Source organism: Silene latifolia, chromosome 8 (assembly GCF_048544455.1).
Source record: "Silene latifolia isolate original U9 population chromosome 8, ASM4854445v1, whole genome shotgun sequence".
NCBI classification, from domain to species: Eukaryota; Viridiplantae; Streptophyta; class Magnoliopsida; order Caryophyllales; family Caryophyllaceae; genus Silene; species Silene latifolia.
This window is the reverse complement of record NC_133533.1, coordinates 86,748,071-86,820,159: the sequence shown is the minus strand read 5'-3', so window position 1 is coordinate 86,820,159 and position 72,089 is coordinate 86,748,071. Positions and strand designations below refer to the sequence as shown.

Here is a 72,089-nt window from a genome sequence, read left to right as displayed (position 1 = left end):
AATTACATACATATTCCGTCACAAATCACATATAATTTAACCCCCCGTCACGAGGCTAAAAAGAGCGGTCACTTTAACCCTAAATTGGTAGAAATTTACCAAAACACTCTCCTTTAATCATCGTTCAAGTTTATTATTGAGTAATTCAAGTTTATTATTGGGTAATTAGAAGATTATTGGGTTTATTGGGAGATTGACAACCTTCCATCAATCATCAAGTTTCTTCTATTATTCTTTGCATTATTGTTTTGGAATCTCCATAGGTATAATCCTCTTAATCCTTGTTTTAATTATTGTTAATCTTTCTTACTTGTTCATCATGTTTTACCTTGTTAATATGATTGACAACCTTGTTAACATGCTAAACTTGATAATAAGTGGGTAGTCTCTTAGCTAGGATTAGTGGGTAATTAAGGGAAACCAACATGGGATTGATTCATGCTTAATCTAATATGTTCACATGATTAAATTGCTTGCTTGTTGTGATGTCAACTTTATGCACATGTTATGTTTGATGAAATGCCAAGCCTATGAATCCTTTCATTTACAACCATCTCTTATCTATTCAACTTGACTTGTAAGATATAAACCAACTCGAGTCTTGTTAGACCATGCATAGAAGTTGATTAGGAGGAAAGTAAGTCAACTTGTAGGTGTTGTACAATCTAATCGATTCGGCTCCGGGACCCAACTCTTCCTAAGAACCGTAAGACATAAACCAACCCGGTTCCCCCACAACATTAATTGCTTGCAACCTTGTAAACATGTGTGTATGATCAACACCATGAATCCCCTATGACCCCATGACACCCTAGCACCTTTAACCATTTGTTTACATCCTTCCTTTTATTGCTTGTTTTACTTTATTACTTGCATTAATCTAGGACACAACTACAAACCCAAACAAATCGTGACACTAGCATAAATTGAGATAGATAGACTTAGAACCCAAAGCACACCGTCCCATGGATCGACCTCGACTTACCGCTAACTAGTTGTTTGTTGAGTATTATAAATGTGTTTTGATTGGGTGTACAACGACACGCGAACGTCAGACCTCCAACGGTCAGTCTCATTGGATAAGAGTGCAAGTGGGCTGACATCACATTATAACATCACCACTACATGCAAACATCCAGGAGGGAAGCCACTTCCAGCATCCATCGAGCAAGAACAGAACCTAGCAGTTGCTTGGGGGTAATTGTATGGGTAAAAATACCCTCTCATTTTTATCATGACGTGGCAATTCACCATTGGGCAAAACAGAAGCACACGGATCAATGACAAGGCAGCAGACTGCTGGACACCAGGAAGAACAAGGGGGGATGAACCTGGACATTCAAGTAATATAATAGCCGCGGTTAAACTAAATAACAAACAGCCAGCAGGAACGTTATAGTAGTCAGCAGGAACATTACAGAGATTAACAGGAGCTTTGACAAAGTCAGCAACTTCCTATTTCATAGGAAGTGGAGCGTATGGTTGAGAAAATATAGGAGCACGTGCAACAACCCCAGGAACGGCTATAAGAAAGCAACAAACATCATATTCAAGACATTCCTGATCCCTCATTCACTCCGTTTTGAAGAAATATCACTCGTCACCTACATCAATCAACATCAACAACACGTTTAGAATTTTATACATCGTTCATATCATTTGTACTTAGGCATTTGGAGATCACAGATGTACCTCATGATTGTTCCAGCTAGGTTCACCCTCAAATACTATTACTACTAGTGGATCATTGGCGGGATACCATTCCCCCCGCGGTTTTTCCCACATTTTGGTTTTTCCGCGTCCCCATTTCGCTTGTGTCATTTGTCCTTCTCTTTTTTTCATTTTGCTTTTCTCTCGTATTAATTGTTTACTTTCGTTCTCGTTATGTTCTTTCTACTGTCCTGCTCAAATCTTTAGATATCGTATTTTAATTGAAATAGCCGCATTGACTCACAAATCTTTAGTTGGTAAAATCTTACCAAAACAGCTGCTAGAATGCTATTTTTAGCTGCTGCTAAAAATAGCATTCCAACAGCTGTGCACTGCAAAAATTCAATCCTGCATCAAAATATTACACCCCATAATCAATTAAACCTAGTTTCAAAACAGTACAAACAGGATGATCGAAAGACAAAACACAACTTCCTCAAAAAAAACAAAAGAAACCAATATACAAGGGCTCTCTATACACACACACACACACACACACACACACACACACACACACACACACACACACACACACACACACACACACACACACACACACACACACACACACACACACACACGTACATAAAGCATGAGCAAACTATTGAGACTCCGCTAATAAAACAACATAACTGGCCTACATATTTCTCATCTGATTGATGTCCTCTGGCAAATATTCTGGGGCTTTGTTGAGTATTAGTGGAAACTACAATTCAAAATATATATAATCAAAATAGATATAATACATGGAAGTATACATAATTAAACTCAATTTACATCTGAAATAGTTTTTAAATCACACTAACCCGTATCGGAATGATAGAAAGTTTTCCGTCGATAACCTTCCACATGGAGTGACAAACGTAAAAGGCCCATTGTTTGTCGTCTGGTGCTTTAGGTGACTATTATATAAATCACACACAAATCAGCTGAATTAGATAATCAACCTCTCGCATAAACATTAATTAAATGGTACGAGTAATTATTAAGAATACACTTACTATTGGCGTGATAAAATTGAGATCAGTGTTGCTTTCATATTTCCCAAATGGACATAATTTTTTTTTTTTACTTCAAAAACACTAATTCATAAATATACACACATGCCATTATTATTTTCATATATATGGCTCAAGTCATACAATAACAAATGACATTATTGAAGGTTTTTAACTTACTTTGTTATCATCCTTACACAACTGTCAGAGGGTTTGTCTTCGCGAGAGTCAATCCAGTACACTGTTTTTGTTTCCACTCGGATTGCCAGTAGCACCCAATGCTTCCTATTCATTTTGAGACATTGAACTGTTAGTTCATTTACACGCATTTAAGCATGTTAATAATAAATTTATAGAACAGTGATTCATTACATTAATCACGTACTATACATACATATTCTCATTATAGGGGGCAAGCCATAGTTTTTTGGACGACATCAACCGACGAGCGATACTATTGATTTGTTCTTCGTATGAAATTCTGTTAACAGAGAACGCCTTAGGATTCAAGAATCCGTAGGCGTGACTAGGGACCTTCTAATCAGCGAACTGATTATTGAGGTACCTATTACACCACATGGAACGAAGATTGTTATTGTAATTGATAATTTTAACAAACATCATTATTCGTAAATGAAAATGAATAAATAGTTATCTTAATAAAATTTACTTCATCCAAATCAAAATGTGAAGAGCATCATAATTGTCAAGGTTGACAAATTTCATCAGTTGCTTCGGGTCTAGTATGGCTATATCAGCTGCGCCCATAACTTCCTTTTCAATGCTAATCATGACTACATCACCTGTAGGTGACCTCTTTACAGCCAGGTTGTGCAAAGCCTTCAGCGAAGCATTTTTCATCTTTTTCTTATATTCACACGATTCATAATAAGAAACATAAGCAGGCTTGCCTGCAACAACGTTCGTTAAAGTAGTAGTCATTGCTTTAGCTGCCATCATGGCTTTGCTTAAGTTCTGCAAATGTAAAGATTAAAGTACTTACGATATGTTAATATTTGTACCCTAATATATTTAAAGAATAAGTGACCCCCTCAGTAAAGATTAACATCTGCATATAGGTACCTCGGGGATGACAACATTGATGAGTTCGTCAGGCCATTGCACATAAGAGCTTAGGGCTTCTTCCAAATAAGTGATCCCTCAGTAGGAAATGGTACTTTTACTTCCCCATACTCGTCTTTATATAATTGGGACACTTCCACTTTCCTGCAATTGTGATGAAGGGGTATACCATGAACCTTACCTTGCTGAAACCGATCGTAATTGAACACTTATCCACTGGCAACAACAACTTTCTATTTCTCTTGTAAATAGGACAGACGGCAAGCCACCTTGTAATCGCCCTTCACGTCAGCTTTAATCAATTAGTACACATACATTCACTACCTTTAATAAATTTCCTAAGTAAAAAACGTATATGATATGAATAAATATAAACTAGCATCTATTACTTTTTTTAGTGTTGAGAAGAACATCTGATCATCAACTACCTCCACTTCATCCTGTGTCACGGCCTTCCTGGCATCCTCTTCCTCTTCAACTACCTGATATCGATCCTCGGCTCCCACTTCAGACTCCTTTCCCATTTCCTTCTCCCTTTTCATGTCATCCTCGGCTTCCTTCTATACATTAACACTTGTCCATATAACACGTACTGATTTTCCAAATCATATCACACACTATATATAAGACAAATATTATTACCTCTTTTTCCTCCTCCTCCTCCTCCTTCTCCTTCTCCTTCTCCTTCTCCTTCTCCTTCTCCTTCTCCTCCTCCTCCTCCTCCTCCTCCTCCTCCTCCTCTTCCTCCTCCTCCTCCTCCTCCTCCTCCTCCTCCTCCTCCTCCTCTTCTTCCATTATGACTTCTTGAACCATATCCAACTCCTTTTCTGATGGCTTTTCCCCAGTTTCCAACATTCTCATCATCAACCTGGCTATTTTATGTAGCTGTGTAGTAGAAATTAATGTCAACATATATAGTTGTAAATTAATTACGTTGATTCAAATACAGTATTTATAGATTACCTTCTTGGAAGCATCATCACGTCGAGTAGGTTTCCTAAAATACTTAGTGATACCAACATGTGTTCCTACCCCTCTCACACGACCTGGATGCTCTTCTTTGTCGATTGCCCTGGCAAGAATGTTATCACGTCCTTCAGGCTTCTATTTTCCTTCCTCTACCTCATTCTCACAGATCCTCTACATACACATAAAACCATTAAGCAACCCACAATTATATAACTCCGACTACCAGTGGTAGGAGTGACATATTTATTCAAACTTACAATTTTCTCTTTGATGTCCTAATCATATTCAGTTTCCGTCTTTCCATTCTTAGAAGTGTGACCTTTCATCCAAGCGTCGTGACGAATGAATTTTCTGAGCTTCGCCTACAATTCATTCATCACATTGATATCCTCTCAAAATATGTATGATTAATATGAACATATATAACATCCGACTAAAACACCTAATAGTCTAATACTATAACAATTATGTACTTACAAGTTTCTTCTTAATCAATCTATAACCAACTCGGAAGCCGTAAAAGACGGTCTTTTTCTTTGAAATGTTCGCCTTATTCCTCTCACTCATAGCCTTCGTCAAATAAATTGTATCAAGAAACGTAAGCATGACCAAACACTAAACTAAGTATACTTCTTTACTTATTATTATTATTATTATTAAGTTACCTAAACTTGTCAGACTGCCTATAAGCGATATAGCTATCCCAATGGTCCTGACTGACATACGGATACTTCTTTTTTGGTGGGTTCTTGTTCATCTCCCCGGTTTCCTTGTTGAACAAGTGGTTCTCAACAATCTTTAACTTCCAAGATCTGAGGGCTTCCTCTGTCTTTTTTTTAGGTACTTATCATACATTTCGGGGACAACGTAAGCTAACTGCATATATGATGAGCGTAGTTGGTACAAGTGTTTCGGCTAATACACATATCAAGTAGTAACTTAATTTAAACTAAAACATTTATTATTGTATATATATACCTTTATTCTGTTTATTAGCATGGTGTTCTGTATTTGACTCAGTTCACTGAAACACGGTGTACCGAGAGGCAGATATTATCTTACACAATAGCCAATCCAACTCACAAAATACCCGGCATACTCACCATATGGCAGCCCCGTATCTTTATCCCATTGTAAAGGATTAGGTATCTTTGAATTTATTGCTGCTAGGGAAACCCTGTGGCGCATTGGACCTGCAGTGTGTTGCAAATTATTCTCATCACCTGATTCATCGCCTGACGTATTTCCATCGTTTCTTTAGCGCTTTTCGACCATATCTAAAGCAGAAATTAATAAACAAATAATAACAAGGGTTATTTCATGGCAATAATCCAATCTAAGGCTCGTCTTCTCATATTAATCCAACCTAGTGTTTAACTGAGAAAAATCCTAACTTTGACATCATTTAACTTGTACTAAACCCATCATATAATTGACCTGATACAACAGGTTTCTCAACAGGTGACCATATGGATTCATCTCTTTACTATTTTTGTCTGGTTTTTTCTTCCTTCTTCATTTCTTCTTCTTCTTCTTCTTCTTCTTCTTCTTCTTCTTCTTCTTCTTCTTCTTCTTCTTCTTCTTCTTCTTCTCCTCCTTTCATTCTTCCTATTTTTACCTTTTTTATTTCCTTAATTTATTCTTCCCATCAAATCTAACACCAAATTAATATCTCCGGTCCAATCATTTCTGGAATTTTTAATCGATGCCTATGGTTCACACCTAAATGAGATAATCTTCAATTCTCCTAGTAGTCTTCAGTCACATGTAACTTTTCCTTGATATAAAGCTTTGCAGGGGACCTTATGAAGGGTAGGAAATGTGTAACCAAATAAACCCAGAAAAATCAAAATCTCAAACCCCAAAAATTGAATTTGGTTTGAATTGATGGGCTTAATTGGGATGGATTAGGCGGGGGTGAGATGGCGGAAGGAGTGACGAGGTCCGCAAGAGCGGAGGAATATAGGGAAGGTGGATGGTTGAGGTGGAGCCGTGGAGGACTTCAACGGCGGCGAAATTACTGTGAACAGCGCCGACGTTTTTAAGAGATATGAAGTAGGTGCGTGTGCGGCGGCGAGGACGTTATGAGAGATGGCGACAGATTTCATGAAGGTTTTATGGTCATTACAACGGGATACTGCTTCTTTGTTCTCGATCTTTGAGATGGGTATATTGTTGAATGTTGAAGGTAAAAAGAATTGAAATTGGATCCGTCCATTATTTTTCTTCTTAATTTTGGGTAATATGTGAAGTTATAGAAATTGAAAATTGATGATTAGGCAAAGGTGATGATTTAATAAGTTTATATGGATGATGGATTGATGGTGGTGGTGGGAATATAGGGGGAATAAGTGAACGTTGATGGTGGCAATAAAGAGGAAGAAGAAAAGGGGTGGGTTTGGGTTTATTATAATAACAACAAATAATAGAAAGAAGAAGACTGTCAGGTGGTTTTAATTTTTTTTTTTTTAAATAAAACTTGACCTGATCAATAGGTAGCCGGTTACTCGGTGTAGTGTAAGAAAAATGGGGATAAATCGGATTATTGTGAGTTAAAATAGAGCATGGATTAATATGAGAATAGGAGACATAGTTTGGATTATTGGCATGAAATAACCCTAATAACAATGCATATTTATAATAACAAACAAATCTCTAGAGAGGAGGGTTTATTACTTCTTTAAAGAGGAGAATCCGGATTGATCTGGCGGCGGCAATGGCGATGTTGACGATGACTGCGACGGCGATGGGGTAGGCTGGTTGTTGAGGGGAAGCTCAATGTTTGAGAATATTATGTGGGGAGGGGAAGCTCAGAGTATATATGTATGAATAATACAACACTTGCAAGACCTTGTTTATTGGAAAGTAATAAACACGGTATAAGAAAAACCGTTATATTTTATTTCCAAACAGACAACGGTTTTGTTTGAAACCGTAATTGATTAGTACTATCTACAACGGGTTAGAAATAACCGTTGTCTGAAATATTTTCATTTTGTTTGATTTTCCGCCATGAACTAAAGTAACATTTTTATATACATAACAACGGCCTCAACCGTTATAACTGTACACGTCCAGAACAACGGTTTGGGTATATCCGTTTTACTTTATATTTCATTTTGTTTGATTTTACCGCCAAGAAATAAAGCATCATTTTCATATAGATAAAGCATCATTTTGTTTGATACGATGTTTCCTTAACCCGCCCGCAATGCAATGAGAAAAAAGTTTACAACGAGTTTGATATATATACAAAGAAGACAATAATTACACATGACGTAAGATATCTTGATTGGATTCTTTGATATTTTCATTTGCGGGAACGTTTTTTGGATTTCCTAGTCTCTTCATTAACCCAAATACCTTCATCATGATCATCCCGTGTATATATGTTTGGAATGCTAACATTTCAACATCATTACCAAATTGCGATATAGCACTATGATCAAGTCCTTCAAATTCGACGTCTTCATCATCTGGAATTCGGCGATGGCAAGATAGAACAACTGACCACTTCTTATCCATAGGATCGGTAATATAAAAAACTTGTTTTGCTTGTGACGCTAATATAAAAGGATCGTCCTTGTTTCCAACCTTGTCAAAATTTATTAATGTGAATCCTAAATCATCCTTTCTAACACCATTGTTGTTGTCAACTCACTTGCACCAAAATAGAGGTATCTCAAAATCCATGTATTCTAAAACCAATATCTCTTTAATAACTCCATAATATTGCATTTTACTCAAAATAGGATTTTTATCCTTTGAACTAGCAAAGTATATTGCCTCAGAATCTACGCAAAATCCACTGTTTTACATTGTGCTCGCCTCATCTTCAATGCGGGTGTAGAAAGTGTACCCATTGATCGCATACCCGCTATAAAAAGTTGCACGAGCATCAGGACCGAAAGCGAGATGTCATAGGCTGATTTTGCAATCATCAATTGGGTTGTCATCATCGTAAATAGTATCCTTAAACCAGTCACTAAATTGCTTTTAATGCTCATTTGTATACCACCTTTCGTTCTTATGAGGGTGTTTTCCCTTAAGGTAACTCTGGTGTTCCATACTGTAAGGCTGGACATGATCATCGTTAAACAGAATGTATGTATGAGCTCTATGTCGCATGTCAGATGACATATCCTTGGAAACACAACCCCTTACACTTTTTCCATTCATCCAGTCACTATGACGATTCGTAGGAGCTCCAATTAACTCATCCAAGGAGAGCTACGCATAACAATACGAAAGAGCTTCATCGATAATTGTTCGCTCAGCAATACACCCCTCTGGACGATACCTATTAGATGTGTAATCCTTGTAAACTTTCATCAAACGTTCGAATGGGTACTTATATCTCAAATACACTGGCCCGAGATACAAAACCTCCTAGACTACGTGGACAGTCAAATGAACCATGATAGTGCAAAATGAGGGAGGAAAATACATTTCAAACTGACAAAGACTGGTGACGAGGATCTCCTGCAAAGTTTCCGCTTCATCGGGATCAATGACTTTACTGTTGACTGATTTGAAGAAATAGCAAAATATAATTATAGCATGTCGAACCTTTGGAGGTAGAATGGAACGAACGGCCACAACTAGTAGTTGTTGCATCAATGTATGACAGTCATGTGACTTTAAACCAGTAAGTTTTAAGTCCTGCAACGAAACAAGGCTTCTAATATTAGATGAATAGCCCTCTGGCACCTTAATACCATGCAAGTATTCGCAAAACTCTTTTTTCTCCTTTTTTGAAAGAGTATGAGCTAAAGGCGACAAAAAAAAGTCCGATTTCCTTTTGTTTTAGCCGCCAGCTCAGGCCTCATACCCATCTCAACCATATCATCCCTAGCTGCCTTGTTGTCTTTTGTCCTACCCGGGACATTCAGCAGAGTATTGATTATATTATCACAAATGTTTTTTTCAATGTGCATAAAATCTATGCAATGTCTAACCGAGAGGTCACGCTAGTACGGAAGTTTGGTAAAAAATATGGTTTTTTTTATAACCACGAGTAGACAACTTAGGTCCCTTCTTCCCATACGTTCTCAATATCTTTCACCTTCTCATACACTTCATGACCATTCAAAATCTAAGGACTCCCAAGTTGCTCAGCACACCCTTTAAACGCCTTGTGAAGCTTACGATAATGATGATCAGGGCATAACCATCGACGATTTTCCATGTACACATGCTTGCGAGAATGCTTCAAATATTCTGATTCAACATCCCCCCCCAACGGGCAAGCCTCTTTCCCATGTACAGTATGTCCAGAAAGATCTCCGTACGCCGGAAAGTCAGTTATTGTACATAATAACATAGCTCTCAAATTGAAACTTTCCTTGTTATAACCATCAATCACCGGTATCCCTCTTTCCCATAAAATGTTCAGGTCATCTAGAAGTGTTTACAAATATATATCTATGTCATTTCCAGGTTGTCGAGGGCCAGATATCAACAAAGACAACATCAGATACTTCCGTTTCATGCACACCCATGGGGGCAAATTATAGATGGCCAACACAACTGGTTAAGTACTGTGTTGGGTACTCATGTTTCCATGAGGGTTCATTCCATCTGTGGAGAGCGCTAGACGCAAGTTCCTTGCTTATTTGGCGAACTCAGGATATTTAGCGTCAAACTCTTTCCACTGTTGACCATCTGCTGGGTGTCTTAGCTTTCCATCTTCAATCCTTCCACTATTATGCGAAGTCAACATTCTTGCATCTTCTTCATTCAAATAAATCCTTATGAATCTTGGTATTATTGGAAAATACCACAACACCTTAGCTGGGATCGCTTCTTTAGTCTTATAACGCCATACAGAGCAGCGCGGACAATATGATAATTTCTCATAATCTTTACGGTACAATATGCAGTCATTGGGACAAGCATGTATTTTCTCATATTCCATGCCCAATTCTCTAATCATTTTTTTAGCCTCATATGTCCGACTCGGAAGAACATTACCGTCAGGAAGCATGTCACATAGCAAAGCTAAAGATCCGTAAAACTCTTATCACTCCACCCATTTGCCCCCTTCAAGTTATATAACTTTACCACCGCGGACAATTTGGTATACTTCTTACAATCAGTAAATAAAGGCATTTCAGATTGACTCAACTTCTCAATTAAATCATCAGCATTTATTTCCCCATCACCGGTAGCTTCAAAATCATTGAATCCATCATCTTCAGCAACTTCTCACCTAAAACAACTTCAGGTGTAGGTGAACGATTGTTTACACACACATAATATTCCCCATCCCCTATATCTAAACCAGCAGCTTCAGGTGTATGATTATTTACCTCTACATCAGAATCCCCATCCTCATCCTCTAATTCTCGGATCCATGAAAAAACCGCTTATAATCTCTACTAAAACTATTCTTTTCTAAGTGTATTTTGACATCTGGGGTAGGCAAAACCCTAATATTACCACATCTATTACAAGGGCAGGGATTGATGAGTCGGGATAAAAATTTTCACTAACGAAATGGTAAAATTCAGCAATTCCATCATTATAAATGGGATCATCAATTTCACCATCAATCATCCAAGTACGACCCATATATAAGTCAGTAGCTATGAAAATGAGATTACCTTTTTTAAGCTATAAAGATTAATGACGGCGACGACGGCAAAGATGACTTCTTTAATTAGTTTTTCATTATAAATAACACCCTAAAAAAATAAATACTCTATATATACCGCGCATAGCGCGGGATCTATTTTTACAGCGGTTTTAAGAAACATCGTTGTTAATTGTTGTAATATGACAACGGCTTTAAAATAACCGTTGTTGATATATGTAATATGATAACGGCTTAACAAAGAACTGTTATCATTTTGTCTTATTATTATTATAACGGTTCCAATTCTTATTATCTTATTATGCCGTTTCCATTCTTTTTTATTATTATTATTATAAGTAGAAAGTTAGTCATTATAATATTTATTTGGTGGATTGCATTTGAGTGTAAGGACTTGATTAAAACGTAGTAACAAATAATATAAATAATTAAACTTTAATTCAAATAACCACCATAATCAAAATACAACTCATAATGTCAGATAATAATTAAAGACTTAATTAGAATCTGATGAAGAATTAGGATAGTCTTCATGCCCAATTTCGGTATAGATCAAGTCGTAGATCGACACTTCATCATCAGCGGGCAGCGCTGCTGGTGGAATGGCTTCTTTCTCCCATAACATAGGCACGTTGGCAGGAATGTGCCGCCTCCTGTAATGTGTCAGCAGACGATGATCAACATGGGTCGCAACCCATAGATAAGGGTCCTTTTGTTTGGCATCCGAATAAAAGTCCTCTTTCCCCGCATCTTTCTCCGCAAATCTAGCCCCTAATGTTGGCTTCATCAAACTCGATAAAAGCAAAGGCTACAAAACCTTGCTTGTTTGTAAACCTTGCTTGTTTGTAGACAAAGGGTACACTTTTTTAACCGCAGTGAAACCATAGTCATGAAGCATTTGCGTCAACCACCCAAAATTAGGGTTTAAAGCCTTTTCATTCCCATCATAACGAACCGGGAGATTACGGAGAATGCAAGTAAAAGGTTGTGCGTAACGATAACGTGATTATAGCTCCGATACACCAACCATATTTTTTTTAGAGAGAAATTAAAGAGTAAATGTTTGATGATTTATATTTTGACCTAAAACATTATGAAGACATATTTATAGAATTATTTTTGTCAAATTGAATATTATTGGTCAAAATGAATATTTAATAAAGTTCTGATAAAGTTTGACAGTGGTCAAACTGAGAAATCTAATCAAATAGTGACAATGCTTGAATTAAAAAACCGTTCTTTCATAATTAAAAATGATAACGGTTACAAGAAACCCGTATCTATAACATGTCGGGTACCACAAACCGTTGTTGGTGCTAATTTCGTAACGGTTTTCGAATTGTCGTTTTCTTAAATTGGCATTGGTTGTCTAACAACCGTTGATAAGAGAGATTTTATAAAGAGCTTTTGGAAACCGTTAAAACGTTTTTTTATAACGGTTTGTTAAGTAGCTGTTGTCACATTATAGTAACAACAGTTTTCGTGGGAAACCAATATTCTCATTATCGCGGTCTAGGTTTCAGCCAATATTTGGAAAACGGTAATCTAAGTGTCGTTATTTAATGCATTAAACCGTTGTGATACGCTCTTTATTGATTGCCAGATTTGGCGTCGTGCTAGCTACCGTACACATACATTCCAACCAAACAAAGTCTGTCACTGCCGAGGGCTTACTAAAATATGGAAAAGTGAGGTAACGGGTAAGAAAAGGCAAAACATTTCTGGAAATGTGAGGTTAATAGCCAAGCTAGCTAACTTAATGGAACCAAATGGACCATATCCGATTCCTAATCATTAGAAATGAGCACAAGTGCCCCTTATTTCGGCACACAAACTCACTCAACCAAAACATACGCCTCATAAAATCTAAACAAAGCATAGGAGTAAAATCGTCTCATCAAACCTCTTTTTTTCTTTCTCTTTATTTTCTGTTTTTCTTTTTTCTTCTTCACGTTTTTTTTTTCATTTTCAATTTTTTTCATCCAACCTCCTTTTTCCTTTCGTAAATTACCAACTCCAATAAATAAATCCTGAACCAAACTCGACACAATGAAATATATACCGCAGTAACACACTAAACTAGCTTGACATGGCAGGCTAAATTTGGATGTAGTTAAGGGTAAGAAAGGCAAATTTGGCGAATAGTGGAGTTAAATGGGTAAAAACGAAAGAAAGGGAAATGTAAGCACCTCCCTGCATGTGACACCAACTACAAACCCGAATGTATGCGAGCAAAAAGAAATTGAATTTCATAAAAGTGCAAATTAGTGAACATGTTATGCAAGGAGTACACTACTCTCAATCCTACATGAATTGGTCATAAATGACACCATTTATACAGCTCTAAAAACTTAGAAATTTTAAGTAGCTTGCCAATTTTATCAGGTCAAGTCTATATGTTCAGCTATATTTTTAACATTAACTCGTAGATTATGCGCATGACAAAGCTAATAAAATGACAATCTGTTACAAGGCTTAAGTGAAATGACAATTTACACTGTAATATCATCACAGAAATCTACCGTCCCGACTCGACCTATATGCAAAAATAAACGTGAAATATTTTTGAATTTTTTGAATTTTTATAATTTTTTGAGATTTTTGAATTTTGATATTAAAATAAACAATGCATGCAAAAATAAAACGTGCAAACTAAAATGCAATAAAAACAATATGCAGACACAGATATGGATGCATATACCTAGCTCCCCAAACCAAACCGTACAATGCCCTCATTGTACCAAAAAATCGGGAAAGGAAATGCAAACTGGAAAGAAGAGTGAAGATGCGGAAAACTTACAAGATAACGCGAAGTAGGGACCTCTCCAAACCAGCCAGCAACATGGGAGGTCACTAACAGCTCCATAGCAAGCCAATGGAAACGAATCCAAATGACTGAACTCGATCGAAAGAATGTTGTACTCGATCGAGTAAATATGGCCGCAAAAGTGCTCGATCGAGGGAATAGAAATCACTCGATCGAGAGTAATAAGCGTTCGATCGAAGGGGTACCTGCAGACCACAAATGGCAAGAAAAAACAAGTCTAAAATTATTTAGCGTCTATGGTTTGTAATCCAAGTATTAAGCACGCAACAAAACTAAAATGTTCGAAAATCAACTAAAAAGAAATTTAAACTCCGGGTTGTCTCCGGTAGCGCTAGTTTCAGATAGGTCCCAGCTCGACCTTCTTCTTATCATCCACCGACAGAAATTAATGGCCCATGAAAAGGCTGTTGAGTGAATGAGGTCCTCTCAGCATCCATAAGCTTGACCTTAGGCCTCCATACCATCGCATTAACAGAAGAACAGCAACTTATTGCAGCGTAATGGCCTCCACCTTTGGCTCTCTCACGCGCTTTCTTCTTGTACGGCCCAGCCTTGTCCAATCCTCTGCCTGGGTCGTCAATCCACATTGTTCCAGTCTCCAAGGTCAATGTATGATGCCCACCTCTTGAGTCCATTAACCTATCAGTACCTGCAGAAGAAGTAACAAAGGAACTAACCTTAATTGCAGAATCATCGCCCAAAATAAATTTAGACGACCATTTATTATTATCAGCAAAAAAGTTACTCGATCGAGTACTTAAGTAACTCGATCGAGAAGTTTTCTCAGCATTTCTACTCGATCGAGCAACTTGTGTCACTCGATTGAGGACCTGATTTTCCTCATTGCTCGATCGAGAACAGTCATCCTCTCGATCGAGTACTTCCTCAAGAATTTCTATCGATCGAGCAAATAAAAGCCCCCGATCGAATTCTGGAACACGGGCATGCGTGGCTGCTGTTTTGTCAGGAATTTCCCTGAACGTATCCGGATTGATAAAAGAGTAATTTGGGTATCTAGTTCTATATGCTTGGAAAAGATTAACAAGTAAATAATAAGAAAAGACTAAGTATAAATAATATTGCCTATATTATATGGATAAGTTGAGTACAAATTAGTGTGTATGATCGAATATTTGGGAAGTAATGAGAGATAAAATGTCGAATAACTAAGTAGTAATTGATCAATGATTATCTATTTACAAATGCTATTTATAGTTCTCTAAATATTAACGTTATAATGATCTCAACCTCTTTCCCAATTGTAGGAGATGTTGCCGGATTAATAGGGCACGCTCCCTATTAATCCGCTTGACTTATTCTACTCTTAACCAATCTTTAGCTTTTTCTCCTTTACCCGTCTTGATTCATGGATGATATAGTCTTATAGTTAGACTTGGTCTTCCTTGAGAATAGGACACGATTATTCATTCCCAACAACTGCATTTTTTGTTTATCTTCTTAATCCAGCCTGTTTTAATGCCCTGCCAGGCTATTCTGCACTTACCATCAGGCTTCTCTTCCAGGATTTAGTAGCCTGCTTGCTATAATATTCTTCAACAGCTAAATAGTAGTTATATTTTTCCGGTCTCTGGTTGCCTCAATCAGCCTAGTAAGGTCAGGCCAGGTTAGAGTCAGACCATGCTAAACCGGGCCTAACAGCTGCATTGAAATCTTCCTCTTGAATAACATTTTTGACATCTGAGCCATCATTTTCATTAATAGGCAGAACCGGCCCTTCGCAGGGAATATCAGTCCTAGTGCGAATAGCATAAACTATCTCGGGTCACCTAGAAATTTGCTTGGACATTACTTGAGCCAACTGAGCTTCAAGTCCCTTAATAATGGCGTCTTTAGTTTGCATAACCTCTTGCACTTGAAGCACAAGTGTCTTCACTATAGATGTTAACTCAGCAATTTCTTCTTTCTGTTTATTAGGAGGAGGAGTTTGTTGTGGCCGCGGCCAAACAAATGGAGGCTTTTGATAGCCTCGTTGCTGAACCGGATGTGGCGGCACATATGAAAAAGACTGACTAGCTTGTCTACGCTGCCTAAATGCATAGACTACGTCGTCCCCCGCTATAGAAATAACAGCAGTGTGCCCCGTAGCTCTATATCTCTCACAGTAGAGCACCTGTTGTCCACAGTATAGAACTGAGGCGAACTACCCCAAGATCGTCTACTCTCCAGCTGGTCAGATCTTGCATTCTGAGCTTCAAACTGTGCTATAATTCGGGAGACGCTAGACATTTTGGCAGAAGAATCAAAGGTATTCAAGCCTTCCCTTTGATAATATTTCTCCTACAATCATGTCTAGGTAGGACATGTAGGACCTATCAAAACAACACTAAAAGAAAAAGATAAGAACTGCCTCAAGGAATAAATTATTTGAGGCTAAACACGGACAAAAATATGATACCGTTGTTTAGTACCAAAAATAAATACCTAAAACAACTAATAGAAGCTAGTGGAAATAGGGTCGATCTCCACAGGGAGGCGGGCACTATCTACTTGTTATTCGGTCTGTCTAAGGTCACAAGGTGGGGGGTTGAGTATTTGAACTAAACTAATAAAGGCAAGAGTAGAGAGAAATTAGAGAGAGAGAGAGAGAGAGAGAGAGAGAGAGAGAGAGAGAGAGAGAGAGAGAGAGAGAGAGAGAGAGAGAGAGAGAGAGAGAGAGAGAAAAGAGATAGAGAGAGAGAGAGAAAGAGAGAGAGAGAGAGAGAGAGAGAGAGAGAGAGAGAGAGAGAGAGAGAGAGAGAGAGAAAGAGAAAGAGAAAGAGAGAGAGAGATGCCAGGATGTCGGGTCATCATGATAGATGCACAAGTCAGCTAAAGATAGGTCAGTCGATCTGATGTGAGAAGGGTAAAGGAAAGGTCCTTGCGATCCGCTATCCGGCCTAAAATACAACTAGCTTAGTTTCCACCCTCACTAGTGTAGTTTATTGCTCATAACAGGTTTATTCATTCCAATCTTCCAATCTAGGTCTAAACTTAACCGGATTAACTAGTTCAGTTGCATGCATTCAACCAAACGATTATAATTAAATTGTTAATGAAACATTTCTCACAACAAAACCTTCTAAGCCAACAATCGCATCATTGCTATACTACCATGACTCCCCTAATCCTAGCATTAGAGAATTAGATAAGTATAATGATAATAAGTAAAATGATAACAAAGAGGAAAACAAATAAACATGGTATAAAGATGAGATGCAAAAAGAATTGAAATTAAATAAAGGGAGTAAAGAAATATTACAAAAAATTAGATCCGGCAAACATGAACAACGTTGAACCAAGAAGTGTCTACGGAGTATTAAGAGTGAAAAGTACAGAATGAAAGATGTCTCAAACCTAATTAACTCTCTCCTATTTATAGGAAAGATAATTATTAACATAACACGATATTAAAAGCCTGCGGCAGATAGAAAAGTACTCGATCGAGTACTTTGAAACTCCTCTATCGAGTAACTTCTAGCAAAACCTCTCGATCGAGGACTTTAGTTACTCAATCGAATACTATCGAAAAGAGGCCATTCGATCGAAGAAAATAGGTGCTCGATCGAGCAAGATAGTACTCGATCGAGTGATTTCCAGCGCACAATTCCTGCTTCGCGCACTGAACTTCAAATGGCCGCTATTTCTTCGTTACTTGGGCAAATAGATCGTTTCTGGTGGTGCTGGAAAGGTAAGAGGACAAGATTTCATATCCAATTAGAATCACTTGAAAATCAGTTGTAGAACTCAATATATAGCTCTTCAAGATAGGCACTAGCAATTTAAAGCTCTTCCTTTGCTCGCCTAGCCAACTTACTTTATGCGCATCTCAAAATAGTAGTCTCCAAGCTCCGACTCAACTCATCTCCTGAATGCATGCATAGGGACATGTTTTAGGCTTGATTACGCTCATATCCGGTTCATACCTGCAAATAATACAAGAGAAACCAAAGTAGACAATTCGGGGGACATTTGTAGCTAAACACTACACAAAATGCATAGAGATGCGTGTAAATGAATTACAAAAACTCTATATAAAATGCACGCATCACGAACAATCAAGTAAAGAAGTTCTCAACTCAATATAAAAAAATAGATAAGTTGTAGTTACGGGGTTAAAAGTTGGGAGATGCAAATATCATCCCAAATGTTATACAACCAAATCGAAAATAGGAGTTTAATTGTCAAAAAGCTAAGATAAACAAAAGCGGTGACGACTAGTGAAGACCGCTCCCCAAGTCCTCGAATCTATCATACTAACCTGTCAACATTGTTCCCTATTAGGCGGAAATCACCATATGGTTCACCACATATAATGCAAAACCAAAGTGTTAGCTTAACGATATAAATGTTTAAAGCATGCAATACTCATCTTACTTACTCATATGACAATGCAAGGTAAGAACCAACAAAGTATAATGATGCATAGAAGTCACCCTCCAACATACTTACTCATTTGTTGGTGAATAATTTAGAGAGATGTTGGGGGAGTTTAAAGAGTGGTGTGAATAGTGTTCGAGAAGGGTTTTGTGTGGAAAAACTGAAGGGATAAGGTCCGAAAGTGACATCATACCAACGAACTTCCAGTATTAGCTGCACTCGACCGACACTCGGTCGAGTGGTCGGTCCACTCGATCGAGTGGGAGCTCCACTCGGTCGAGTGGATGGTCACTCGGTCGAGTGACTATCTTTACAGGCTTCCAGCTTACTGCCCAGTGGTACTCGGTCTAGTGGGACTCCACTCGGCCGAGTGAATCGTCTACTCGGTCGAGTCTTAGTCTATATAATTGCAGGGTATTACACAGGCAGAGTTTTCCCATGTTCCACCACCAACCCGGGCGGGTTGAGCCATAGCGCCGGCGGGGCACTGTTTCCTCGCTTTCGGATTATAAGTATATTTACTTAATTAGCCTTGTAACCTTGTGATTAGTATAAATACCCCTCACTCCATTAGGGTTTATATAGATTATTAGAGGGATAATTAGGAACAACTACTTTAATTAGCTTAATCTTTCCACAATAATTCTTATATCTAGTCTTGTTATGGACGAATTCTTGGGTTGTATTTAAAGAAGGTGGTAATTATTCATTAATCAAAGGGTTTCTTCTATTTTTTTTCTTCATCATTATTGTTCATCTCCTTAGTTTGGTATAATTCCTTAATCTCTAGTTTATTTCTTGTTAATCCTTGTTATTTACTTACTTTGTTCATCATGTTTACTATTGTTATGATGCTTGACAACGACATTATTTGCATGATCAACATGATAATGAGTGAGTAGTCTTCTAGCTAGGGTTAATAGGGGACTATGGGCAATGATTAAAAGCTAGATCCATACTTCATGAGTTAATTTGGTTGATTAAATTGTTGTTGTAATTTCTAGCCTAGTGCACATGTTATGTTTTATAAAATGCTTGATTGACAACCTAGCATGATTCTCGACCTATTCAACAAATCTGATCGGAAGTCTCGGGGATTGTTAGACAATGCACTAAGCTAGTGGGAAGACCAGGTGTACGCGGAAGCTAACCTGACTCAACCTATGAGCCGCATGCCCAAAAGTTCCTGCTCTACAATAACATGACCTTGACCAAGCCAAACTCATACCCTTTGAATTTACCATTTGATCACCCCTATGAACCCATGACACCCTAGTGTTTTTCTCTTATTGATTTCACCCTCATTTACTTTACTCGCTCTTGTTTTCATTAGTTTACATTTCAATTGTTTTTGTTTTAGTTGTTCCACTCATCTCATACCAATCAATTGTGACACCGACATTATTATAAGCACCTTACTAAACATTGCAATTTACTCTTAACCGTCCTTTGGGTTCGACTCCTACTAACTATTTGGTAAGTTGTTTGTTGGGTGATAAATATCATTTAGTAGACTATGATAACCTATCATGCATTATCCATAAAACACTTGATAATAGTTGACCCGAAAATTAACCGAACGCGAAATTACCCGACCTCTTGCAAACCTCTAATTGACCCGACTTAAACTAACTTTACCCAAACCCGACCCGGTTGACCCGTTTATCAGATATACTCGAAACCACCATATCTGGTGGCTTGCAGAAGGTATAAACACACGTGTCTACACCTATCTTGAAATTATGATGAAATGTAAAATTTAATAACTAAATTATGAGACACGTTCAGTGCTTCCACTGTTAATATTAATACTTTCACTACATCCCCTGGTAACACTATTACTTTCACTACCCTCGTTGTTACGATTACTACTTTAATACACCCGCTATTTTTACGATTAAATTCACAATTGCATGTCGTTAATTTTATCAAAAGTATGTATTTAAATAAATAAACTATTTTCCTTAAATCAATTAGTTTATCTAATTGTTTATAATTTTTAATTTAAGGTGAATTATTATTGTCTAATTATTTTTCTTAAGTTACTTTCCTAAATTTAAATAACTACGTAATATTTATAGTTCAATCAAAATATTAATAAAAGACACGTGTCAAAAAAAAAATGGATAAATGTCGTTCATTGAAGACCCTAATATATATATATATATATATATATATATATATATATATATATATATATATATATATATATATATATATATATATATATATATATGGTTAAGATCCTATGAGAACCCCCTTCCCATGAGAACCTCAGGTTCAGAACCTTTATACCAAAGGTTCATAAGTTTTATACCAAAGGTTCAGAGTTCAGACGCAACTGAGAACACTTATCATGAAAATTGTGATTCAGTCCTCCTCTCTTTTCTCTTCAAATGAGTCGTAACGGAAACGAATCTGACTGGAAATACTTCAGTGAGCCCGTTGCTAATACTTGGAACACAAGATATGTAATTTAGAGGTCGCCAGCACGTGCGTTGGTTAAGTCCACTGAACACGAGTTTTACGATGATGTAAAATATAATTGATTGTCTATATAAATTATGCTTATGTGAAATGGAAGCTGTGTGTTTAATATAGTTGAGAAGATGTAAAAGGTCGCAGGACATCATTAGGACATACTGATGATATCAGAAAATGATCATAAATTGCATTATTCTTTATGTTATTTATCTCATTTCCGAAAGCTAGTCCAGTTTAGTCCACTATTTCGAACAAGTGTTGGGAAAAGTTAGATTTTCCAAAGGCAAATAAATAGTGTAGCATAATTTAGAAAAAATAAAAAAAGTCAACCAAAATTCATGTTTAATTGTCGAGGGCGGTAGTGCGGTACACTTACTGTACTATCATGAGCAACTTTTATCCATTTTCAAGTTCCACGTTCTTTATATTTTAGGAGAACATTGTTTTAATATGATTTACATTTATGTTTCTGTGTTTAAGATAGGTGTGTTAGGAATAACAATGAAAGGTAACTGACTCGAATCCACTGAATCTTTGGTACAGAAGTTCTAAATTTTTGGTATTGAGGTTCTGAATCTTTAGTACAAAAGTTCTGAACCCGAGGTTCTCACGGTTCTCATGGGAAGGTGGTTCTCATATGATCCTCAATCTATATATATATATATATATATATATATATATATATATATATATATATAAGATCAACTAAGTCCATGTCTTACATGTGAGTTCATGAGTTTCATTGTCTACCCTTAGATCGTGTTATTGAATGGCTTAGATTAAAAGTAAAAAGCAAATAATAATATTATTCTAATGGCTAAAACAATTACCTCTCTCATCCTACCACTCATAGGGTATTAGCATGCATGCAGGTTGTCAACCAAAACATCACACACACGTCCTACTGACTTCCTCCCATTTATTATCTCTCTATTATTCAAAATTAATTTTCCCCCAAAATAAACCCCAGTAATTTCAACCGCCTTAAGAACGAAACTGCTCTCAAAATCCCCCAATTTTATCGCTTTTTTGTTACCTTATTATCGGTTTCTTCTCCATTTTCTTTTCTCACTTGCAAGCTGCCATTTTCGTAAATTCAGATTACTTCAGAAGGTAATTTTTTTTTGGGTTTTTAGAGTTTTATGATTTGTTGTTGGGTTTTTAGAGTTTTATGATTTTTTCTCTTCATTTATTTAGACGTTTTTTTTAATTTATTGGACATTGTTATGTAATTGCACTGTATTTGATCATTGTGTTTTGTCACCATTGTTTTCGTACTGTTCTATTTGATCACTGTATTTGCTTTCTTCATTTTGATTACTCAGTTATTTTTAGCACATTTAGGACATGTAGGACATTTTTTTATCACTATATTTTGTCAACAAACGTTTTTAGCACATATGTTCATATTCATTAAGATTAGACAGAGTTTTTTTGAAAACTCCCACTTTTGTTGCTTACAATTACTCTTTCTCTGTTAAAATTACAGTTTATCCAGATTTGTTTTTTGGAGAAATCCCACTTTTGATTACCCTTTTGTTAGAATTACAGTTTTTGTTGCTAAAATAACACTTTATGCTGCTACAATTACACTTTTTTTTGCTAAAATTACACTGTTGCCTGTTAAAATAACACTTTATTTTGTTAGAATTACACTTTTGTCAGCTAAAATTACACTTTTTTCTGTTAAAATTACACTCTTGTCTGTTAAAATAACATTTTATTTTGTTAGAATTACACTTTTCTTGCTAAAATAACACTTTATGCTGCTACAATTACACTTTTTTTTTTGCTAAATTACACTGTTGCCTGTTAAAATAACACTTTATTTTGTTAGAATTACACTTTTGTCTGCTACAATGACACTTTTTTTTGTTAAAATTACACTTTTGTCTGTTAAAATAACATTTTATTTTGCTAGAATTACACTGTTGCCTGTTAAAATAACACTTTATTTTGTTACAATTACACTTTTGTCTGCTACAATTACACTTTTTTTTGTTAAAATTATACTTTTGTCTTTTAAAATAACATTTTATTTTGTTAGAATTACAATTTTGTTGCTAAAATAACACTTTATGCTGCTACAATTACACTTTTTTTGTTAGAATTTTTCTTTTGTCTGCTACAATTAATTTTTTGTAATGTTAACAGATGTCAGATGGAAATGAGGCTAAATCAGGCAAGACCAAAAAAGCAAAGGTGCCTGTCAAGTTGAAGAAGTAGCTTGTTGAGCAGGTTGAAAAACTTAAACTGTTATTTGTATTTTGTGTTATGTAAGGTCTATATGTCACGTTGTTAATTAATACTTATTTCTTCAGCAGTTGTCAGATCATGTTGAGGCCAAACCAGCCAAGAACAAAATAGCAAAGGTCTGTCAAGTGCGGCCGAAGCGCAAAGCCTTGTTGAGCTCGTTGAAAAGCTTAATGATGCCCAGCGAGATGCGGTACGGAGGATCGGTTTCGGTGGTATTCTGGAGCTTAAGCTCAAAACATATCCAATGGGTCATGTTAAAGATTTTCTCAAAGCATTCAAATGACATTTAATCGTATATTTTTCGGGCAGCTAAAGATAAGGAGTTCATGGTCACCAAGCATGACGTGTATGACTGTTTTATGTTACCACTTGGTCCTAAAACAGTTGATCTAGTATCTACGGGCCGCCAAAAGGATTCTCAAGCGCCGGAGAACAAGCAATTGAAAGATAAATGGCGGAAAGCGTACAACATAAAAGGGGTTAATGAAGGCATTAATTTAGGAATTGTCTTCCAAGATATCTTAAGAAAAAAATACAAAAAAGAAGGTCCTCAATTCTGCAGGCTGTTTGTTCTGCTTGCCATGTCATCATTCTTAACTCCAACGTCATACAACGGGGTTGACTTCAAGCTTTTGAGAGCCGTTGAAGATGTGAACTCGATTACGCAATATGATTAGTGTAGTTATGTGCTGGAACATTTGGTGAAGGTCGCGGCAAATTTTTTCCGTGAAAATAAACAGACCCGCTTCGGTTGTATCCCCTTCTTAATGATTACGTACTTCCAACGTTTCGATTTCGGTGGTACGAGTTGTCCGCATGACCTCCCTCTCATTAAGCACTTTGGGACCGCAGACGCTTTCGAAAGACTACATGGTGAGCTTGACAAGAACCGTTTGGGTCGGCAAACTTGGTCCTTGGTCAAGTATCCTCGGTGCCTTCAAAAGGAATCGTTAACCATTGGCGGTGGTGCCTAATGACAAACAAAGTGTTGGCCATTGGCAATGTGGTTAGTGATGCGGCATTACAAGTGACTTCAACCAGGCGACGGAAGAAGTTCATCGAGATTGAACTCCCATCTGGTGTTGATGATGACGAGGAGTTGAAAGCTTGGGCTGTAGATGTAAGTGTTATTTGTTGATTAAATTACACTTTTGTCCGTTAAAATTATACTTTTTAAAGTTAAAATTATACTTTTGTATGTTACAATTACACTTTTGTCCGTTAAAATTATACTTTTTAAAGTTAAAATTATACTTTTGTATGTTACAATTACACTTTTGGTCGTTAAAATTATACTTTTTAAAGTTAAAATTATACTTTTGTATGTTACAATTACACTTTTGTCCGTTAGAATTATACTTTTGGCCCTTAGAATTACACTTGTCAAAGTTAAAATTATACTTTTGAATGAACACTTTTGACTGAACACTTGTCCAATTATCTGTTTTTTTAATGTAGGATGTGCATGAGCTTTACTTGAAGATGCAAAGGAATGCTATTGTCTTCTATTCATGGTATGCGATGCGGCCATGACGATTTGAAAAAGGTTAACACGAGGTCTGAACTATTCTAGTGACCCTGTCGCTACACAATGCACGCAATCATTCTTTCAAAGCCAAAGGATGAAGGATTATGCTGTGGAAATGCAGGAGATAGCTGAACGAATAAATCATTCCGTGAAATCAGCGCCTGTGCTGCAACAAAGTCCAGGTGTTTAGTATCAGAATAATGAGGTAGATGACGAGGGATACGAGCAGCAGGGTGGTGATGATGATAAAGAGGAGGACAATGGTGATGAGGACGAGGGAGATGACGAGGATGGTGATGATGTTGAGGATGAGGAGGATGGTGATGATATGGAGGATGATATGGAGGGTGATGGATACGATAATGATAATGAGAAAGAGGTGACTGTTAATGTTGGTACAGACCTCGAAGGCACTGTAGATGTTCGGGATGAACTAGCCAGTGATAAAGCATGGGAGGTGTCTACACAACAGATAATGGAGGCGGTGCAATTTTACAACACGGCTGAATTTAAGGACGCTGCTAACAGAGAGGATGACAGTAAGGACACCAACGTCGACATTGGTATTACTCGTGATATTTCCGTTATTTACAAAAGAAGGAAGGTAGTTGGGAAGGATGTGGCTGTTGACGAACCACCTAAATTTGACCGGGAAGTTCTTGAAGAGTATTATTCAAAAGAAGAGGTTGATGAGGCTGAGAAGAAGTTCTATGCGAATGCTGCTGCTGCAAAGGAACAAGAGCAGACTATGGACATGGGGGTGCCTGTTGCTGGGGAACCACGGATAGCTGATAAAAAAAATGAGGAGGATGGGCCCACCGACGTTGATCCAACTGTCACTCAATTCCTATTTTCGACTGCGGAGATTATTGAAGTAGAGCGCCGAGCTGAAATGCCGGCCAGAGAAGACCAAGGAATTGGAGAGGTAACCGAATTGTCGGAAGTGGCCCCTGACGCTACTGGGAACGGTTGTGAATGTGAGTGAAGATGTGAATGCCGAGACGGACAAGGATGATGACAAGATTGGGAAGGGTAATGCTGAGCTTGGTCTCCAATGTGCAAGTACAATAGTGGTTACTGCAACATTAGACAATGTTGTACAAGTGGATACTAAATCTTTGGAATTTGGTGGGCCTGATGCTGGGGAGTCTGAGAAGGCGGAAAATGCCTTGGTGGAAGTTCAGAACAAAGAAGCTGTCCCCCCGGCCACTCAGTTCCTTTTCTCGACTGCTGAGATATGTGAAGCAGAGTGCGCAGCCGAACAGGCTTCAGAAGAAACTCAACATTATGAAGAGGGGGCCGGAAACGGCGGATGTGCACCGACTGATGAGCGGTCGTTAAAGGGTAACGAGCAGCCGGAATATGTATTTGCGTTGCAGGCAAAGGAATTTATGGACGTGGAATGGACAAGTACTGTCTATTCTACTGCGGAAGTAAACGCGCTGTTCCAGGAGGACTCAACATCTGTGCATGCTGAAAATCAGTCAGGGTGGAATAATGATGAGCCAAATTTGGATGCAAGTCCTCAGACAATGGTAGAGAAGGTGGTGGATGGGGCTGCAAAAGAGGATCACGGAGGTAATCCATTGACCTTTAGAGTTTAGAAGTGGATTGGATGAAGTGATATTTTTTGCACTAAAAATACTACTTTGACAGTTAAAATTACACTTTTTATTGTTAAAGTGACACTTTATTGAAATAACACTTTATTTTGTTAGAATTACACTTTTGTCTGCTGCAATTAGACAATTTTTAGTTAAAATAACACTTTATTTTGTTAGAATTACATTTTTTTCTGCTAAAATTACACTTTTTTTAGTTACAATAACACTTTTTTTTGTTAGAATTACACTTTTGTCTGCTAGAATTACACTTTTTTTGGTAAAATTACACTTTTTTTTGTTAGAATTACATTTTTGTCTGCTAGAATTACACTTTTGTCTGCTAGAATTACACTTTTGTATTAGAATTATAATTTTGTCTACTAAGTTTTATTTTGTTCTCTGCCACAGTTACACTTACTTTCTGATGATGAAATTACACTATTTTTATTACAGATGCGGCAGTGGAGGATGATGCCGTGAAGTCTTTGGAAGGGACTATCGACCATGGAGAGGTGACAGCTGATGTAGTACCAGAGGCAGAGAACGCTGTCATTCCTAACCCCGTACCGTACGTCCCTCACAGTGATCTGAGCTACCATCCTTTTTTACTTCACTCGAGCGAGCCCTTACCGTGCATGGATCACGTCATTGAGAACCTTGGGTGTTCTATTGATTGTGGGGCACCTGCTCCTGAATTGTGCTTCGCGACGAGAAACCTAGCATTCAGTCAGGAGCTCCTAGTGCCAATGTTTAGTGACAGGAAATACTTGATTGACTATGCGTTCAATCAGTCAGACGCTTTTTCCGAGTTGTAAGTGTATTATTTTTTACAAGAGGCCCTTAACATTCCTAATTATATATATATTTGTTGACTAAGTAAATGTTTTTGTTGTAGTGAACGATTAGTCCAATTTAGCGAGTTTTATTTCATTACCCGGGAAGATATTGGAACTTTGAACCCTGGGCAGCAAATCATGACAAGTGTTATTGATGGTTGGTGCTTGCTACTCAACCACATCATGAAACCTTTGGACATATCCCGTTGTTTCTTTGGCCTAAGTCACACTGTAAGTTAAAATGTTACTTTTGTGTGTTAAAATTACACATTTGTCCGTTAGAATTACACTTTTTAAAGTTAAAATGTTACTTTTGTATGTTAAAATTACACATTTGTCCGTTAAAATGATACTTTTGGCCGTCAGAATTACAGTTTTTATTGTTTAAATTATTCTTTTAACATTACCCTTCTGTGTTAACAGTACACTGTTGCGTGTTACAATTACACTTTTTTTGGTTAAAGATTTACTTTATTTTTATAAAATAGCTCTTTTAATTATCTGATCACGCATTTAACACTTTTCAAATTAAAGAAGCCCGCAAGGTCTATTTGGAAGGCTCAAAAGCTTGGGAAAGTATTGAACAAAGACGAAGACATTTTTGGGGGCTGCTGGGATGCCTGGGCTGAAATCTTGTCGTGCACCATTCCAGCTTGACACGGACATGGTATGTAACAAAACATGTAATCTAAATCATTATTTTTAAGGATTCCTTTTACTGATCTTAGCGACACACGATGCAGATCTTTCTGCCCGTGTTATCTGGTGACGGTGATCATTACAGCAGCGTGTGCATCAACTTTCTCACCGAGCAGATTGACTACCTCGACAACCGCACATACGATGACCCAATAGAAACGCTCCCTTACGGAGGGATAGCACGTATTTCGGTAAGTGTCCGATATCCAAAAGTCAACCAATTTATATGTGTCATACTACGTTAACAGACTAACGCGTATTCATGTTCAGGCAAATATAATGGGGAAGTATTTGGTGTCTAAAGGGCTGTCTAAGGGGGCAAAGGTCAGCGGGTTTAAGATCGTGAACATTGAGTTCAGTTGGCAAGGTCAAGGGTATTCGAGAAATGACTGTGGTGTTTTAATGATGCTACATATGATGTTTTACTGCTGAAGCCCTTTTCAATGTGACCTCGGGAAAGAGGATGCTATGAGTTTGTACCGTGCTGAGATTGCTGCAACACTCGTCCTCTGTGACATTAACAGTATCAGAGAAGAGATCTTGATGCGGGTTGGTTATTTCAAAGCAACTGCTGGACATCCGTTGACAAGAAAGTTGAATGTTGTTAAGAGGAAAACAGATGGTGACATAGGGCCGCATTCCACAAAACGTGCTCGCGTAACTGGATCTGAAGAGCCCGTTATGGAGGCGACACCTGTTACCATGCGCATTCCGTCTGGTAAAGCCCTTTCCTCTGTCAAGAGCCATCCTCGTGGAAAGGGGGACGGGTTGGGCTGCTCTCTCGACTGTGGTAGAGGTGGTCTCAACACAAACGTGGTGTCGAAGATGCTTCGGAGCAACCAAGCGTTAATCAAGGATATTAAACAGAGGAGGAAGCATGTTGCCGACTATTGCTTGTTAGATGACCACAATTATGAATAACGGTCGACTAATCTGAATTAATAATGGCTCATACTCACATTACTTTTCACATTTATTCTATTTAAATTAACGACTTCTTTAATATAACGGAGTGCAGTGAACAGCTGGTCTGGTACACCCGTCACGCAACGCTTCGGAGAGCTGACATTATGTCCTTGATGCTTGAAAACCTTATGTCGTTGAATGTCATCGAGTGCTGGTCGATTTTGATGAACCATTTGGAGAAGGAGGAATATGGCGACCAAATGAGGATGTCATTCTTTGGTATATGTCACATGGTACTTCCATTAACCATTGCATAATATTTATGCCCACTTCTATTACACCTTTGTTAGTTAGAATGACACTTTTCTAAATTACAGTTATATTATGTGAATGTTTCACTTTAGTTCTTTTAATCAACAAAAGTGTCATTCTAACCGTGTGAAGTGTAATTTTAAGGGACAATAGTGTAATTTTAGGTGACAAAGTAACCACATTAATCATGTTCACTATTGCCTTTTAAAGGATATACTGTTGGGATTGCTTGGGACGTTTGAACAACCAAGCACACAATCAGACAGCAACTATGACAACCTGTACCAGCTCTGGGACACCTTCATCGTCGACAGTGAGCAAACCGTCAACTTGAAAACAGACTTGATATTTGTCCCGTTCTGCATTGACGACCATTTCGCATGCGTATGTATCAATCACAAATCAAATACAATCGACTTCTTTGGACGGGCAAAGGCATTTACGATTTGCAAAAGTCGCAGATTTGGAAAAGCAGCGCGTTTAATTGTAAGTTATTGTCCATCCCTTTCTTCCAAATGCTATCTTTTTTGCTCAATCAGTTTTTTGAGGTAATTATGTACATATGCAGGCTAGCGCAATGAGTGATTATTTAGAATCACGGGATAAGGAAAAGAAGAACACTAGAGCACGGGAAATTCCTAATTATGCGTTACGCCAGATACCTTTCAGCGGGATGTCACCTACTCTCAACCAACCAGAGTCGGATCTGTTCACCATGATGGCTATGCTCTTATACGAGGGTCTTCCTTTTCAGCATGAAGACCTCGAGAAGAAGAAATCAAGGCGCTATTTGGTGATCCAGCTGGTAGCTACCCTCGTTTTAGGAGACATGAACGTTTTGCGCGAAGGTGTGCTCGAGAAGGTCAAAACTTTTGTTAGAACGAAGGACAAACTGTGGAAGGTATTACAACAGAAGCGTAGACTGCCCCGTGCCAATGTGAAAAAATAACAACCTTAATCTAGTAGTTAAGTTTTTGTGGGAATATTGCCTTGGCTATGTAAACACTTATTTCATACTTTGTATTATTTTCAGATGTTAGCAACCTTAATCTAGACAGTTAGTTTTTGTGTAAACAATCTTTCAACATTCTATAAGACAAGGTGTTTTATGTTAATCCATATGACATGCCGGCAAAGAATGCCTTTCCTCTCAAGCATTCTGCAGCTACAAGTGGCTTTCAATGTATCTAGTTCAACAATATAGAGTAATATGTTAGTTAAATCAGTCAGAAGAACGTGTGACTGTAATACACAAAAGTGTAATTCTAACCGTCAGAAGTGTAATTCTAACTGGCCATAGCAGTGACAGATTGACCTTACATTACACAAAATATAAATGTAATTTTAAAAGGCAAAAGTGTCATTTTAGGTGTTTTATTTATGAAAATATAGTTATGTTGTTAAAAGATAGTGCAATAATATTTATGTTATTTTACCTAACTATGTTATAAGGCTTTACTATAGATGAAGTGTAACTGAAATTGCATACTCTGTAATTATAATGAGTTTAAGTGTAATTCTGATCATAAAAATTCTACCCTAAGCAGATATGAGGCCATTGCAATTTTATTTCCTAGATATCTGTAATTGTAAGAACATAAATTGTCATAATAGTCAAGAGTGAAAAATTCAACGTTCTGGTGTTGCACATTATAACTGTTTCGTCCAATAAAAAATACTTCAACAAAATACATTGTAATACCAACGGCAACCAATTGCCTTCCTGGCAGTTTGATGTCTAAACACAATACAAAACATCATGTTGTACCTCGTATTTTGTGTAGACATCCCCAAAAAATGTACTACTTATTAGGTATTATATTGATTATTCTAAGATGCCTTCTTCTTCGTCTTCTTCTTCTTCTTCTTCTTCTTCTTCTTCTCCTTCTTCTCCTTCTTCTTCTTCTTCTTCTTCTTCTTCTTCTTCCGACGAGGGTTCTGACGATTGCGACAACGGTGGGTGCTCTGCGAAAGGATTAGGGTAGTTCTTTTTGTCATGGTTAGCTAATCGCTTGTAATTTTTACACATACATTTTGGCTTCCTTGCCAAAGCAACTGCTTTTTCCTTCATCGACAACATTCTCTTTCCGCTTCCCTTGTTCTTGGATTTCTTGGGCGGCAAAATGGTTATCTCCTGACTAGGAGAACAACCAAGAATTTTCTCCAACTGTTGTTTATTTAATGGTGATCCTAATGGTGAAAGTTTCTCCTTAAACTGTCTAATTACACTAGAAAAGTTGTCGACATCATTCTTCAATTTGCCCATGAGCATACCAACCAATCTCGATGAATCTCTCGACCACATTATCGACATCGCAATCTGTTTTCCATCTATTATATCAACGTCCTCAGTTGCTTCACCATTACAATCGAACATTTTAGACAACCTTGCATCTTTACACCATCTTTTAACAACACATTGTTCTGGAATATTCTTCAATCCGTTTGATGAGTAAATCCATATGACATGCCGGCAAAGAATGCCTTTCCTCTCAAGCATTCTGCATCTACAAGTGGCTTTCAATGTATCTAGTTCAACAATATAGAGTAATATGTTAGTTAAATCGATCGAGGAAGAAAGTGTGACTGTAATACACAAAAGTGTAATTTTAATCAACAAAAGTGTGATTTTAACGGATAAAAGTATAACTTTAACAACCCAAAGTATAATTTTAACAACCTAATTTGTAATTTTAACAACCCAAAGTGTAATTTTAATCAACAAAAGTGAAATTTTAACGGATAAAAGTATAACTTTAACAACCCAAAGTATAATTTTAACAACCCAAAGTATAATTTTAACAACCCTAAGTGTAATTTTAATCAACAAAAATATAATTTTAACGGATAAAAGTATAATTTTAACAAACAAATGCTACAGAATGATACCTGGGCAGTATGTGACCTCATAATTTCTGTCCCTGTTTGCATCTCTTACAGTGATCACCTCTAAAGAGCCACACTCAGTAAATCCTCTGCTTTTACAAGTACCGATTGAGCACTTGGCCTCTTCTTGAAATTCCTCGAATACTTTATGACTATACACTTGCGCCCCGTCCACTTCGATAGCTAGATGCGTTGATATTACAGGGAAAGTGTGTCTGTTACAGTTGTTTATCTGTTTCTGTGTGTGTCTTTGCTGGTCCATCGCGCTGTCAAAACGCATCGAAAACTCAACTAATGTTCCTGACTTACTCTCAAATCTCTTAAAAAAACTATTTTCGCTCTCTGATCTTTGGGTTGTCCTCATAACACCCCCCATATCTAGGTCCCTACAATGAGCCATAACCCACTGCTTCCTTTTAGCGTACATTTCTTGGAACCAGTCAATGTTATTAACATTGTGTTCCCTGCCAATGTCTTCCCATTTTGCATCGAACTCTGTCGCTTCAATGTCTTCATCCCATATTATGGCATTCAATTTCTTTACAAAGACTGAATAATCGTCTCTCGTCATTCCATACTTGCTTGGCACCTTGTTCATGATATGCCACATACAATATCGGTGGCGCGCTGTCTTGAACACCAATGGCACCGCTTTAAGAATACCAGGATCCTGATCGGTGATAATGTACTTAGGCTCTTTGCCACCCATCGCAGCCAGAAAACGGGTGAAAACCCATTTAAACGAGTCTGCATCTTCATGAGCAACAAGCGCTCCACAGAAAGTGACTGATCGTTTATGATTATCAACCCCGGTGAAATGTGTGAAGGACATGTCATACTTATTGGTGGAATATGTCGGATCGAACGACACTGCATCCCCAAAAACTGAGTAGTTCCTTCTAGCGATTCCGTCGGCCCATATAGCTTTACTAAGGCTACCGTCAGAATCAACATCATAGTCAAAGAAGAACCCTGGTTTATTAACAGCCAATTCCTTAAAGTGGTCCACGAACATCTGACCGTCCCGTTCATGAATGTAGCATTTCACATCTCTGTGAAAGTTCTTAAAATCATTCAAACTAGCTCCGATGTTTTCAAACCCATTAACATGTTCCTTCAAAATTTTGTAAGTCTTCGTAGCTCCTATCTTCAGCTGTTGATTATTGACAATCTTTTAGATGTATGTATTTTAATCAACAAAAACGTTATTAAAACAGATACAAATGTATAAGTTCAAAAAAGAAAAGTGTTGTTTTAACAAGAAAAAATGTAATTGTAGTAGCAAAAAGTGTAATTTTAGTTGACAAAAGTGTAATTCTAACAAAATAAAGTGAAATTATAACATAAACAAGTGTAATTTTAATCAAGAAAAGTGTAATTTTAATCAACTCATCCTTGTATTATAGAGGATTATCATTTTGTGATAGTCTGTTATGTTGCATGCCAACTTTTGAAACTATCTCTGGCTGATACGAGTTCATGGTTGTGGCCACTGTGGAATATGTCAATTCTTAATTCCCCATTCATCATGAATAGCCTAATCCTCGCTTTGCAGCCAACGCGCCTGACTTTGTGTCTCCTACCTGAGTCCTGGCGGCCACTACACTCCAATTGTCCCTTATGTTTGAACCCCTCCCAGTTGCAAACCAACAGTTTAGATTTGATTTCCCCTCCACGCCATCTCTTAGTCGTGTACTTACGCACATCAAAACCACAAGCAACAGCATAAATTCTATAAAATGTCACTTTGCTTCCTCTATTTCAGAAATTCACGACCAACATAGGGGGTGAACTTAGCTTCAACGTCTTTGCAAAATTCTTCTTCGTTCGGCTTTCGTTTTCCATTGTGCTCAATATTATCTGACAATAGTGTAATTATTATCAATTGTTTTCATAACAACTTAAAGTAACCCATATATTTGTTAAAATTATATCTTTCTTAAAATTACACTTTTTGTTGTTATCATTACACTTTTGTCTGTTAGAATTATACTTTCTACTATTACAATTACAGTTTAAAAACTTACAACTTTTCTGTTACAATAAACCCTTTGGTTGTTAAAATTACACTTTTGTCTGTTACAATTATACTTGTTACTATTAGAATTACAGTTTAAAAACTTACAGATTTTGTCTTTTACAATAACACTTTTACTGGTCAAAATTACACGTTTCTCTGTTAAAATTATACGTTTTCCTATTAGAATTACTGTTTACAAATTTAGAACTTTTGTCTGTTATAATAATAATTTTAGCTGTTAAAATTACACTTTTATCTGTTAGAATTATACTTTCTACTATTACAATTACAGTTTAAAAACTTACAGCTTTTCTATTACAATAAACCCTTTGGTTGTTAAAATTACACTTTTGTCTGTTACAATTATACTTGTTATTATTAGAATTACAGTTTAAAAACATACAGATTTTGTCTGTTACAATAACACTTTTACTGGTCAAAATTACACGTTTCTCTGTTAAAATTGTACGTTTTCTTATTAGAATTACTGTTTACAAATTTAAAACTTTTGTCTGTTATAATAACAATTTTAGCTGTTAAAATTACACTTTTATCTGTTATAATTACAATTTTTACAATTTCAATTAAAGGTACAAATATTACACTTTTGAATTTCAAATCTACCATAATAATTACAATAATACTTTTGTTGCTTAAAATCACACCATTTGTAGTTAAAATTACATTTACGACCATTATAATTACACTTTTTAATGTTACAGTTACACTTTATTCGTCTTCTTATAGTCTTGTTGCAGATACTATATTCACTGTTACAAATAAGAAACTGAAATATGATGTTGAACTCTACCAGATAAATAACTCCAACGTCGAGAAGTTTAACTTCTTATTCACAGAGTTGATGTTGAACTCTATAATGATGGAGTTCATGTTAAAAGAGTGGATTTACGATTTCAAATAATAAAAAACTAGCTTCAAAAATAACCTAAAATACACTTCCTCCTCATATTAGCAACTGTTCATATTTAACCTAATGTTTTGATAAAAAAAATGATATATAACCTAACTTTGAATGAAGAAAATAAATAAACAATCCAAAAATTACCATGGCCAAATGGAATCATTTGCAAATCCGTCATTTTTGACGTTGGACGTTGGTCTTGTTGTTTGTTTCTGAGAATGGAGGATAATAAAGGAAGATGAAAAGGAAGCTGATAAAGGAAGATGATAAATGAAGAAAGTAGGATTTGCTCTAAATTACCGCCGGGAAGATGAGTTTTTTTTTCAAATTGTGTTTTGGTGGAGTTTGTTTAAAATTGTGTTGAGGAAGGTTGTTGAATGATTATGCATGTGTTTGTGTGTGCACAGTGGGTAATAGGCAATAGTACTGACACACACATCCTCTCTCCACCTCAACCTATTTCCTTTTTTTTTCACGCCTATAGTGGGATTAAAGTAGGCAAATCTCCACTCTCCATTCTCCTAATCCAAGAGCCCTAATAAAGACTTAGGGACTCAAAAGATATTAAGGACTTAGGAGAACTTGTCAATATATATATATATATATATATATATATATATATATATATATATATATATATATATATATATATATATATATATATATAGAGGAAGGATCAACTAAGGTCCATAGATAAAATAAGTCCATAAGTCCTATTGTGAGCCATTGGATGGAGGGAGATGGATGGCCAAGATCAACCTCCAAAAGTGTGTTTATGTACTAATATCACTCATTCTCTCCTCATTCACTAATCCTTCTAATTAATCACTAATTCACTATAACTTCTTTTCCTCTCATCCATTTCTCTCATATATCACACAACTCATCTTCTCTCTAAAACCCCAAAAAATAAAAACCCAAAAAATCCAAATAAATAAAAAACCCAAAACCCAAATAAATAAATAAAACCCAAAAAATCCAATTAAATCAAAAAACCCAAAAAATCCAATTAAATCAAAAAACCCAAATAAATCATTCATTCTTCTCTTCCTCATTCACCACCACCCACCACTATCCCACCCGACACCAACTCACCGCCCACCACCGCCGCTACCGCCGCCACCGCACGGCCCCCATCTTTTTTTTTTTTTTTTTTTTTTTTTTTTTTTTTTTTTTCGTTTGGTCTTTATTTTCATGTTTTGAGTTGTTTTTTCAATTCATTTTTTTGTTGTTGTCTTTTATTTTCTTTTATTTTGTTACTTCTCCTTTTTTATTCATTTTCTCAAATCTCTTCTTGTTATACTTTTTTTAAGATTTCGGGTTTTAAAACTTGTTATTTGGTTTATTTTAGATTTCGGGTTTGGTTGGGTTGTTGGTTTTTTGGTTTTATTATTGTTATTTGGTTTTTTGTTTTTGTTATTATGAGTTTTTTTGGTTTTTGTTATTATTTTTTTTTTTCATATTTTTCATATTTATTGTTTGATTTTTTTACTATTTACGACTAAAGTTATACATTTTATGACCAAAGTTATACAAAAAAAGACTAAAGTTATACAAAAATTGGACTAAAGTTACACAAAAAATTGGACTAAAGTTATACAAAAATGAACCAGAGTTATACAAAAATGAACCAAAGTTATACAAAAATGAACCAAAGTTATACAAGAATGGACCAAAGTTATACAAAAATGGACTAGAGTTATACATCAAAGGCCTAGAGTTATTTTTTTTTTTACTAGAGTTATACATCAAAGGCCTAGAGTTATACATTGTATGTCTAGAGTTATACAGATTGTGACTAGAGTTTTACATCTTTTGACTAGAATTATAAATACTGTGACTAGAGTTATACATTAAATCCCTAGAGTTATACATTATATGCCTAGAGTTATACATCATATGCATAGAGTTATACATTATATGACTAAAGTTATACAAAAATGGACTAAAGTTGTATAACTTTAGTCATATAATGTATAACTCTATGCATATGATGTATAACTCTAGGCATATAATGTATAACTCTAGGCATTTAATGTATAACTCTAGTCACAATATTTATAATTCTAGTCAAAAGATGTAAAACTCTAGTCACAATCTGTATAACTCTAGACATACAATGTATAACTCTAGGCATTTGATGTATAACTCTACTCAAAAAAAAAAATAACAACAAAAAAACAAAAAAAATAATATGAAAAATCTAAAACAAATCTAAGGTCCATTATATATTTGAGACCATATTTTTGTATAATTTTAGTCCATAGTTGTATAACTTTAGTCCATTTTTGTATAACTCTAGTCCTTCATATGTATAACTTTAGTCCATATTTGTAAAACTTTAGTCCAAAATTGTATAACTTTAGTCATATAATGTATAACTCTATGCATATGATGTATAACTCTAGGCATACAATGTATAACTCTAGGCATTTAATGTATAACTCTAGTCACAGTATTTATAATTCTAGTCAAAAGATGTAAAACTCTAGTCACAATCTGTATAACTCTAGACATACAATGTATAACTCTAGGCATTTGATGTATAACTCTAGTCAAAAAAAAAAATAACAACAAAAAAACAAAAAAAATAATATGAAAAATCTAAAACACATCTAAAAATCTAAAAACTAGATCTAAATAAATAACAACATAATAAGTAAATAAAAAAAAAAAAAAAAAAAAAAAAAAAAACCAACAACCCAACCCAACCCGAAATCTGAAATAAACCAAATAACAATAAAAAAAACCAAATAACAAAACCAAATTTAAATATCGTGTGTATAACTCTAATGCACATAGTGTATAACTTTAATAGACAAGATGTATAACTTTAGTCCAAAAAATCAAATAACAATAACAACCAAATAAAAAAATAACAACCAAATAAAACCAAATATGTAACACTAACAAAAAAAATACCAACAATAATAAATAACATTAAAATACCAAATCAGAAAAAAATAAAAAAAATAGATCTAAAAAAAACACCACACAAAATTAATACCAAATAACTCATGAGAATAACAAATTATATGCATAAATCTAACAAAAAACCCGTAAATCTAACAAAAACCGTAAACAAAAACCGTAAAAAAAAAATGAAATACTAAAAATTAATTAACCAACACCCAAATAAACAAAAAAGAAACAATTAACAATAAAACTGATATTGTAAGTGAATGATAACAAAAACCAAAATAACAAAAATAACCAAATAAAAAAATGAAGAACAAAAAAATGAACAACACAAAAAAAAAAAAAAAAGTGACGCTGTGAACAAAAAAAAAAAAAAAAAAAAAAAAAAAAAAAACAAAACCAAAACAAAAACAGGCGGCAGGATTGTTCTGTTTATATAGGCATAATATAGTTGACTTTTGAATGTTCAAAGTAAAATGAAATATAAACGAGAATCTTGAAGGAATATCCGAGTCATCTAACATTCCAACTCAGGATTTGTTTACATACGCATTGTTCACGTGTAGATTAATGAGTCATCTAACAGGCGGCAGGAATGAGTCATCTAACAGGCTGGTTGTGGGGTGGTGAAGGGCTGGTTGTGTCGGGGTGGTAAGGGCGGCAGGGAGGATGGTTGTGGGGAGGACGGAGAAAGGAGCATGGGAGGAGGATGGCGGCTGAATCTAGGGGTGGCGGTCGTGCGAGGGGGGTGGTCGGCGTGCGGTCGTGCGGGGGGCAGCAGGTCTGGTGCTGGGGGTCGGGTGTGGTGGTGGTCGTCTGGTGGGTGTGGTGGTGGGTCGGGTGTGGTGGTGGTAATGGTATTTTATTGTTTTTTGGGTTTTTTTTTTGTTGATGAACAAATGAATATTTGTTTGGTTTTTGGTTTTTATTTTTGGGGTTTTTTTTTGTTGGGAGAGAATGAATGAGGAGAGGGGGAGTGAATGATTGAAGAGGGTGAATGAATGAAATGGATAATGGGTGAGTAGGGAGATTAGAATGGGGAAGGAGTTATACAAGATTAGAAAGAGTTATACAAGATTAGGGAGGGAGATTAGGGAGGAGGATTTATGGCCCTTCATTGAGATGTAATCTCATCCCTCCATTCCCTTCATCCAAGAGCCCTTATAAGGACTTAGGGACTCATAAGATGTAGTGGCCTTATAAGAACCCTTCTCTCTCTCTCTCTCTCTCTATATATATATATATATATATATATATATATATATATATATATATATATATATATATATATATATATAGTGTTGAGATCAAATAAGTCCCCCTCCTAAGTGTGAGTCCATAAGTCCTCCTTAGAGCCCTTGGATGAGCACTATGGAAGGCTGAGATTGAAGACAAAAAACAAGGAATTAATGCCTAATTAAGCCCACTCTCTCACTACCTTACTAATCCACATTAATCAAATACTAATCAACTATATATAATTTATTTTTCCACCCACTTATCTCTCATTCACACAATTCATTCACCACCCCTCTCAAAAACCCAATTTAATTCTCTAAAAAAAACCTAAATAATTCCCCTCTCCTCCCACAAAAACCAAAAAAATTCAAAATCCAAAAAATCAAAAAATCTCCCTCCTTCAACCCCCATGTTCCCATACCCGCCTGCCACCAGTCCTACAACCCTACAACATCCCCACCGACACCATCATCCCCCACATCTACCACCACACCGAAACCACCGCACACCCACACCCACCACCACCCTCGCCAACACCACTCACCTCCTCCGCCTCCCTCCTCCCTCCTATTTTTGCCACCTCCCTCAACAAACACCATCCACGACACCACCCCACCCCTCATCACCACCCACAACAAACAACACCACTCACGGCCCGCCACTACCACGGCCACCACTCACGACCGCACACATGCGCCACCACAATAGCCCCACAACCACCTCAACCCCCGACCTCGACTCCCTCCTTTCTCGCCGCCTCCCTCCTTCACGCCGACTGCCGCCATCTCCTTCCACTTTTCATTTTTTCTTTGATTTTTTTGATTTTGTTTTGTTTTTTCTAGATCTACTTTTCAATATATTTTTTGTGCGTTGGGGTAGATTTTCGTTTTCTCGTTTTGTTTTTTTGTGTTGTGGACTTTGTGGCAGATTTCGTTGTTTCTTTAATTTTTTTAATTTTTTTTTATTTTATTTTTATAGATCTCCTCCTTTTTGAAGGATTTTGAGATGTTAGTGGTTGTGTTTTGGTAGTAGGGTGAGACGTGTTTGTTTTTTTTTTTTTGTTTTTTTAGATCTTTTTTTCGAAAAAGAAATTGTGATTTTTGTTTTAGTAGTTCATTTACTTTTAAAATATTTTAAATTATGATACAAATATGGACTTACTAAAATTACAGTTTTCTCTATTAAAATTATACTTTTTTCCATTAAAATTACACTTTTTTCCGTTAAAATTACACTTTTCCCCATTAAAATTACACTTTTTTTTAGTTAAAATTACACTTTTCTCCATTAAAATTACACTTTTCTCCATTAAATTTACACTTTTTTCTGTTAAAATTATACTTTTTTCTGCTAGAATTACACTTTTTTCTGTTAAAATTACACTTTTCTCCATTAAAATTACACCTTTATCTATTAAAATTACACTTTTTTCTGTTAAAATTACACTTTTTTCCATTAAAATTGCACTTTTTTCTGTTAAAATTACACTTTTTTGTTGTTGTTAGAATTACACTTTTTTTTTGTTAAAATTACACTTTTTTCTGTTAAAATTACACTTTTTTGCATTAAAATTGCACTTTTTTCTGTTAAAATTACACTTTTCGTTGTTGTTAGAATTACACTTTTTTATGTTAAAATTACACTTTTCTGGACTAAAATAACATTCTCATTGGACTGAAATTACAATTGCCTGGACTAAAATAATACTTTTCTGGACTAAAATAACACTCTCATTGGACTGAAATTACACTTTAATGGACTAAAGTTACACTTTTAATATGGACTAAAGATACACTCTCAATGGACTAAAAATACACTTTAATGGACTAAAATTACACTTTAATGGATTAAAATTACACTTTAATGGACTAAAATTACACTTTTAAAAGACTAAAGTTACACTTAAGTCACTCAATTCACAATGAGTTGTGTTAAAATTGGAAAAATTCAAAATAATATTTGTCGAAAAAACTGAGTTACACTCGTAAAACGCAAAATATATTGTAAATTTGCTTCAAATTTTCAAATTTTGTACCAAAAGTACAACAATATTATACCTAAAGTTCAGAACCTTTGTACCAAAGGTACATGGGGCATTGGATAAGACAATCTCAATCAATCTTTTTAATATTTTGTAGATTTTTTTAGTTAATTACAAAATCCTCTCAAAAACGAATATTCTCATTAATATGGAGTACCATGAATATATCAAGAATTTCTTAGAAGTGTATTAGTCCAAATTAATATATAAATTTTTAATTTAAAATGGAAGGGGACAAAATGGAAAATCTTATCACAAGAGTAAAGAACATCTATATAATAACATAAAAAGGGTAACTTGAGTAGTTATATGTGAATGCCACGTGGCGCTGCTTGAAGCTATTTCTACCCTGTGTAGGAGGTCATTACTTTGAACAGAACATTCTAGGTTTATTGGAATCTAAACACCTCATACTTCTTGATTATTTGTCTGTTTGTCTACTCATTCATCCTAAAACGGCCTAATTAAATTACACGCTTAATGGTATTTAAACACTTGGCATCTAATAAGACATTTACCCAACCATGCGTTTTGAGCACATACAATCCTCATTGTAGTTATATGAAAAAAATATATATATCACTCCTTAATTATACCCCTTCAATGTCTCCATCAATGAAACACCATTACTCCAAATTAAACATTTATATTCCTTCTCATTTCCCACCTTTCACATTCCAGCGATTTTGGCATTATACTACTCTTGTGTGGTGTTTATAAAAGGGAAATGGACGAGGCAACGAGTTTCATAGATGGATTTTATAAAAGGAATATCGAAATGGAGTGTTGTAGTTGTCGGTGTTCTGATCAAAATCTACCAATTCCCCTTTCTTTGTAGCTGCGTAGTGTTTGGTATGTCCGTCTTTCTCTTTTCATCTTCGATTTCCGATTGCTTAGACTAATCTTTCAAATTGAAGTTGTAAATTACCCCCACAAAGTGCTTGCACAAATGAACTCCGTGCGTTGTTTATATTGGATTGCGTTATTAGGTTACTTCTCGCTAATGTTAACCCAAGTTTTGTGATTCCAAGGTAGCACATAACAATCATATTCAAACTCTTGTAATTACCTCTTAGACGACTCTTCTCAAGTTCTTGCATCAATATTTGATCTTTCCTTTGGGTGTTTGTTTACAGGTTACAACTAATATAAAGAGGTTTTAGAAGGTAATCTTCTTGTAGAGGAAGAACAAATTCATAGAATTAACGATTTACTGGCTACTTAACTAATTATTACTTGATGCGTTGTTTTCATTTTCCATTACTTATTTACTTCTACTAGATTTAATGTTTTTTTGGGTAGTTTATGATTTTAAATTACAATAAATGACTTTCAGGGGAAGAACATAAAAAAAATCTTACATAGGTTTGTAGGGATCAAACAAGTTAATTTGATGAAAGCATGATCAAAACTTATTTACAGTTTACTTCTAATACTAATTTTACAACATTATTTCAACAGAGGTACATCACATTAATCAAGGCATAAATCTATGTGACGAATAGTTGAATCACAGGTATGTGAAACAAAATTTAAAATTACAAATGTTCTAAAGTACTAATTATTATTCATCTGACTGTTATAATCTATCGGTTAATGGGAGGAATGCTATGTTTATGTATGATAAACCCAAGTTACATGAAAATAATGTCTGATTACGTGAAAATATACACACACAAAAAACAAGAAGCACGTGATAAAAGCACATATCATTTAGAGAGAAAAACTAGGTCTATCTCTTGCAATTTCATTCTTGCATATCATCTTACGGAGTATATGTTATGCTTATTTTGTGAGACTCTTTATTTAACATTTCAGGATATTGCTTATTGGAGGATATTATCGGGTACTTGAAGAAATGATATATACAAAGTTCAACCAAACATGCTGCAAATTTAAGCAACAAAGGAGAATTTTTAGTTCGTTGGCTTTGAAACGTGATAAATTTTGGTCCATCCCATTTTCTAGAGCGTCTTGCATACTATACGATATTTATAGTGGAGTTTGTTAGAGCAAATAGATAAGGAGGTCAAATTGTAATGCTACATTTAACAAATGTAAATCTCTTGAACGATGTTACTGCCATGTATTGACTATTAACCATGTATTTTAGTGGAATTAGAGCACATGTACTATCTCGGTCCTTATTACACTGCAACATAAACGATCCCGTGAATTTCACGGGTAAAAGAACTAGTTGTTTATAAAATGTCTGTTATCAAGTAATGATTTATAGGAATGGTAATAGAATTTTTCAGAATTGGGAATCATTAGAATGAAGATGGTATCTGGCTATATGGTAAAATGGTATAGTGCACATGAGCCGAGCGAGTTGCCGGAGGATATTCAATGTGAAGTTCGTTACTTTTCATCCCATGAGCCGAGTATATGGTAAAATGGTATCCATCTTATAACAAGCAAGCTTTTAAAGCATTAAGCCGAGTATATGGTAAAATGGTATCCATCTTATAACAAGCAATGAAGATGGTATCTGGCTATATGGTAAAATGGTATCCATCTTATAACAAGCAAGCTTTTAAAGCATTAAGCCGACTTCAGGTATAGTGCACATGAGCCGAGTTAGTAACATCATAAATCAATTAATATTTGCAGGACTACTAATGACCTTATAACTTGGCTTTGATCACCCTACTGCTTTGATCACTTTCGCAGGCCATTTAGTCCATTAAACCTAATAACTAATTTGGTTTGATTAAATTTGAAGTGTAATGTATCATTTACACCCTTTATCATGTTGAGGCATTTTTTTGGAAGTTAGTAGTGAACTTGCGAATGTGGATGAGTATGTCACTAGGTCAGATTGTATGAGACCTTATTTATCTCATCAGCTATCACGACGTTATGCTAAAATGCGCTTTTTAGTTTGTATTCCTTCGTCCCGGTCAATTGTTGTCATTTGGTTTTTGCATAAAGACCAAGGAAAGAAAAGAGGTTATATTAAAATGACAAGTGGACCAAATTAAGTGTGAATGATCAAATTGCTTATCAAATGCAATCCTAAAATAGAAAGGACAACAATTGACCGAGACACCCAAAAATGAAAAAGGACAACAAATGACCGGGACGGAGGGAGTATAAAAAAAAATTTCCGTAATAAGTATTTTTTTATTAGTTATAACATTAAAACAGTAAAATGTTGAACTTATAATATCGTTGTACCATTGGTACAAAAGTTCTGAACACTTAATATAATACTATACTAGTTTTAAACCCGTGCAAAATTGCACGGGTATGTATTTGGGCCAGAATTAATGTTTTTTTATGTATATTTATTTTTGCATTTCTATTGTCCCTATCATTGTCACCTACCAATTTCGGTGTTTTCAAATTTACCGATAGTTCGGATCGAGTTTTATATTCCAAGTACATATGCCGTTATTATTGTTTTTTGAAAAAAAAAAATTTGTACCCTGTACTTTTAAAAAATTATGTTATGATTTTGTGGTACAATAATATTAACAAAAATACATGTAATTCATTTTTGTAATTCATTTCCGTTGTATGTTCGATCCCGTATATAACTGTAATTCCTTCCTGAAATTATGTAATTTTATTGTGTAATTTTGTTTTAAAAATTATGTAATTTAATCACATTTACTCGCATTTGCAATTAATTCTGCGTAAATGTTATGCATTTTCTTTACACGGAATGTATAAAATTTTATCATAATATTAATTCGAAGAAGTATTCCATAAGATGATTTTATATAATTTGTTGCGAGACGGAATTTATCGCATGTTTGAAAAGACGGATATCTTAATAATTAAATACGTTGCACACTCATGGGTCCCACCATAACCTGGATTTTCCAAAAAAGAAAAAAAATGCATTTATGATGTGGCGCGTTGTACAATGAGTATTGTCTTCTGAATTTATATAGATAAGATTAGACTTACTTAATTCATACGTTTACCATTTATAATTAAATGTATAATTTATCAAAAAATTATGAAACACATTCATTACTCTCGCGCTTAAGATTATTACTTTTACGACATCTCATGTTAATACTAATTACATTCACTACTCCCCGGTTACTGTTGTTTTTTAACTACTCATGCGATTCTTACGGATGTATTCATTCCTGTTAATTTTATCAAACTCATATTTAATTATTTTTCTTAAATCGAATTGTTAGTTAATTTTTCGTACTTTCTCTGTTGTTCTTACTATTACTGTCATTACATTTGTTGTAACTACTGTTACTTTCACTACTCCCGTGCGCCGTCATTATCGTTTCTTTCAATACCCTAGCATTTAATAATGTCAATTTCACTACTCCTGTTGTTGTTACTATTACTTTCACTACTCCCGCTGTTATTATTATTACTTTTATTACTCATATATGAGTGATTAGTATCATATTTGCTCTATTGTTATTACTATTACGTTATCAAATTTAATTTTTAAATTAGTTGATTATCTAATTTTATAGAATATACAAATTATGCAATATTGTATCTTTTAAAACAATCCTAATTTATTTGATTTATATAGTTTCCAAAACATAACCACTTAATATTTGTCTATGTTAAAGATTAACATCTTTGTACATCTGATAAACTATATATAGTATAATAAAATTGTATAGATTTATATACTTACATTAAAGTCTCTTGATTTATATATCTAATAAACTATATATAGTATAATAAAATTGTATAGATTTATCTACTTACAAAGTTCCTTTATTTTCGTATTAAATATATAGTACTGGTATATATAGATAGTAGTACTAGATAAGTTCAAAATACAAAAATTGTACTTCTTTATTACAACATAGCCTAGAAGAAGGGGTTCATCATCTTTTAATCCGGTATAGTTGTTTTTCTCTTGGTGGACTCTTTCTCAAATGCTCCCATTCATTATTTTATATAAGTACATAATTACAAATAAAAATAATGAGATGAAGTATCATACAATGTCGACAGTTTTAGTTGATAAGACGATTTTTAGCGAAGTCCATATATTACTAATAACTTTTTATTGTATTTTTTATATCATAAATCTCCTCTCCTATATACTAAGCCTCGTTTGGTTGTCATACGAAAATTAATTTCCCATGATTTTACAAAACACGTGAATTGGTCAATTCACGGGAATTGCCCAAACCTTGTTTGGTTGGCATTCGGGAGTTGGATTCATGTGGGAGTTTCCAATTACCTAGGGGGAGCTAGGTAATTAAACTCCTCCATAATGAAGGAATTGAGAACTCCTAGGAAAATATAATTCACGTGATTTTAGGCAAATAAACAATTTCCATTTTTCCAATTCACCCATTTTTAAGAGAATAAAACTTCACATAACTTTTTCCTCCAAAATAAATCTCCTTAAAAAAGGAAACCCCAAGATTATATTTTAGTAAGTTATTATTTTTTCATTAACATAAAATTTTTTAATCTTTTAATCACTATAATCTTCCATGAACTCTAAATTACATTTGTTTAATTAAAATAAAACAAAACTTGTATAAATCTAAAATCATAAATTATTAATAAAAAATTTCATTAAAATTATTTGAGAAGAGTTATAGATTGAAATCACTAGTTCTGTGGTAAAAAAAAAATCATTAAATACACATTTTATGACTTTTCTCAATTCTCTTAATAAGTTTTTCACTTTTTTTCATATAAACATAAGGGTAAAATATAGAATTAATAACGCATCAATTTAAGTTCTATAAATACTGCAATAAAATGTAAAAGTTCTATATACCGCGCATACATGCGCGGGATCTATACTAGTTCTCATTTAAGACGGCAATATTATTCGTCTTAAGCTTATAATAAGTTAAGTATCGTATTACTTGTGTATATAAGATAAATATATTCCGTATTACTTTTTCTTTTATATTCTTATATACACAAGTGATATGTACTTGACCCGTCTTAACTCATAAGAGTCATAGAACCATTTTAAGAGAGACTTACTGTTATTAAACACTCTGTACAACAGGACAAGTTTTATTTTAACTTTTTGCAAGAATCATTTCTACAAGGCACTGACAAATAAACATCGGGATTAGGGAATGCTTCTACTAAAAGTTGACAAATACCCTAATTTAAGAGTTTTATATACATCATATAATATGAGTATATTAAGGCCCACTTTTTTCTAGTTTTTAGAGCTGAACTGAACCGAAAGAAGTTGAACTGAACTAAGTTGAACTAAGCTGATTGGAGATGAATAATAATAATAATAATAATAATTGTGTGGGAGCCCAGATTGTGTCTCGGCTCTCCACCAATTTCATGTAAACTTTTATTTTTCTTTTAATGAAAGCTGTGCGCATAATAATAATAATAATAATAATAATAATAATAATAATAATTATTGTAGTATAATAATAATAATAATAATAATAATAATAATAATAACAAAATTCGGTCTTTCTCTCTCTACTTTTTCTCTCTAAAAATCTCCTATCTATAAAAGCTGAAGCCTTTAAAAGCTTCCTATTGGCTGAAAAATTTAAGGAAAAACAAACCCACGTTCTGCACAAATTGTTTAATTCCCCTCTCTCCTCCTTTGGTATTTAATTACTCTCTTTCCTCTTTTAATCTCTTTGCAGATTTAATTTAAGGAACTTCATGATATATGATATAATATGATTATGATTATATATCGCCTAAATGATATAATTATATTTTAGCATCCAAATACCTAAATCGAAAATAAAATTAAATACAATCCAAATACAAAAAATTAAATACCCAAAAAACCGAGTTAAAATTAAAATTAATTACAGTCCAAATATCAAAAAAATTACATATCAAAAAAATAAAAATTACAGTCCACTATCACATGCCCAAAATTGAAATTTTAGCAACCAAGTAATCAATCTAAATATAAATTTACAGTCCAAAATCAAAAAATTACATAACCAAAAAACCAAATATTAAAATTATTTACCGTCCAAATACAAAAAATTACATATCAAAATAATCCAAAAAATCTAAATTACCGATCAATATTACATACATACCCAAATAAAATGTAAAATACAATCTCTCAGGTTGGTGTAGTATAAAACCATTGACCATTCAACATCGAGATGTGATGAACCAGGTAACGTTAACTAAAGGCCGCCTTAGCCACGGACAATTGGGTGGCACAATAGTTAAGCTGCCAATAGACATCATTAACAAGAAAAAAATGTACCTTTATATTTGTAAAAAATCAACGAACTATACTTCCATTTTCGAAAATCCGTTAACATTAGCTTCCATTGCGTCCATCATAGCTGTACGAGAAACACCAAAATTTTGTTATCCCAATTTAATTTAATATATATTTTAATTTTAATTCATATCCAACTATAAATAAAATAAACGAAATGCAATTTAATTCTGTTCCGGGTGTAATTCCAGAGCAGTGATTAGTTACCACCCGTGGCTTGTAGAATAATGTCTTGAGCTGAATCCTTCTTGCTCCTATCGTCCCACTCGGCCTCTCCTGCAACAATGAACGAACCGAGGGCTTGGGCGTGTGCTGCGTACTCACTCCGACGCTCAAGTCAAGAAACTTAAAGGATTAAGCTGTGTTACTTGGCTAGATGCGTATTGTAGAGAGATAAGGGAGATATTACCAGATGAATAATGTATTTAGGTTATAATTGTGAGATCCTTTCCTCAATGAGGGTTGAGGAGTATTTATAGACTTTCACCTTTTGTCACGTAGTGGCCAAGTGGCCAAGTGGCTAGCAGGTGGAAAGACTGATCTACCCCTCGGCCGAGGGACCTATGGCAGGCCGGCGGACAATGTTGACTCGCCGCCGAGGGGTCTTGGATATGAGTACGCGGATGTGTGTCCCCCGGGGTGTTGTCACGCCGAGACCAGTGGCAGCCGATGGGATGCATCGGCTAGGCTATCTAAGTCGTTGACTTTCTTTGTGGATATCTTTGACCTTGCTCGGTGTGTTGACTTGGTCGGTGCGAGAATATGCCCCATCAATTTGCCCCAGCGTAGTCTATGCCGTGGTATGGGCTCCGATGTACGTTGAGCATGTATTCTGCACAAGTAATTTTTAGAAATTTTCTGCATCGGCTTCTTCTTGTGCATCGGCGTGGCTCTTGCTAGGCCGTGCCGTATACCATATCCTAGGCCGTGCCGTATACCATATCCCCCCTCCACATGGATGCGTAAAGGGCACTCGATGTGGAAAAGAATATAACGCTGGCCGTGACCAAGGCCGAGAGTCGGTTGATTTTGATTGCCCCCGCCGTGCTTCCTAGCTTGGTTGATCGTGGGGCGGGAGACCGATACCTAGGAATTTGTTGAGGAAAATGAATAGTTGAAGGGATGTGAACGGGCGTGTTGAAGACGCTTGGTCACTGTTGCATTGATTGACGTTTAGCTGTTGCGACGATTGACATTCCGTGGTTGCATGCTCGACACGTGTTTGCTCGTTGATTGGTTGTTGCTTCATGGGTCGTGGCTCGATTGGCCCTTTATTATGGGCTTTTTCCCTATAAATAGGGCAGTTTTTTCGTGATTTTGGTCACTAATTTCATTTTCTCAAATTTTCTTCAAAATTTTCGTCTTGCTAAACTGAAGGGCTTCTTTTTTCTTTCAATCTTGAGTTTTGATCCGCTAGCACTTTTTCCTTTGAAGGTAAACAAACGAATTTTTCTTTCCTTTGCTAGTAATTTGTTGTGAACATGTCTTCGCCGATGCCGGACCTAGTGGGCCCGTGTCGGAGGGTCCTAGGTCTCCTTCTCCGAGGTTGATCCTCGATTCCGGAGGAATGGGAGGATGAAGATTCTTGTGGTGATTTTGGTGATGATTTTGGTGAGGAGGAGGAAAGGCCTCGTCCTAATGAGAGGCAGTACGTCATGGATCACGGTGATGCCTGTAAGGTTCGCCTTGACCGTGTTTGGTCCCATAAGCTTGCCAGTTGTTCTGGTGAGAAACTTTTCGAGGGCCATTTTTTCTTGGTGAGTGGATACGAAATTGTCATCCCCGGGGAGGGTCGGTCCGTCTGTTGTCCTCCGCTGTGCCACACCGGTGTGTACATGCGGCATTTGGAGTATGGTCTCCGGTTTCCTCTGAATGGGTATGTTATGGCCATAATTAAGGCTATGAACGTTGCCGTTGCCCAACTGCACCCGTTGGCCATGAGAACCATAATCGGTTTCGCCTCGGCTTTGTCTCTTCAAGGGAGAGGCTCGACGGTGAATTTATTCCGTCGACTTCATTATCTCGAAACCATCAATCTCTGGCCGTGTCGGATGGTACAGCGTGCAAACGGAGCAAGGTTACGTCTCTGTTGACAAGCTCTCTTCTTGCAAGGACCTGGCGTGGTCGGTGGGTGTACGTTAAGGTACTGGACGACTATCCACGCCCCGCTCCTTCCAAAGACCAGGTTAATTTGCGGTGTGAGACTAGGGCGGAGCATGACGGATGGGTCACCGGAAACATCTCGAAAATGGATGCCGCCAGGTCCATCCGAAGGAGGATGAGAGGTTGGCGATGAGGCTCTTCGAGGTGGACAAGAGTGGGGTGCCGAAAAGATGGATTCCCCCGACGCAGATCATTCTTCAGGATGAGCCGCTTTGCTACGTCGGCCTCATACCGGCCCTGGCGCAGGGTGAGTGGGGTCGGTGTGAGGCCCGTCACCGCTCTCAATGCTCCTGTTTTCTCGGACTTCGATTTATTTCCTCTTCTTGATTCTTTGTTTCTTTTGCAGACCACTTCGGACCGGACCTATCTGAGGATCTTCTTCGGAGAATGGGGCTGCATAAAGACAAAACCGTTGCTAACTTGCATCCCAAGGCTCTGGCCCATGATCGCAGGACGTCGCCGAATGACCTTATGGAACAGCGGCTGAAGGGCTTGAGCAAGGAGGAGGCGCAGCCCGGTGGTTAGCGGCGTAGTGCGTCGGACGCGGAAAACGGCGTAAAACCGGTTTCAACTCCCGTCCTCTCCCCTAAGAAGGTGGAGATTGTTGATATTCCTGATGAGGGGGACTCGATGCGCAGAGGGATCTCCCTTATCTCGTAGGGAGGAAAAGGACGGCTTCGCCGCCGGCAAGGAAGTGCCTTCTCCGGCCAAGAAGGCCAGACATGGTATCCGTCTATCCTGTGGCTTAAACTTAGCCGGCCGGTGCTTCCTGATAAGTCAGTTGATACTGATGCTTTAATTGAATTTTTGCAGATCAGCCGCAGTCGGCCATCGCTCACGTTGGGCGGCAGGCGGTGGGCTTCTCTCGCAGCTCGCGATCGGGCGCCACCGTCATTCTTCATCCCGAAGGTTTCTTCTCCCACCACAAAGTGGTGGCCAAAGTACCACCGCCGTCCTCCTCCCCCAGAAGGCTTCCGTCTCCCCCCTTATAGAGGAAGGCACAAAGCGATTAGGGAGTCGGCGAGGTGGAACGTGGCTACGGGGCTCGCCTCAAGGAGCGGGAGAGGGTCATTGCTCGAGTTTGTTTCCGAGTGTAATGCCACTAAGCGGTGGTCGCGTCGGCGAAGCCGAGTCTCCATAATGAGCGAAGCTCGGGGAGATGCCGAGAAGGCGCTCTTGGCCGAGCGAAAGCTCCGGAGGACGCGAAAAGGAGGTCCTGCCGAGAGAGCTAAGGCCGAGGCCGCGGCGACCGGCCGCGGGCCGCTTTGGAGGAATGTAGCCTTGCTCGAAAGCGTGCCGACCTGTCTCCAGAGGGATCAATACAGGGGCATGTTTAAGGCCCGGCCGAGCCGATTCGTGGCAAAGAGGCCATCATCAAGCAAAAGGAGGCGGACGTCGATATGCTCCAAACCGTCATGCTCCCCAAACTGTGCGCCGAGTTCCGGGACTTGGCCGAAGACGCTGCCAGGGAAGTTATCGGGGAGCTTTTCCCTCTTGATGGCTCCTTCCCGTGGGACAGGTTCGACGTGCTGCTTGATGACAGAGTCGAGGCTAAGGAGAAAGCCGCGGTGGAGGCGGCCAAAGAGGCGGCGAAGGCGAAGATGGAGGGGGAGGCGGCCGCGGAGAAAGCGGCTCTTGCTGAGAGGGCTAGAGTGGCTAAGGAAGAGGCCGAAAGGATGAGGGCAGCTGAGGATGCCGAGGCCAAGGCTGAGGCTGCTAGAGAAGCTGCTGGGTTGCCTACTGGGGAAGATGCGGCCGCCGATACTGATGGCAGGCAGCAGCAGGCCTAGGAGAGCAAGTTTACAGCAGATCTGTTTCAGCTCCTCACTAACATGTGCTGCTTGATGAGAACAAGTTTACAGCTGATCAGTTTCAGCTGTCCGTGGGCCAATTACTCAGCTCTTCCTTCCCGCTATCTCTTGGTATAACTGTAGCTTTTGCTTTTTGTACAACTTTTAGTAGGTTGTGTCTCGGATTATCCCCGCGGGGACGGCCGTCGTCTGTATTCTTCTCACTTGTAAATCTTGTAACTTATCTTCTAATAACAATTCGTTTCTTTCGCCTGCGGCCTGGCCGTGGTCTTTATCTCATCTCTATCAGAGTTGTCTTCCTGTATTCTTAATTGAGCGCCCTTTTTGTTTTCGCCTCGGCTTGGCCGGGGCCGTTTTTGAGTGCGTATCTCAACTGTGTTTCAACGCTTCCAAGACACTTTGAATGTTTTTGCGAGTGTAATGTGCGATGGCTCTTGTTGGATTGACCGGGGAAGCCGGCGTTGGTTCTTAATAGCGTGTTACGTGGCGTCTACCACTTGGAGTGACTGCGACGGCGTCTACCTCTTGGGGTGACTGCCGTGGCGTCTACTACTTGGGGTGACTGCACTTTTGTAGTTCTTCATAACGACCGCCGCTCTTGTCGGTATGACAAAGTGTGAGCCGCGTCTGTTTCTTGATAGCGTGTTACGTGGCGTCTACCACTTGGAGGATCGCGACGGAGTCTACCTCTTGGGGTGACGCCGTGGCGTCTACTACTTGGGGTGACTGACGACGGTTGTAGTTCTTCGCAACGATCGCCGCTCTTGTCGGTATGACAGTGTGAGCCGGCGTCTGTTTCTTGATAGCGTGTTACGTGGCGTCTACCACTTGGAGTGACTGCGACGGCGTCTACCTCTTGGGGTGACTGTCGTGGCGTCTACTACTTGGGGTGACTGCGACGGCGCTGTAGTTCTTCATAACGACTGCCGCTCTTGTCGGTATGACGATGTGAGCGTCTGTTTCTTGATAGCGTGTTACGTGGCGTCTACCACTTGGAGGGACTGCGACGGAGTCTACCTCTTGGGGTGATTTGCCGTGGCGTCTACTACTTGGGGTGAGTCGCGACGGCGCTGTAGTTCTTCGCAACGATGCCGCTCTTGTCGGTATGACAGTGTGAGCGGCGTCTGTTTCTTGATAGATAAGCGATGGGAAAATTTCGCTTTGATCGAAGGCTTGATGGTTTCTCATTAGGTGAAAACATGCGTTGGGGTGTCCACAGATATTTTGGACACCTCCGTGGCTACATAAACTCTTACGAGATTACCGATGCCCTATCGGCTCATTACGAGCACACTTCCTCGTCGGCCCCTAGTTGTATCCATTTGGTCGCCCTCCCGCCGCAAGGACGGACTCTTCCCTTTTCGGACTTTCTCGCCTCTTTGAGGGACCGCATGTTGCATCCTCGGGCAGCTATCCGGACGTTGATCACCTCATCCTTCTCGTCTTTGGAGACGAGCTTATGCGCTTCCCCCCGGTCCGAGACGTACATCAGTGTTAGGGCCCGGATGGACATCACCGCGTCGGCCTCGCTCAGGGTGACCCGGCCTATGAGGACGTTGTATGCGGACGAGCCGTCGATGACCACAAACTCGGCTAGGACGTTCTTGGCTGACGTCTTTTCGCCGAATCTCACCGGGAGCCTAATTGACCCCGGTGGTACCAGTGCCCCCAGGTAAAAGTCAGTATAGCGGGTTGGTGCGGGGCTTAAGTCTTTGATCTTCAGCCGAGGCCGAGGAAGCATTCTCTAAACATGATGTTCGTGTATGCGCCGTGTCAATCGGCACCTCTTGACAGGTGGTTGGATATGTCTAAATTGACTACGAGCGGGTGTTGTGAGGGGCGATGACCCCTTCGTAGTCCTTTCTTCCAATAGTCATGTCGGGGATGCTTGCAGAGGGGATCCCTGAGTTGGGCACAAAGTTGATGGCCTGATATAGCTCGTTTAGGTGTCGTTTGTGCCCATGAGCGGACCCTCCGTTCTCGTTGCCCCCGATGACAACGTGAATCACTCCTATCCGTTCGAAAACGGACTTTTTATCCGAACCGCCGTCGCGTCTTTTGGCCTTTGCGACGTACTTGCCGAGGCTTCCTTCCGGATCGGTTCCTCTATGGCATTCTTCGGATGGCGGCGAGTCGTTGGTTAAATGGCGGTGTGGCCGTGGTACTCACAAGATGGCTCGTGTCACCGTCACTTTTTGGCTTGGGGGTCTTTCCCACTTCGGCCCTCGTTTTTGCTCGGGGCGAAGACCTCGGCGGCCGATACGACGAGGGGGTTTTTTCACTATACCGCCTCGGTGGTACGTTCCCGAATTCCACCCGGCGCCCACCGAGTCTTGCCTCCGGTCGGATCTGTCCGACCGTGATCTATTATTCTCACGGCGTTTTCCATCGGACCGCGAACCGTTGTTGTCGCGGCGTTCTTCGTCCGGGGCCGTCCCGCCGGTGACTCCTCTTTTTCGAGTGCTCTGGCACTGGGATCTACCTGTGTCTTGTGATAGTCTTCTACCTTGATGGCCTGGTCGGCCGCCTTCCCGGCGCGCGTCCCGGCCCTAGGCCTCCGCTCTTGATGAGCTCGTTTTTAAGGCTCCCCTCGGGAGGCCCTTCATCGCCGCGAAGGCCGCCAGCTCGGGATTAATTTCTCGAATCTGCTGGACCTTTCCATCAAACCTCTTCACGTAGCTTCGGAGAGACTCGCCCCCCTCCTGTCTGATAGTTAGGAGGTCGGAGGTCTCTACGGCCCTTCTCTTATTGCAGAGTACTGGGTTAGGAAAGCGCCCTTCGGTCGGGCGTAGTAGTACACCGAGCCATCGGGAAGCCCTTTGTACCAGCTCTGAGCCATCCCATGTAAAGTTGTTGGGAAAATTCGGCACTGACCTCGTCGGGCGCTCCCATACCGACATGTAAGACTCGAAAGCCTCAGCGTGGTCGGCTGGATCGCTATCCCCCTTGTATGATAGGGGTGGCAGTTTTAGCTTGTTTGGCACCGGGACTTCTAGGACGTAGGCGTTGAGGGGTTGCCTGACCACGTGTTGAATGACACGTGGCGATCGGCTCCTCGCATCCCTATCCTGGCTTCTCCCCTCGTAGCGGGAGGGGCTCCTTCTTCGGCTATGACTCCTTCTCCAACTCTGCTGAGTCGGACTCCTCTGGCTCCTTTGGGGTATGCCTCGTTCGTGTGGCGGGGACGCTGTCCTTCCGCGAGTGCGGGAAGGACTTAGGTCTACCGCGCCCACTTTGGGCTCCCGGCGTCTTCGACCGGGTCAACTTCTCCTAGTGCTCCGTTCGATTTCTCGGAGTCACGTCTTGGGCCCCGTTATCCCGGACGGTTTCCGCCGCTCTTGTCGGTGTGACAGTGTGAGCGGGCGTGTTCTTTGATTAGGTCCAGGAGCATTTTTAGCTTTGCTACGTCAACCGCATACCCCATGATGGTGACCTGGTTGGTTGGCACCGGCGCGTCGGGTATTATTGGCATCCCGAACTCCGGTTGGATTACTCCGCCGGTGGAGGGCTGCATGACTCCGGAGTTGTTGAAAGCGTCATCTTGGTAGAACGCGGTTTCGTCGGTAACGACTGCGTCTTGCTGTTTCGACATTTTCTCGGCTTTTTGGGTGGGTTTTTGTTTTTGTTTGGGAATGAATGTGACTAGCTTCTAGTGTCTTTTCCCCACAGACGGCGCCAATTGTTCCGGGTGTAATTCCAGAGCAGTGATTAGTTACCACCCGTGGCTTGTAGAATAATGTCTTGAGTTGAATCCTTCTTGCTCCTATCGTCCCACTCGGCCTCTCCTGCAACAATGAACGAACTGAGGGCTTGGCTGTGTGCCAAGCGTACTCACTCCGACGCTCAAGTCAGTAAACTTAAAGGATTAAGCTGTGTTACTTGGCTAGATGCGTATTGTAGAGAGATAAGGGAGATATTACCAGATGAATAATGTATTTAGGTTATAATTGTGAGATCCTTTCCTCAATGAGGGTTGAGGAGTATTTATAGACTTTCACCTTTTGTCACGTAGTGGCCAAGTGGCCAAGTGGCTAGCAGGTGGAAAGACTGATCTACCCCTCGGCCGAGGGACCTATGGCAGGCCGGCGGACAATGTTGACTCGCCGCCGAGGGGTCTTGGATATGAGTACGCGGATGTGTGTCCTACCGGGCGGGTTGTCACGCCGAGACCCAGGTGGCAGGCCGATGGGATGCATCGGCTAGGCTATCTAAGTCGTTGACTTGCTGTGGATATCTTTGACCTTGCTCAGTGTGTTGACTTGGTCAGCGGTGCAGAATATGCCCCATCAAATTCCTTTCATTAAAACAGTAGCAAATGGTATTCATCATATACTAAACATGATTATTTACTAATATGGGAGGGAGTATGTACTAAAACTTGAGGTTCATCGAAGATATAACTTGGAACAAAACTACAAAGTTGTTGATTTTACCGACAACAAGGAAGTAATAGATGACTAGAACTACCAAAACAATACTCTACAGGTATTATATGCATGCAATTACAAACTATGTATAATAAAACTTTATTTTTCACTAAATAACTATAAGATGGTCTTATGAAACAGGAAATAAATAACATCATAAATGATGCGCCGGCACAAGTGATAATAGATGAGAAAAAAAGTTGAAGAAATACAACAAAGGAAACGCTTAGTTAAGCTCACAAACAGACAATGACAGATTAAAATCGTGATAATTACTAACGAAATATAACTTTATTTAAACTGATTCCAATAATAATACTAATAAATTATATTAATAAATAATGAAATTAAATATTATATAATGTAATCAAAGTGACAAGAGTTAAAGATAAAAAAAGGGCTGAAAAAAAACAAATCCAAATTAAATATTACAATGTAATATTAGTTTAAACTCATCCAATTTTAAAAAATAATAATACTAATACCTTTAATTAACCGTTAATAATACTAATATCGTCAAATAAATATATCACATATTAAAAGTTGGCTGAAGTAAAATAAACGACGGATGAATTTACTTATTATCCACCAAGTATGTCACCATTAAAAAATAACAAAATAATTTTATAAATGTGACGATAAATAAATTTATAATAATTAATTAATGACAACCCACTCTCTTTTTAGTGGGTCATACAACACCATGACTAATAAGGCACTACTAAGTAACTACCATAGATCTAACTGCCGCCAAAAAACTATAAGTAAGCCTATCAGATTACATAGAGATTTGTTTTTAGATAATCAAAATCAAAGCTTGGTTTGAAAAAAAAAAAACAAATTATTCATGGAAAGAGGAAGTTGTTCCAAAACGGGTGAAAAGAGAAGAAAGAATTCAAGTGAATGCAATACCAAGTGAGTGACTAATGTTTATGTCTACTAATTCATAATTCAAATAATATGAATACTTATTAAACATTATGCTATACTGTTTAATGAAAAAATTGATTCTACAACATTGTTTCCTAAACTAATTATTATTATGAACTAATTATGTCTCTATATGAGAAATTACTTATATGCAATATAAAAGCACCATAAAAAACTTTATAAATTCAAGTCCAGATACATAGCTTTATTTGGTGCATATAATCTTCATATACTATGATGCAAATCTTCATATAATTAATCGAAAATCTTCAAATAATCTTCGTATAAAAAGCTGAAAATATCCAAAAACCCAAAGTGATATCCCATGCTTGAACAATACCCTACAAAAATACAACAGTTAGGGCCATTAAAACATATTATATTGTATATATATACAAAAGAAAATGAAATACAATACCCGTAATGAATTAAATGAAATTCGAGTTAAGGTTCATTTTTAAATTTGAGTCGGGTTAGTGATTACGAGTCATGTTTGAATTCGCTTAAATCCGGGTTCGTGTTTGAATTCTCTTAAATTCGGGTTCGGGTTTACATTCGGGATCGGGTTCAAGTTCGGGTTCGGGTTTACATTCGGGATCGGGTTTACATTCGGGTTTGGGTTCATGTTCGGGTTCGGGTTTGTGTTTGGGTTTGGGTTTGGGTTTGGATCGGGTTTACATTCGGGATCGGGTTCAAGTTCGGGTTCGGGTTTACATTCGGGATCGGGTTTACATTCGGGTTTGGGCTCATGTTCGGGTTTGTGTTTGTGTTTGGGTTTGGGTTTGGTTTCGGATGTGGGTTTGAGTTTGGATTCAGGTTTGGGTTTGAATTCGGGTTTGGGTTCGGATTTGGTTTCGGGTTCAAGTCAGGTTTGGGTTTGGTTTCGAATTCGGGTTTGGATTTGGTTCAGAATCTGGTTTGCATTTGGGTTTGGGTTCGGATTCGGGATTGGGTTTAAATTCCGGTTTGGGTTTGGGTCCGGATTAGGGTTTGGGTTTGAATTAGGGTTTGGGTTTGAATTAGGGTTTGGTTTCGGGCTCGGGTCCGGGTTTATATTAGGGTCTGTGTTCGGATTCAGACGCAGTTTAGGGTTGAGAGTTGTGTTCGGGTTGAGAGTCGGATTCGGGTACAAATTCTAAAAACCAAATTGAAGATTTCTGGGTTTAACATGATTTTCTGGGTTTGAAGATGAAGGATTGTGATTAAATGATGAATTTCTGAGTTTGAAATCCAGAAATTCATCCTCAAACCCAGAAACCAATTTTTAAACCCAGAAAATGCATCCCAAATCAAGACCTTCATCTTAAATAAAAAAACACAGCGCCTTTATCAAAAAAATTGAAAAAAAAATAAGAAGACACAACATGCAAACAAATTAATGTATGGATTTTTAAAAATCATTTTAATCCAGCCCTACTTTGTATAGTTAATTACAAAAAGAACACATTCATCAAATATAATGAATTTAATCGTTACTAGATAAAATAATCGTAAAAAATACAACAATTACCGCAATTACATATAAATAACTCATGGAGAAAACAGATCTATTAATCCATGATTCATAAATAAGAAGAAACAATAAATATAAAGGATGTCGAAGACAAATCAACTTACTCGATCGAAAACAAAACCCATGACTTTGAAGATCGACCGATTATAAACCCAGCAACGAAAGTATAGACCCGATGGATGTCAAAAACAAAATCAATTACTCGAAAAATGATGAGCACTTATGATGCTAACCATTAAAATTTGATAAAAGATGACGAAAAGGCGGAAATATAACGTATAAATGATGAATAAAGGGCGGAAATATAGTGTATAAGTGATGAAAATAACAATGGTGAATGTAGTGTTGTGAGAGAAAGCCAGAAATATAGTGTAGAGAGAGAGAGAGAGAGGATGAGTGACGGCGTTTTTAGGGAGAAAAAATAGGGTTTGTGTAATAGGTTGAGGGTATATATACCAATAAGTAGATTATACAACCAGTTGTATTGGTTGTATAGAAAAGAAGTTGAGCTTTATAATGTGTTTACTTGAGCTTAGACCTATAGATTACGAGCTTTGTTTAAAAGAATCCGAGCTCCATTATAAAAATATTGAACTTATAAAATTATAATGAAACTCAAAATTAATATATACGAGCTCAAGTAGATTTTAATTTTTGAAATCAAAAAATTATAATATAAATCAAAAAATATAAGAGCTCGAAAAAAATACACATAAACTCAGTTAGATTGGTCATGGTTGTACAATGCTCTTGTACAACCAGTTGTATAATAGTATTTGTGGTATATATACCATACAACTAATGCATATAGTGTTCAATTGGGACTATCAGTTGAAGAAACAATTGGACAACACCTAATGCACACCGGCCCAACGGAAATAAAAAAAATTGGACGGCCGAATACATATCTATAGCATATTAATAAGGTCAAAATATAATTTGGTAATAATTTAGTCAAAATCGTAATATATCGATTATTATATCGTTTTTAAAAAATAAAAAATTCAGAATATATCATTTTTTATTTCCCTTTTGATATAGCGTGAGATTATATCCCTTTTAAAAAAATAAAAAATCGTAATGTATCGTTTATTATCTCCTTTTTTATATCGCGTGAGATAATACCGGTATATGATCTATTATGTTATTCAAAATAAATTTAATATTATCTAATATTCACATCTTATTTTATTTTAGGTGGAACAAGACGACAAGTAAGACGAGTGTCATCAGCTGCGAATGTTCATATTGATTCTACGACATCGCTTACCTTTAACACAACAGGTTCGTAAGAGACCGTGATTACAAATAAAATATTTACCATTGTGACGATACAAATTAAACCCTAAATCGTGTTTATATCATGACTACATAGGTAACGAGACTCCACCAGATGTCCTCCAGCGATTAGTAAGAGATTTATGTGCCACATTTGGTCAATGTTATGAAAATTTTAGTCCTTCGATATCACAAACTGAGGAAGCACCCCGTAGTGAAGAAATTCATTCTTCTCAGTTGATCGGTCAAGGTAAGTTTACTTAACCTTATTAGCAAATATATATGATTTGAATACGTATTATAAAGAATTTTATATTAAAAATAATAGTTACTGCGTATTTTATTTGAAAAAAATTTATAATATATTTTTATTATAATAAGTATTCAAAAGATGCACATATTTTTTTCCAGTTTGGTAGTAGTTAGTAACTTCAATTATATTAAGTCGAATATCAAATTATGGACTATTTACATTTTCACCCCATTGCACATTTATCACGTTCATTTATATGATCCCGTATCCAATAATAGCGCATGCAGTTACGACCCGTGCATTTTTTGCACGGGTTTAAAACTAGTTCTCTCAAAATCTGCGATTGAGTGGTGCATTCAACCTTCATTCTGAGGGTGTCACAGCTATGCCGAGGAGCTGACCGCCCAAATTAGCGGTCATCGGTCGTCCGACTAGATCTAATGATAAAGCAATTGAAGGATAATTTGATTATGAGCCGCTCCGTACTCCTGGTTCTGTGGTTTTAGGGAATTATTTGGAATCTTCTGCTTCTCGTCATAGACCGTCTCCGACCTCGCCCAGTCTATCTAAAGCAGCAGATGCTCCGACTAATTCTCATAATGTGATGCAAGCACCTTCTACACCTATTCCTACCCCGGTAGTTCATGTTATGTCAAATTCCACAAAAAAAACACTATATCCAGGCTTTAAGATCATCTAGTAAGGGTATGGCTTCATCTTTTCTTAAGGGTCTTAACAAGGAGGTAGTTATTGAAGAGGAGGATATTGCTTCTGAGGTCGACTACTAGAGTTTTACTCTTGTTGGAACTGCTATGGGTCGTCAAGCATCCATTGTGGAGCTTAATACTGTAGTTTCCAAACATTGGAGTCATATAACGACACCCGAGGTTCTTTATTTTTCTCGTGGATGATACTACTTTTGATTTTTATGTAAGGAGGATATGGAGAGTGTTCAATCAAATTCTTGAAATTTTAATGGATACCCGTTAGTTTTTAAGCCTTAGTCTCCAACTGTTGCTGAGGAACAGTCAGTTGTTACCTCTGTTCCAGTTTGGGTCCTATTTCCTAACTTAGACCATTGCTTATGGTCTCAGTTTGCCCTGAGTAAGGTAGCGAGCTTTGTTGGTAGGCCGATATGTGTTGATGAGCCCAAAACAAATAAGAGTAAGATTGCATTTGCTAGAATATTGGTTGAAGTGGTCTTCCTAAAGGAATGACTCTCCGGACTTCTTATAGAGGTACTATTTTGTAGAAGATTGATTATGAGTGGGTTCCTCATTTTCACCATACTTGCAAAAAAATTGGGCATATTCAAGATAGATGCAATAGGAATAAACCCAAACAAGTTTACAAACCTAAGCAACCGGTTAAACCTTCTGTGCTGGCTCCTAAACCATCTCAGACTCAGGATGATGAGGGGTTTGTAGTGACACCTGCAAAAAAAAGGACCTCAGCACAAGACCTCTATTAGTATTGATGATACTGTTGTATCAACTTTGGCAAATAAATACTCTACTCTTGCTATGGAGGAGCCTGTAATTGTCTGCTTAGGGGTGGAGTAGGAGGCAACTCATGAGTCAGGTAGTGTTGTGGATATTAAGCCTGGAGGACTTGCTCCCCCTCTCTGACCCCAATGATCATTTCTTCCTGGAATATGAGGGGATGACTGATCCCCTAAAACTATCGGAGGTTTTAGGTTTTCTCAAATTGCATAAGGTTGATTGTGGAGTCGTTATAGAAACTCACATTAAGAGAGATTTAGTTAAGGCTATTTATAAGAGAAATTTTAGCAATTACTTGTTAGAAACTAATTATAATATGAACTCCGGAGGAAGGCTTTGGGTATTGTTAAATCCAATTACTATGGATGTTCAGGTGTTGGCAAGAGGAGAGCAATTTATTCACCGTTCTCTCCTTAACCATAGTTCTCAAAGAAAGATAGTGGTCACTTTTTTTTATGCTATGAATAGGGCCTTAGAAAGGATAGCTTTGTGGGATAGCTTAAGACTCCTCTCTTCTGGTCTGGCTATACCTTGGATTTGTTTAGGTAATTTTAATGTCACTATTACAGTTGATGAGGAAATTAGGTGTGTGTTACATGACAAGGAAATGCAGGAATTTAGAGACTGTCTAGCTGATTGTGCCCTATCTGATCATCCCTATACTAGAGGGGGCTTTATACTTGGCATAACAAGCAAGAAAACTCTCCTAAATGGGCAAAGTTGGATAGACTATTAGTTAACCCTACCTGGTTTTTTCAAATTCTAAACTCTTCTGTGGTTTTTTTACCTACTGGAATTTCTGATCATGCCTCCATTCTGCTTAGTATTCCCACTCAGCAACTCAAGGATAAGTCCTTTGAATATCTTAACTGTTGGGCTCTTTCTCCTGGATTTAACCAAATTATTGCTGACAACTGGTCAAATGGGATACTAGGACATAAGATTTTCTCTTTTTTCTCCAAACTTAGGAGACTCAAAGCCTCTTTAAAAGTTCTTCACACAAAAGAATTTTCAGGAATTTCTAAAAAGGTAGCTGAGGTAAAAGCTAGCCTCACTGAGTGCCAATTCCTTCTTCAATCTTCTCCTCTGAATCAGCTATTGTTAATGAAGGAAAAAGCTTTTACTTCTTCCTATATGAAGTTATAGAAAGCTGAAAAGCATTTTTTAGCACAAAAGGCAAAAATTCATCATTTGCAGCTCAATGATACTAATACCAGTTTTTTTATACCAGTATAGCAGCTAGGCAGAGCAGAAATACTATAGGGATGATTGAAGATGCTCATGGAAGACGTTGTCAACGGCAAGAAAAAGTGGCTCATGCTTTTATTGATTATTATACTACTTTGCTTGGTTCTAAGGAGAAAGTAAATACACTCTCCACTGATCTTTTTACTCATCATACTCTCCAATCTATTGATCATCTGGATAATATGGTTACCATCTCAGAGATAAAAGAGGCAGTTTTGTCCATTTATAGGAACAAGAGCTCTGACATAGATGGATACTCTTCTGGTTTTCTTCAGGATACCTGAGATGTTAGTGGATTGGATTTTATAGAGGCTGTTTTAGATTTCTTTAGAACAAGAAGAGTGCCCAAAGTTGTCAATTCTACTTTTGTTGCTTTAATACCTAAAAAAGAGTCTCCTAAATCAGTTACAGAGTTCAGGTCAATCTCTTGTTGCACTGTATTTTATAAAACAGTGAGTAATATTTTGGCAAATAGACTAAAAGGAGTTTTGGGAGATATCATTGGCTTGAAACAGGCTGCATTCATTGAGGGTAAAGATCTATTTGATAACTTCATGTTAGCACTTGCACTGGTTTTCAAATACAACAGAAGATATATCACTCCTAGATGTATTCTTAAAGTGGACATCCAAAAATCCTTTGACTCTGTGACTTGGTCATTCTTGGATAATTGCTTGGTGAATTTTGGCTTCCCAACTAGATTTTCTAGATGGGTCCTTGCTTGTGTCACCTCTTCTTACTTTCCCTTAATGTCATTGGCTCCACTGTAGGTTTTTTCCCTGGTAAAAGGGGTTTAAGACAAGGGGATCCTTAATCCCCTTATCTCTTTACCATGTGTATGGAAGTTTTTTCACGTTTACTAAGACAACTCCCTTCCTTTTCAGGCTTTTGCTAACATCCAAAGTGTGTGAAAATTAAGCTCAGACACTTGATCTTTGTTGATGACTTGCTAGTGTTCACTAGGGGAAATCTTCCTTCTATCCAGGTGGTCGTGTCAGTTTCGTACTCATCGTCAAACGTTACCTAGACCAAAACAATATTTATAATATAACTTCACAAACTACTCTACTTTTAGTAAAGAGGTAAGTAAAGGTCGGATCCCAAGGGACGGGTATTGATGTAGGATTTTCGATTGCAAATGGTTGTGTCTAAGGGTGTCATAATTTGGGTGGAAGTAGGAGATCAACTAAACTAATTAACAATGCAAATAAAGTAATGAAAACATGCAATATGATTAAAATGAGATGTAAAAAATTGATTAAAAGCACTAGGGTGTCATGGGTTCATAAGAGATTCATGGGATTTGATCATACAAACATATTTTCTACTAGATGCAAGCAATTATTGTTGTGATGGGATAGAGTTAGTGTATATCTTATAATCCCTAAGAAGGTTTGGGTCCCGGAGCCAAATCGATTAGATTGTACAACACCTACAAGTCGACTTAATCCTCCTTATCCAACTATATGCATGGTCAAATGAGACTCGAGTTGGTTTATGTCTTATAAGTCTCATTAAAAAGATAAGTGATGGGTAAAAAATGTAAGGATTCATAGGCTCGCATTTCATCAAACATAACATGTGCATAAGTTGGAATCACAACAAGCAAGCAAATTAATTATGAAAACATATTAGATTAAGCATGAATCAATCTCCATGTTGGTTTCCCCTAATTCCCCATTAACCCTAGTTAAGGAAACTACTCACTCATTATCAAGTTTAACATGCTAACAAGGTTGTCAATCATACTAGCAAGGCAAAACATGATGAACAAATAATGATTAACAATAATTAAAAAGGATTAAGAGAGAATTATACCTATAAATATAATTCCAAATAATAAAGCAAAGAATAATAGAAGTACTTGATGATTGATGGAAGTTTGTCAATCCTCCAAATAAACCCAAATAATCTTCTAATTACCCAAAATAAATGATGAACAATAGAGAAATTAAGGAAAGATTAAGAAATGAGATTTGTATTAATGCTAAATTAAGAGTTGATTACAAGATTAAGAGAGTATTAAGACTTGATTAAGATAGGATTAAGATGACATCCTAATCTAGGTAGTACAATGGGGTATTTATACTAGAGATTAGGTACAAAGATTAGGGTTACTAAGGGCTTAAATGACTATTAAGACCCTTCAGAAAAGTTGAGGAAGTGCTCCTCTCCAAGGAGATGCTCATCTCCGTTTTGGTAGTCTCCAGGGAATATGCTCGTCCCGAGCGTCTAGGCAGCAGGGACGGTGGATTCTACATGGGAATCCGAGCGGATTATGGGAGGGACGCTCGGATTTGTTGGCCTCAAGATGAGCGTCTTGGCATCAGGACGCGCGGATTCTGGGCAGAGAAGACGCTCGTCCTGGGCAGGGAGACGCTCGAATCTTGGGTCAGTAATTCTCTTTTCTTCTTTCCTCAACAATCCTCGGGGATCTTGTTTGGGATGCAAGGATCCTTTCAATTGCCCAATCTACTTTATTATCTACATAGGCCTTCTAGTATCGTCTTCCCTTTGATGCTTGGTCATTGAATTCGATCAATTTAGCTCCATTTTGCCATGAAAATGCAAGGTTTGCACTCCTTTCCTACCAAGGGATCAAAACCTCAAAGAATATGCAAAACGGAAAACTAAAGATAGTAAATGACCCAATTATGCACTAAAACGCATAGGAACAAGGCTAATTCGGGGATGAAATATGCTCAAATATGAGTCACATCAAGATTCCCAAACCGAACCTTTGCTCGTCTCGAGTAAAGAGGTGATAAAAACTAGGACCCTTATTCAAACTAACCTACTAATATAGCCGATGTGAGACAATTAGCGGGTCTCACTCCGCCCCTTCAACTCACAACAAGACAACCATGAGGTAGGATGCCTTCTTGCAAGGCAAGGCGGGGCTTGCCAAAATGGCGACACATCCAAGCATTAAAGCACAAAAAACAAGTAAATGGATGCATCTACAAAAATTAATAGCCACTTTCCTCATCTAAGTGGCGGAAATTATCTAAAGGGGAAGCAATCTAAGGGTACACATTCCATCATAGATACGGTTTCTTCAAACTACTAAGCCTAGAAGGATACCAATAAATCACCTCCAAGTTGTGTCAAGTTAGGGTACATTTGTCCTCAATTGTTAAATGCTTTCATCAAGAGTAGACTCCCTATGGTGTTAGAAACACTGGAGGATCGCCGAATTCCTCTTCTTGCCTAGACAAGAAGAATGGTCGTCCCCTCTCTACGATGCACAAAAGTGGATACAATGGAAAAGGGATTAATAGAATTTGAGTTTCATATGGGAGTTTGCTTTGTTGTTGTTTTTCCCCCAAATTTCTTGTGGTATTAACATTTTGAGAACATTTCTTTTGCCATTTCTTTTTGATATTTGGCATTTTCAACACTTTACAATTCCAACTTTTTGCATTTCTTTTGAACATTTTCAAAGTCACCTCATTTGTAGTGAGGGTGCTTATATTTGAAGCTTTAGGAGTCTATTTTTGCTCCTCTTTTAATTTGATGCAATTGCAAACTTTTTGACTTTTCAGTTCTTGAACTCAAATTTTTGAACAATTTTTGTGCCCATTTCCTTTGATGACAAAATGTGGTAGAACATGGATGGTGATTGCATGGTTTCAAGGTTCACCTTGGAATAAACGGTAGCCAAGGAGTTATCACACCACAAGGTACTCTTGACTAGGCCTTAATCCATGAGTAAAAGGATACTAGCATGACACATCCTATGGTGTTTTACAAGTATTCTAACAAGCAAAGTCTTAAGAAGAAAAAGTATCTACAAGGTCCTTATATACACTTATCAAGCTTCCCAAATAGACGGTTTCACAAAATTTTTCCTAAATGCAACTATATGCCATGATGCAACTAACATTTATATATCCTAATGCATATGCGTCTACCAACTAGTATGCCAAATAATCTAAATACAATCCTATAATCACATTGTTTTTACCGCATCAATCAAAATAAAGCCACATAGTCATTAACATAATAAGGAAAAAGGAGATTGGAAAGATCATACCATGCGGTCTCTATATCCTTATGTCTCGGATGTGGCGTAGTCGATCAATATGAAAAAGGATGAACAAACATAATATATACAAGACTACACTACAAAGGAAATGAACATGTTTTTGGATTTTTGAATTTTTCAAATTTTTATGGTTTTATAATTAATGAAATAAAAAGGCATGTTTTTGTATTTTTCAAAAAATTTCAATTTTTATCATTTTTGTTTAAAATGTCATGTTAGAATTTCCCATCCTCATACTAGTATGGGCATTGTCCTCAATGGTCAACACGATAGGAAATTATGCAATCTATATGAAAATGCATGATTTCTAAGCTAAATGCAAACTATATGACATATAAACAAATGATACAACTAAACTATACTGTATGATGCATGAGTTTTTGTTTTGGTTGGAGAGCATAATTTAGATTAGCTCCCATTGCATATGCATAAACTTCCCCAAACCAAAATAGACACTATTTCTAATGTCAAAAATTGGGGGAGTTCTTGCATAAAGAATTTATGTATGAAACTACAATTGTCATTTTGAATTTTGAATATGGGAACAATAAAAGAAACACCTCAATGGGATCGAGGTATGAGTCCTCTAAATGATTCTAGGACTCCAAATCATGATCAAGATAAAAATTATATGAAAAACAAGAGAAATAGACAAACCTTAAAGGAGGTGTAGGAAACTCACAAAGTAGTGTGGCATCCTCCCAAGAACTTGCTAGTCCTCAATCTTCGCCCATGGTGTCATCACTATCATCTCCATCATCATCAACCTCTTCACTGGAGTAATCATCAACCTCCATAGATGCGGAGTCATCACCACTTTCACTTGAACTTCCTTCTTCTTCCTCACTACCCTCTTCTTCTTTAACTTCTTCATTTTCTTCACCTTCTTGTCCACCACTCTCAACAACCAGCACCTTCTCTTCACCCGAGCTAACACCCCTAGAAGCACTAGGAAAGAAGGCTTCCTTAGCCTCCCAACTAGGCAAAGCACAAGATGGGTCAAGAAGTCCTTGCCTAGCAAGATGTAGGAGAGGCGGATATTGTGCTCTATAAGCATTGACTCTATCCTCATAGGCTTTCTTGTGCATTTCTTTCATCAAAAGAGTCAAGTAGTCATTCCCCGCTTTAACATTTTCGGGTTGAAACTCATGGTAGGTGAATGGGTAGGGTGGAGTGATAATAGAGGAGGAGGGCTCGGCAATGTCTTCCTCTTGGTGTTGTATAATGTACTCGGCTTCCTCGGAGAGTGGGAGAAGGAAGTTTGGCCTATGGACATTTAATCGGCAAATTTTTGCTTGGTAAAGTGAAGGATTTGGCATCTTTTGTTAACCACCCAAATTTGTTGTCAAGAGTATCATTCGTGACCCATTTGAATTTTTGAACCATGGTGGCTAGATCGATTATATGGCCTCCCTTAACCGGTTTATAGGTGTCATCCTTGTTGAAGTTCCGGTTGAAGTGTTTTGCCAAATAAGTTACCAATTCTCCATTAACAATAAAGGCCGTGCCTTCCTGGCCATGATCGACATTGAGCCACCTCTCAATCAAAAGTTGAAGAATGTTTTACTTTTTGGTGAAATCTCTACCAATATTCAAGGTTGACTCGAGATAAATAAAATCAAGCTTTGTGAAGTGGTTTGTTCCCTTCCTAGCAATCAAAGTATGGCCAACAACCTTGTGCCATACCCTTATGCCCAGATGATGGACAAAAAGAGCACTACAATCATGGTAAGATGTATACTTTCTCCCGATAATAGACATCCATAAGGGAGCGGGATCATACTTAATTGGCTTCTTCGTGTAAGTCGGGTCATTGCTAAGGCCAAAAATTTCACCAAACTCGCGAAAAGACAATTTCCTATCAATATTCTCGAGGCGGAATTCAATGTTTGTTCGAGTCTCCACCTTGGTAACTTTCAAAGAGCTTAAAAACTCCATGGTAAGGGATGAGTAGATCAACTCTTGCATGTTAAACAAAGTAAGAAATCCCATGGACTCCAAGAAATTCTTTGTTTGTTCTAAGACACCCAATTTGGTCAAAGTCTCTTGACATATGAATTTGGTGGGTAAAATAGATTTCTTAGCAAGGGATATAAATTTATTCCTATGAGCATCGGATGTGAAAATTACCTTCGGATAATCATCTAGTTACTCAACAACTGGGGTAGAAGTAGTAGTTTCCACTATAGGAGGAGTAGTCTCTTAAATTTCCATCCTTGCACTTTGAACCACCAAGACCTTTGAAGCTTGTAGAGCTAGTTGCCTCTTTGAAAGATTCTTCTTTGGAGGTGCCTTGCTTCCACCTTTTGTCCTAGCCATCTTCTCCTTTATATAGTAACACCACGGATATGCTTGAATTCTTCAAATTTCAATAACACCCAAATCGATTTAGGATAGTTGAGTTTTGCCTTATCTCCTAAAAATCGATTCAAAATTTGAAGATTTTGGTGTTTTAATTGCTTGTTGTTGACAAAGGAGTGATTTGTTTGAGTTTTGAGGGAGTTTGGAATTCATTTGGGTGAATTTGGTTGAGAAAATTGATTTTGGTGGATGGAGGGATTGAGGGTTTTGAGGGTTTGGAAATGTGTTTGTGTTATGAATGAGTAAAATGAATTGGGAAAGGTGGGGTTTTAATCCCATTGGATTTGAATTTCAGAGGGGAGACGAGCGGATCTGGGTCGGGACGCTCGGATTCTGCTTCAGTTTGCTTCGGGAAATAGGACCGCGCTGAGACGAGCGTCTTCTGAGGAAGACGAGTGACTTTTTGAAGGAGGACGAGCGGATTTCTATGAAGACGCTCAGATTCCTTGTCAGGGAGAAATCCCAGATTTTACCAGCAGTAGGACGAGCGGATTCCTTAAGAGACGAGCGTCTTGAATGAGACGAGCGGATTCTCTTTGGAGATGCTCGGATTCTCAGTCAGACCAAATTTTTTTTTTTTCAACTCTCTCAAGACGAACGTCTTCTTCCCAGGACGCTCAGATTGTCTTCAGGACGAGCGGATTCTTGTCGGGCCGCTCGGATTGTCCCTCTACCTCACAAATTCAGTTTCCCCCATGGGTATTTCAAAACCCATGTCATTTACTCTTCATTCCTTTGGTCTTCATTGTGGGGGAACTACGAAGGCTTGGATAGCCTAGGCAATTGCTATCCCCACACTATGTCAAAACACTACACATCAATTATCATATAAGTCCCTCCCCCACTTTCTCTCGAAATGATGAAAATCTTGATCAAGGCAATAAATCCAAAATTGACAAAAAATGCAATACAATAAGTAAAATGCAAGTTAAAGGGTTAGAATATTTACAAATGGTGGTTTAGGGAGGACTCCACCAAACTCTCATCCATAAATGAGATGTCAAGGGGGCATGGCCAAGGTGTTGTTTATGTTGCTCAACACCTTGAAGAGGTAGTCGAAAGCTTGTTCATTGTCATGATAAAGATCTTCAATAGACCTTTGCACTTGTTGTTCTTCATTGTGGTCTTGGGTCATAGCATTACCGATATAGGGATTGAATATCCCTTCAAACTCATCATCCCAAAGACCGCAGACTTCATCTACTTGTTCCCCAATAATATCACGAGTTGACAAGAGCAACTCTTCTTCCTTGTTGTCATGGTCAATGATGTGGGGGTAATATCCGTATAATACCCTTAAATTTTAGGACTATAACGTAAATTTAACATGCGATTTATGGTCATAAACGAAAAACAATAGAGAAACGATAAAGAACAAGAATCAACCTCGGGTCCTTTGTGAATGCGGCCTAAGAACAGAAATCAAAGTAGATTTCCTCCTAATCGTTGCACCCAAGACCGTCTGAGACTATGCCCTTGTGCTAGAATATATTCTCTAATTGCCTTGCAATATTGAGAGAATTGTTGTGAGTTTTTGCTAGATGTGAGATCCCGGTTTTGAGAGGAAATGTTCTCCAAAACCCTAATAATTTTTGCAAAATGAATTGATTAGGTCACAAAAGGAGAGAAGCTCTCCTTTTGTTCCTCACTCGGCAAACCGTGAGCATAGGGGGAGGAAATGGGCTTTCATTTCCTCTTCATTTTGACTCGTGGTCCGATTCGAAAAAGCTAAATGTATATGACGCGGTTTTATTATAAATCGTCATCGGTTATCGGTTATTAAAATATCGACTAGTAACAACGATTAGTCGACATATTAATACATGTCCGACAAAGACAATATTGTATAATTAATTCAATATACATTAATTAAATATAATCGTTTATATTTAATTTACGAATTAACTGCTTAATTCGCCTTAGCCATTATTATTTAATCCGTATTAAATAAAATATCTCAACATCACGTTTGACTAATTATTAGTCAATAACTCCGACTAACTGCTTAGTCAAAATTGGCATCAACATGACTGTATTTTCATACCGTCACATCTCTCAAACGTATCCTATAGGTGTGACTTTTAGGGACCAGTTGATCACCGCCATCTGTATGACAATAACGTCAAACTTATCTAGCAAGCCA

General features: G+C 37.4%; 1 protein-coding gene across 1 annotated transcript; it reads right to left on the bottom strand.

Moving 5' to 3' along the window:
* Nucleotides 1-30,757: 30,757 nt before the first annotated feature.
* Nucleotides 30,758-32,902, bottom strand: LOC141595461 (protein FAR-RED IMPAIRED RESPONSE 1-like). Its single transcript, XM_074415428.1, has 4 exons — nt 32,565-32,902; nt 32,074-32,336; nt 31,216-31,713; nt 30,758-30,765 (listed from the first exon to the last, which is right to left on the bottom strand). Exons 1-4 carry the CDS (start codon nt 32,900-32,902, stop codon nt 30,758-30,760), a joined length of 1,107 nt encoding a protein of 368 aa, XP_074271529.1.
* Nucleotides 32,903-72,089: the final 39,187 nt, after the last annotated feature.

Coding starts and splice junctions, on each gene's coding strand:
- LOC141595461 (XM_074415428.1), bottom strand. CDS start 32,902: ATGTCCTTCACACATTTCACCGGGGTTGATAATCATAAACGATCAGTC. Junction 32,337..32,564: donor GAAGACATTGAAGCGACAGA/GTTCGATGCAAA, acceptor GCGTTTTGACAG/CGCGATGGACCAGCAAAGAC. Junction 31,714..32,073: donor TGAGGTCACATACTGCCCAG/GTATCATTCTGT, acceptor TTGTTGAACTAG/ATACATTGAAAGCCACTTGT.